This window comes from Elephas maximus, chromosome 6 (assembly GCF_024166365.1).
Source record: "Elephas maximus indicus isolate mEleMax1 chromosome 6, mEleMax1 primary haplotype, whole genome shotgun sequence".
Lineage (NCBI taxonomy): Eukaryota > Metazoa > Chordata > Mammalia > Proboscidea > Elephantidae > Elephas > Elephas maximus.
In genome coordinates this window covers 42,555,607-42,627,695 of record NC_064824.1, presented here as the reverse complement: position 1 = coordinate 42,627,695, position 72,089 = coordinate 42,555,607, and the positions used below count along the sequence as shown (strand labels likewise).

General features: G+C 37.4%; 1 protein-coding gene across 1 annotated transcript; it reads left to right on the top strand.

The window, feature by feature from the left end:
* Positions 1-19,717: 19,717 nt before the first annotated feature.
* LOC126078216 (40S ribosomal protein S6-like) lies at positions 19,718-28,346 on the top strand. Its single transcript, XM_049888456.1, has 2 exons — positions 19,718-19,730; positions 27,510-28,346. Exons 1-2 carry the CDS (start codon positions 19,718-19,720, stop codon positions 28,319-28,321), a joined length of 825 nt encoding a protein of 274 aa, XP_049744413.1. The 3' UTR covers positions 28,322-28,346.
* The last annotated feature ends 43,743 nt before the right edge of the window (positions 28,347-72,089 follow it).

Here is a 72,089-nt window from a genome sequence, read left to right as displayed (position 1 = left end):
TTTGCCAGAAATTCCACATATATTGGATTCAGCCCACACCCTCAATGAAACTCCCTTTCAACTGATTGGCTGCTCTTAGCAGATCTCATCACAGAGATGATTACATTATATCAGATTTTATTACATCATTACATCACTGCCAAAATACATCGTAACTGTCAAACCACTGAGAATCATGGCCCAACCAAGGTGACACATATCCTTAGCCCGGATAAGCTCTATGATAAAACTATTGAAAGCAATAATGAAATATGGCTCATCTTAGATAATAACTTATGAAAAGAAGACACAGAAAAAGAATGCATTGTGCCTTTTCACTGAATCATTTTGTACAACACCCAGTTAATATTTTGAAAAAAGAGGAATGCTACTTATTTGGTTATTCACAGAATGAATATTCATAATGATATGTGCTGGGAGAAAAAGCAGCTATTTCTAAAATAATGTGGTAGAAAGCAAAATAGTTTAAAGAATATTAATTGAAAATCTGTAATGAACATAACATCTAATATAGAAAATAGGATGTGATTCAGAGAAGATTTTTGAAAGTCAGTAATTGAAATTGACTTAAATCCGGCTAATTTAAAAGAATTGACACCTTTGAATTGTGGTGTTGGTGAAGAATATTGAATATACCATGGACTGCCAAAAGAACAAACAAATTTGTCTTAAAAGTAGTACAGCCAGAATGCTCCTTAGATGTAAGGATGGTGAGACTGCATCTTACATACTTTGGACATGTTGTCAGGAGGGATCAGTCCCTGGAGAAGGACATGATGCTTGGCAGAGTACAGGGTCAGCAGAAAAGAGGAAGACCCTCAATGAGGTGGATTGACACAGTGGCTGCAATGATGAACTCAAGCATAGCAGCGATTGTAAGGATGGCTCAGGACTGGGCAGTGTTTCATTCTGTTGTGCACAGGGCTGCTATGAGTCGGAACTAACTCGACAGCACCTAACAACAACAACTTAAATGATGACAAAAAAGATACAGTGAAAGACATGTGGTTATGTAAGTATTAAAGGGCATCATAGACATAAAATGAATACATTTTCAACTTCTTTATTGAGAAATAATTCACATACTATATAGCTAAACCATTTACAGTATGCAATTTAATGGTTCATAATATATTTATGGAATTGTGCAACCATCAAAACAATCAATTTAGAATATTTTTATCACTCCAAAAGAAACCTCGTAGTTATTAGCAGTCACTTCCCATCTCCCCTCCCACCAATCAAGGGAAAATACCAGTCTACTTGTCATCCTTGTGAATTTGCCCATTTGTGGTTTTGATTTACATTTCCCTAATGGTTAATGATGTTGAATATGTTTCCTTGTGCTTATTGGGCATTTGTATATATCTTTGGAAAAGTGTCTATTCAAATTCGTTATCCATTTTTTGAGTAGGATTTTTTTTTCATCTTTTTAATTTTGAGCTGTAAGGGTTCTTTTCATATTCTGAATGCAAGTTTCTTATCAGATATGTGATTTGAAAATATTTTTCCCATTATTGGACTGTTTTTTCACTCTTTCATTGGTATCACTTGCAGCAAAAAAGTTTTTTTTTTTTTTAATGGAGTCCAATTTATCTATTTTTTTCTTTTGATGCTCTTGCCTTTGTTGTTGTATCCAGAAAGGCTTTGCTTAATCTAAGGTAAAAACATTTATACATATGTCTTCTTCTAAGAGTTTTATAGTTTTAGCTCTAATATTTAGGTCTATGATTCACTGTGAGTTAATTTTTGTGTTTGGTGTGAGGTAGGGGTCCAATTATTTTATGTGTTAATATTCTGTACCATTTGTTGATAGGACTATTTTTTTCTACTGTTTCTAATATTATTGTAGCTACTCCATCATCCTGTGGTTGCAATTTGTGAAACACCTTGTTTCACATATTGGTGTTTTAATATAAAATATTTTTCCTGTAGACTGTTATACTTCGATCTTGTTTTCATATACATTCTGCCAATCTCTGAGTTTTGATTTGGATTGTTTAACCCATTTGCATTTAGTGTTATTACTGATATAATTGAACTTATACATGACATTTTACTTTTTGTTTTGTTTCATGTCTTGTTCCTCTGTTCAACTTTTATTGCTGAAAATATGAAAGAATATTTTCTAGAATAAAATTTTAATTACTTTAGAGATTTCATTCACTTTATATATGTATATATTTGTATATATGCATATGTGTACATATATGTATATATATATAGTTGTCGTTAGGTGCTGTCGAATCAGTTTTGACTCATAGCAACCCTATAAGACAGAGTAGAACTGCCTCATAGGGTTTCCAAGGAGCAGCTGGTGGATTCCAACTGCTGACCTTTTGGTTAGCAGCCATAGCTCTTAACCACTGCGCTACTGGCGCTCCATGTATCTACACACAAACACATATATATATATGTTTGTATGTATGTATATATGTATATATATATATATACTTGCATGTATGTGTGGTTGCTCTAGGGCTTACTATATAAATCTTAACTTATCAAAGTATAATTGTGATTTATACTGACCTAATTCTGTGAGTTATAAAAATGTTATTTCTATGTACCTGTTTTTATTCTTTCCCCAAATTTGTGCAATTACTGTTATATATATTCCAGTGTATGTTAGAACTCACCGTTTTCCAGTTGAACAGTGTTTTTACTGTACCTTGGACAAATATTGCTCCACAGTTTGACCCAATTAAACACAGGCCCCCTTTAGAGGAGGTAGCCTTTTGAAGCCAGTCTTTACAGCTTGTTATGACTTCAAGAGGGCTTTCCAAGGTGTCTCTTTCTCTGGTTATCTGTTAAACTACTACTTTGTTAACTTGTTGTTCTCGTACAGCTACCAACCTCTTCTTAATTGCTTATGACCCAAATCTCCATAAAACCCACAAATCTTCATAAGTGTATATATATATATATATATGGAAACCCTGGTGGCATAGTGGATAAGTGCTACGACTGCTAACCAAGAGGTCAGCAGTTCAAATCTGCCAGGTGCTCCTTGGAAACTCTGTGGGGCAGTTCCACTCTGTCCTATAGGGTCGCTATGAGTTGTAATAGACTCGATGGCAGTGGGTTTGGTTTTATATGTATATACTATATATATATATATTTAAAGCTGTCAAGTAGATTCTGACTCATAGCAACCCTATAGAACAAAGTAGAACTGACCTATAGGGTTTCCAAGGAGCAGATGGTGGCTTTGAACTGCCGACCTTTTGGTTAGCAGCTGAAATTTTAAGCAGTGCACCACCAGGGCTCCATGCGTATATAGATGTGTCTTAAGGTTTCTTTTTCTTTGCCCTTTACTATTGCTTGCTTTTGTGTTTTTTTGGTTTATTGTAGTGAACTATTTTGCTTCCCTTCTACTTTCCTTTTGTGTTTGATTTTTAGATATTTTCTTAGTGGTTACCATAAATATGAGGTCTCTCATGTTGGTAAGACAGGTCTGAGCTATGGAGTGGGCAGGTAAGCCTAGAGTATTGACTGTAGGAGCAGATTCCGCTGCAGGGGCCTCCTGAAGCAATTTGCAGCAGGCTTGCTGTTCACAGTGCCCAGGTGGGGAAGGTGCTGGAATGTTTCAAATTGATCCCCAGGAAGGTCTGCTTTGTTGATTTTAGAGCAGAAGCTTGGGGTCCTGTCACTTTGTACAGGCAGGGGTGTGATGGTTAAGGAAGCAGGCTCTTTTGCTGAGGTCGCTTCAGCAGTTCACAGCTGCCAGCAGCCCTGTGTGGCTTGGGGGAGAGCAGTAGGTATGGTAAGAGAAGCAAATGTCTTACTGTATGGGACTTCTTGTTGATTTGTTGATTTTTACCTGTCTGCTGTTCCCTGCTGCTTTCCTCTGCTCCCTGATTTAAAGTCCCTCAGAGCCAAGTACCATTTCCCTGTTGTATTTCTTGTTGTATTTGTGGGCAAGTAGATGGTCTGTTTATGCTGTCATTTTTCCAGAATCCTCTCCATTGTTTTTGATAGTGCCCTGAGGCTTGAAATTTTCCACTTGCTGTTCAAAATCAATTAATTTCCTTTTGGATAGCTACAATCCTTTCTTTTCTTCAGGTCGGCCTCTCTCTTTCTGGGAAAAAAAAAAAAAAATCCTCTATGCCAAGGTTCCAGAGCTAGGACCAAAGACAGTGGTCTCTTTTTCTCCTTTGCCCCTTTCTTTACTAGCAGGATACTGGGAAGGTCTGTAACCTCTGTTTTTTTTAGTTTTCTTAGTTGTATGGAGCAACTGTGAGCTTGGATGAGGGCTATTGCAGCCCAAGATACTCAGCCTGTTACGCCTGGGTTGGAGCTTCCCCCTGCATGTGAAGATTGGGTCAAGGAACAGAGTCCCAAATCTTAGAGTTGCTTTTACCAGAAATAAAGCTTCTGAAACATGGAGCTGAGTGGGAAGATGAGAAGTGATGTCAACTTGCCCCTTCCTGGGAGACACCATAGGCCAAGACTGAGAACTAGAGGGCAGTGGAAACCCTCCTTGTTTTCTTGGCTATATTCATAAGGAATAGAGCTTTCATTTCACTCAGTGGGAACAAAGGATCAGGGAAGGGACTGGCCGTGGTTTAAATGCAACAAACTGCTTATTCTTAAAAAGATTAAGGAAATGGTGTTGAGTAAATTTTTCTCCACGTCCTGTATGCCTTTAGGACAATTTCAAGAGACTTTAAATATTTAAAATTTTTTTTAATGTAATTTCCACCAGTTTTTTTTTTTTTTTTTTTGGCTAGGGAGACCATCTGAGGAGATTCTTCCGTTGTTGTTTGGAACTGGTTCCAACTATAATGAGGACTGTTAAAAAATAAATATTTGTTAAGAAAATGTATTTGAAATAAAAAATAATAAGAATTGATGACAGAAATATGAAAGAAAACGTATCATAATGTGAAGATCATTTCTAATTCTGAGTTTTTTAAATGTAAAATTTTACCAAAATAAAAATTCTACCAAAATAACATAAACAAGAACAAGAACAACAACAAAATATTGGTAGCATTTCTTATGGCTCTTCATTACATTTTGTCAAAGATGATATTTAAGAATGGAGCCTGATATTAAAAACATTATGACCAGATATTTACTAAAGTAAAAGGGAAGAAAAATAGAAAATCCGAGTGTTCTAAACTCATTTTTCTGATTCATCTACAGATATAAAACTTCATATATATGCATATATCTTAAGTTTTTATTTGAAATGTTGCTGTAGCCCTTTACAGGAATATATATTTTTTCAAATAATTTTTATTGTGCTGTAAGTGAAAGTTTACAAATCAAGTCAGTCACATATAAGCTTATATACACCTTACTCCATACTCCCACTTACTCTCCCCCTAATGAATCAGCCCGCTCCCTCCTTCCAGTCTCTCCTTTCATGACCATTTTGCCAGTTTCTAACCCTCTCTACCCTCCCATCTCCTCTCCAGACAGGAGATGCCAACACAGTCTCAAGTGTCCACCTGATACAAGTAGCTCACTCTTCATCAGCATCTCTCTCCAACCCATTGTCCAGTCCCTTCCATGTCTGATGAGTTGTCTTCGGGAATGGTTCCTGTCCTGGGCCAACAGAAGGTTTGGGGGCCATGACCACCGCGATTCTTCTAGTCTCAGTCAGACCATTAAGTCTGGTCTTTTTATGAGAATTTGGGGTCTGCATCCCACTGATCTCCTGCTCCCTCAGGGGTTCTCTGTTGTGCTCCCTGTCAGGGCAGTCATTGGTTGTGGCTGGGCACCATCTAGTTCTTCTGGTCTCAGGATGATGTAAGTCTCTGGTTCATGCAGCTCTTTCTGCCTCTTGGGTTCATAGTTATCGTGTGACCTTGGTGTTCTTCATTCTCCTTTGATCCAGGTGGGTTGAGATCAACTGATGCATCTTAGATGGCCACTTGTTAGCATTTAAGACCCCAGGAATATATTTTTAAAATTAAGTTTTTATGTACTCATTTGAGAAGTCTGATAAAGATTTGGTAGTAAAATTGTGTATCTCAATATACAATTTTTTTATCTGTAACATTTTAAATTACGTAGCTTTTTGTGAGAATTGTTATTTTTTAGTTACAGGATACCATTTATAGTCATTATATTTGAAGAAAGTTTTCCATAGATTTCCAAATTTATCTCTTGAACTGAATGCACAAATAAGTGAAGGAAAGTTGATAAATAAGGTACTGGCACAAATTTTATTCCAGTGTTACCTTTAAAAAATTGAGAGAGAAGATTTTTTAAAGTAAAAAACAAGGGGAATAAAAATTTAAAAACTAGGAAATCTAATTAGAGAAAGTTCTAATTTTTTCTGAAAGCTTTCCAAATATTTGAATTTAATTTTCATTATCAAAATGGTTTTCCCTCAAGATGTTCAAAATGCATGTACTCCTATGATTGGAAAGTAATATTTAAATGTTCCTTTGGCATAAAAACATCATGGTCATTAAGTAATATGTATATCCTAACTTCAATTAGTCATCGTTTTTGGTTGCACAGTTAAACCTGATACTACCTGCTCCAATGCACACTTGGCAGCATTTCAAAAGGGCAGGCAGATGTTTCCTCCATCCCATAGATAGAAGGAATGTGTGTGTTTCTGTGTGTGTGTGTGTGTGTATGCATGCTTGTATGGTGGACAGGAGATCTATAACTAACCATTGGGAATTCCAGATGGCTCACAATGCTAACTTCACATTTCTATTCAATAATGTTAAGTATCACTTTGTTAACATTATCCCTTTAATAGATTTTATCACTGGGAAGGGAAATTAGTTGAAGAAATTTTTTTTTTTTTTACCATGTGAGTATTGTGTGACATATGTTAGAAATATACAAAAGTACATAACATATTGAAATCTATTTTAAATGTATGTTATATTTATGTATAATATCAAATTTTCTCTACACGAAATTAGAAAAAATCTGGCAATTAATATGTTATTTGTGCATACACACAGAAAGATGCCAGATTTTTATAGGTTCATTTATATAGGGCCATCTTTCAAAGTGTGGACTTTCTTTTGAAGTTTGCAATATAATGTGGGCAGGATCATAGCACAAATAAAATATTGAATCTACAATTAGTCAATTACTCATTATTTTAAAGAAGCAAATAACCAAGTGTGTATGAGATCAGCAGATATGGGTCCCTAATAATACATAGGAAAAAAAAAGAAGCACCATAAAGTATAAGAAGCAGAAATAATATGGATTCATTTAAATGCTTTGGCAATGCATTCAAAATATAATGAATAAGTTTATATCTCAGCCAGTATTTTTATGGAAAAAAAAAAAACACTTTTCTTTGCAATATTCAGCTAATTTTGGTAAACATAAAAAAAGACTTGTCTAAATATTCATTGATAATTCCCTTTTATTTCTTATGTTTCCAACATTAAACTTGATATTTTAGTTGGCTTTATTTAATGAAATACTGTGTGTGCAAATGGTTTATGCTGCAAGAGACATTAAGAGGTAGTATAATAAAACCAAAAAGCAAACCCACTGCTGCCAAGTCAATTCCAACTCATAGTGACGCTATAGGACAGAGTAGAACTGCCCAATAAGGGTTTCCAAGGTTATAAATCTTTATGGAAGCAGGCTGTCATATTTTTCTCCTGCAGAGCAGCTGGTGGGTTCAAATCACTGATCTTTTGGTTAGCAGTTGAGCACTGTAAACGCTGTGCCACCAGGGTTTCTTACAGGTAGCATAGAACTCCACAAATGCCTATCCTCCAACACTTGATTCTTCGCATATAAAAATAAGTCAAGATAAGGTGTATTTCTTTCATAAACTAAGAGTCACCTGAGGCCTACCTGCAAGAAGAGAGCACAATACAGTTGTTTCAAACCCCAATTTCCCAATGCCATTGTCTGGTGAAGCCTGAAGTCCCCCTACTCTCAGATTTCTACAGCTCTGAGGTATATGTTCCCTGCTCCGTTCCATACCTGGGCTTCAGAGTCTAAGATGTCTCTGTTGTCTCCAAATATTAATTATACTCTGCTGCAATCAGCCCCTTTATTAATATACATCTGCCCAAAAACTCCCAAAACATAGTACCACAAAAATGTCAGACTTTATAGACTGTGCATGTGTGTGGTGTGTGTGATGTAAGAGAGAGAGTTTGAGGTGATAGGGCAGAGGGATCATATTTCTCACTACGAAGAAAACAAATTTAAAATACATTTTTTTCCCCAGAGAATTAAAATGTAGAGTTGAAAAAGAGATACGCACAGAAGTAACTGAATTTTAAGGTGAGACGTGATTTGTTATTTTAACAAAAGAGATGGATACAAATGGTATACATAAAAAGCTCTGAATCTAAATTTAGAACTTGGGCTAGATAAAATCTATCAAAGATACGTAGAATCTCAGTATTTTTCTAGGTTGTAAGAGAAACCAAAGTAAATTTAGATAATATCCCTTAACACAGCCATCTGCAGCTATGACTTCAAATATTTGTTAGAGTAGATGGAATATGAGAAAGAAATGCATACCTTCATCCATATATTGGAAACCCTGGTGGCATAGTGGTTAAGTGCTACAGCTGCTAACCAAAAGGTCAGCAGTTCGAATCCACCAGGTGCTCCTTGGAAACTCCAGGGGGCAATTCTACTCTGTCCTATAGGGTCACTATGAGTCTGAATCGACTCAATGGCAGTTAGTTTTTAACCATATATTGATGTATAAATGTCTACCTACTTTGGCCCACCACTCTGTCAGTTTGTTGTACTGTGGGGGCTTGCATGTTGCTGTGATACTGGAAGCAGGGTCACTCGTGGCAGACAGGTTTTAGCTGAGCTTCCAGACTAGGACAGACTAGGAAGAAGGACCTGGTGGTCTACTTCTAAAAAGAATTAGCCAGTGGAAACGTTATAAATAGCATAAATAGCAGCAGGATAGTGTCTGATATTGTGCCAGAAGATGAACCTCTCAGGTTGGGAGGCACTCAAAATACAACTGGGGAAGAGCAGCCTCCTCAAAGTACAGTCAACCTCAATGACATGGATGGAGCCAAGCTTTTGGGACCTTCATTTACTGGTGTGGTACTGTTGAAAATGGGAAGAAACAGCTGCAAACATCCATTAATAATTTGAATGTGGAATGTAAGAAGCAAGAATCTAGGAAAATTGGAAATCACCAAAATTAAATGGAATGCAAAAGATCAATATCCTATGCATTAATGAGCTGAAATGGGCTGGTGTTGGTCATTTGGAATCGGACAATCATACGATGTACTAAGCTGGGAACTACAACTTGAAGAGGAATGGTATTGCATTCATCGCCAAAAAAACTATCCTGAAGTGCAACGCTCTCAGTGATAGGATAATATCCATACACCTACAAGAAGGACCAGTTAATACAATGATTATTCAAATTTACCCACCATCTACTAAGGACAAAGATGAAGAAGTTGAAGATTTTTACCAACTTCTGCAGTCTGAAATTGATCAAACATGCGATCAGGATGTACTGATAATTACTGGTGATTGCAATATGAATGTAGAAGATAAAGAAAAAGGTTTAGTAGTTGGAAAATATGGCCTTGGTGATGGAAACAATGCCAGAGATCGCATGATAGAATTTTGCAAGACCAACAACTTCTTCATTGCAAATACCTTTTTTCGTCAACATAAATAGCAACTCTATACAGGGACCTCACCAGATGGAATACCCAAAACCCACTGCTGTCCAGTTGATTCCTACTCATAGCGACCCTATAGGACAGAGTAGAACTGCCCACTAGAGTTTCCAAGGAGCGCCTGGTGGATTCGAACTGCCAACCTCTTGTTAGGAGCCAGAGCACTTAACTGCTACTCCACCAGCGTTTTTAGATGGAATACACAGGAATTAAATCGACGGCATCTGTAGAAAGAGATGGTGGAAAAGCTCAATATCATCTGTCAGAAGAAGGTCAGGGGCTGACTGTAGATCAGACCATTAATTACTCATATACAAGTTCAATTTGAAAACGAAGAAAACTAGAACAAGACCATGAGAGCCAAAGTACAACCTTGAGTACATCACACCTGAATTTAGAAACCATCTCAAGAATAGATTTGATATGCTGAACACTAATGACTGAAGACCAGACGAGTTGTGGAATGACATCCAGGACTTCATACATGAAGAATGCAAGAGGTCATTAAAAATACAGGAGACAAAAAAGAGACCTAAATGGATGTCAGAAGAGACTCTGAAAATTGCTCTTGAAAGTCTAGTAGCTAAAGAAAAAAATGATGAAGTAAAAGAGCTGAACAGAAGATTTCAAAGGGCGGCTTGAGAAGACAAAGTATTATGATGACATGTGCAAAGACCTGGAAATAGAAAACCAAAAGGGGAGAACAAGCTCAATGTTTCTCAGGCTGAAAGAACTAAAGAAAATATTCAAACCTTAAGTGGCAATACTGAAGGATTCTACAGGAAAAATATTAAATGATGCAGGAAGCATCAAAAGAAGAAGGAAGGAATACACAGTCACTATATCAAAAAGAATTGGTCAACCTTCATCCATTTCAGGAGGTAACATATGATCAGGAACAGACGAAATTGAAGAAAGAACTCCAAGCTGCACTGAAGGCGCTGGTGAAAAACAAGGCTCCAGGAATTGACGGAATACCAATTAAGATGTTTCAACCAACGGATGCAGAGCTGGAAGTGCTCACTTGTCAATGCCAAGAAATTTGGAAGACAGCTACCTGACCAACTGACTGGAAGACATCCATATTTATGCCTACTCCCAAGAAAGGTGATCTCACCAAATGCAGAAATTATTGAACAATACCATTAATATCATATGCAAGCAAAATTTTGTTGAAGATCATTCATAAGTGGCTGCAGCAGAGTATTGACAGGGAACTGGCAGAATTTCAAGCCAGATTTAGAAGAGGACATGGAACCAGGGATATCATTGCTGATGTCAGATGGATCCTGTCTGAAAGCAGAAAATACCAGGAAGATGTATACCTGTTTTATTGACTATGTAAAAGCATTCAGTATGTGGATCATGACAAATTATGGATAACATTGCAGACAATGGGAATTCTGGAACACTTAATTGTAATCATGAGGAATCTATACACGGATCAAGAGGAAGTGGTTAGAACAGAACAAGGGGACACTGCATGGTTTAAAGTCAGGAAAGGTGTTTGACAAGGTTGTATCCTTTACCATACCTATTCAATCTGTATGCTGAGCAAATAATCCAAGAACCTGGACTATATGAAGAAGAATGGGGCATCAGGATTGGAGGAAGACCGTTATGCAGATGGCATAACCCTGCTTGCTGAAAGTGAAGAGGACTTGAAGCACTCACCGACGATCAAAGACCACAGCCTTCAGTATGGATTACTCCTCAACATAAAGAAAACAAAAATCCTTACAACTGGACCAATAAGCAATATCATAATAAAAGGAGAAAAGATTGAGGTTGTCAAGGATTTCATTTTACTTGGATCCACAACCAACCTCCATGGAACAGCAGTCAAGAAATCGAATGACACATGGCATTGGGCAAATCTGCTTCAAAAGACCTCTTTGAACTGCTGAAGAACAAAGATGTCACCTTGAGGACTAAGGTGCACCTGACCCAAGCCATGGTGATTTTAATAGCCAAAGCTGGACAATGAATAAGAAAGACAGAAGAAGAGTTGATGCCTTTGAATTGTGGTGTTAGTGCAGAATATTGAATACACCATGGACTGCCAAAGGAACGAACAAATCTGTCTTGGAAGATGTACAACCAGAGTGCTCCTTAGAAGCAAGGATGGCAAGACTGCATCTCACAAACTTTGGATGTGTTATCAGGAAGGATCAGTCCCTGGAGAGGTAAATCATGCTTGGTAAAGTAGAAGGTCAGCCAAAAAGAGAAAGACGCTCAAAGAGGTAGATTGACACAGTGGCTGCAACAATGGCTCAAGCATAGCAACAATTGTAAGGATGGCGCAAGACCGGGCAGTGTTTCATTCTCTTGTGCATGGGGTGGGTATGAGTCAGAACTGACTCCACGGCACCTAACAACAACAACCTACTCTGGAAATTGAGTGAGGTTAAAAAAAAAAATACACATGGGAAAAAAAGAAATGGTTTTTTCATCTCTACAGTTCCAAAAAATCTCCACTTCACTTCTAAGATCTAATAGGCATTGACTGTGGAAAATATGTCACCATTATAGACACTTTTTTCAGATACTTCATAAAAAATCTATGGCCTACAAAGTTTATTTGGAATCAAGATTTATCTCCCCTCTTATTGAATTCTATTGAAATCCTGAACACCCAAAGAGCCTACAAGTAGCTCATGCATTTCTTAGGTTATAGATTTTTAACCTGGGGTTTATTTTAGTTTCGTAGTAGTGCTGCTATAACCGAAACACCACAAGTGGATGGCTTTAACAAGGAGGAATTTATTTTCTCACAGTTAGGAGGCTAGAAGTCTGAATTCAGGGCACTTGCACTTTCAGGGAAAGCTTTCTCTCTCTGCTAAGTTTAGAGGAAGACTCTTGTCACTTTTTATCTTCTATTCCTCAGTTTCATGGTGATCTTTATGTGGCTTTACATCTATCTTCCTTCATCTGTGCTTGGTTGCTTCTTTGCCTAATCTGATCCTTTTATATCTCAAAATTGATTGGTTTAAAACACATTCTACACTGATATAGCTCATTGACATAACAAAGAAAACCCTATTCTCAGATGGGATTACATTAGCATGTATAGGGGTTAAGTTTTATAACACATATTTTGGGGGGATACAATTCAGTCCATAACAGGGCCCATCTATAAGTTACAGTGGATTGACAAAAATCTTCGGCTTTTATGTGTGTAGTATATATTCAGATATTATAATGAAAACCAGAAGGGAAGGACATGCTCAGTGTTTTTCAAGCTGAAAGAACTGAAGAAAAAATTCAAGCCTCAAATTGCAATATTGAAGGATTTTTCATCATAGCCAGATTTAACTTCACTTGACATTATCACACATTTTTATTTTTATTTATTTATCCTGCAGGGGCTAAATTGAGATAATGGAGGGAGAGCAGATTTTTTTTTTCTTTTCTTTAAGAATGAATAGAAAGATGGGAACTCTCCTATGAATTGTATGAAATCAGTATAATCTTAATTTTTAAATTAAAAAAACAAATCCAGAAGAAAACTGTGGACCAATCTCCCATATTAATTAAACCTTAAACATAATTCTGAAATGTAACTCCCATTTTAAGAATACATCATTATACTCTATCCAAATTTAATATAAAAAAATATAGTGATATGAAAATGATCAAATATAAGAAAATTTATTGATGTATTTATATTAGATTGATTAAAATTATAAAAGCATTAAAATATGTGTGTATATATCTGTGTATATATATGTATGTATATATATGTATGAGTGTATATATATATCTATATATATAAACAGTGAACCCATTGTTGTCATGTCTATTCCAAGTCATAGGAAGACCCTCAAGGAGATGGACTGACACAGTGGCTGAAACAATGGGCTCAAACACAGCAAAGATTGTGAGGATGGTGCAGGGCTGGGCAATTTTTCATTCTGTTATACATAGGGTCTCTAAGAGTCAGAGCCAAAATGACAGCACACAACAACATGTATATTATGGCACCCAACAAGAACAACAACATATATATATATGTATGTGTATACACAAACACATATATAAAATCAAGTATCAAATTTTATTTATATATATATAATCAGATATTCATAAAATTTAAGAACCATCCCTAATAAAAATATATAAACAAGAATGAAAACCTTCCTTAAGTGACAAAGAAAACTTATGTTAAAGCAAGAGCATTCATTTATATTCTGTGGTAAAACTGAGGAGGATTTTTAAAATTTTAGGTGTAAAACAAGATCCTCACTATCATTTTGCTATTTAATAGTGTAGACTCCTGTAGTTCACATAATAAGGCACTGAACAATAAATACGTGCTAGAGAGGGAGAGGCAAAATAACCACTATTAAGACTCATATGAATGGCTATTTCTTAGATTGTTTTTATTTTCCCAGAATATTTTTAATTTACAATACTTTTCCAATTTCATAAAAATTAACTCTAGTTTTCAACAGTGATCTTATTTTTAATATAAAATGATGAAAGAAGTATCTGTAACAAATTAGGCTTTTCAACTCTTCAGACATGGATTGGACTGGACAATGGGTTGGAGAAGGATGCTGGTGAGGAGTGAGCTTCTTGGATCAGGTGGACACTTGAGACTATATCGGCATCTCCTGCCTGGAGGGGAGCTGAGAGAGTGGAGGGGGTTAGAAGCTGGCGAAAAGGGCACAAAAAGAGAGAGTGGAGGGAGAGAGCGGGCTGTGGAGAGTAATTGGGAATGTGTAGTAAGGTGTATATGGGTTTTTGTGTGAGAGACTGACTTGATTTGTAAACTTTTACTTAACGCACAATAAAAATTATTAAAAAAAAAAAATTAGGCTTTACAAAGAAGTTTCCAGGATAAACTGAATGCTTCAAAGGTCAGTGGAGCAAGGGCGGGGGTTTGGGGACTATGGCTTAAGGGGATTTCTAAGTTAATTGGCAAAATAATTCTATTATGAAAACATTCTGCATCCCACTTTGAAATGTGGTGTCTGGGGTCTTAAATGCCAACAAGCGGCCATCTAAGATGCGTCAATTGTTCTCAACCCACCTGGATCAAAGGAGAATGAAGAACACCAAGGTCACACGATAACTATGAGCCCAAGAGACAGAAAGGGCCACATGAACCAGAGACTTACATCATCCTGAGACCAGAAGAACTAGATGGTGCCTGGCCACAACAGATGACTGCCCTGACAGGGAGCACAACAGAGAACCCCCGAGGGAGCAGGAGATCAGTGGGATGCAGACCCCAAATTCTCATAAAAAGACCAGACTTAATGGTCTGACTGAGACTAGAGGAATCCCAGTGGTCATGGTCCCCAAACCTTCTGTTGGCCCAGGACAGGAACCATTCCATCAGACATGGAAGGGACTGGACAATGGGTTGGAGAGAGATGCTGATGAAGAGTGAGCTACTTGTATCAGGTGGACACTTGAGGCTGTGTTGGCATCTCCTGTCTGGAGGGGAGATAGGAGGGTAGAGAGGGTTAGAAACTGGCAAAATGGTCACGAAAGGAGAGACTGGAAGGACTCATTGGGGGAGAATAAATGGGAGTATGGAGTAAGGTGTATATAAGCTTATATGTGACAGACTAACTTGATTTGTAAACGTTCACTTAAAGTTCAATAAAAATTATTAAAAAAAAAATTAGGCTTTTAAGTGGTATCCTGCTCTTATTTTTTTCCAAATCTTCCCAGTGACAAATTTATACCAAGAACAATAATTTATCAATGGACGTTTTCTTTTGAAATATACAGATTCTAAAAATGTTTTTAGTGGTTTGTCAATTGTTAATATTTGAGAAAGTATGTCTCTTTATACTGAAATTATGTCTATTTTTCTGTTAAAATGACTTTTGTGAATGCTAGTGATAGTAGATAATAATTTTATTTTTATATTCACAGTTTTTAACATGAGGTAGATAGATGTAGATAGATAAATATACAGATAATAGATATTCTTGATCTATATTTATCTATCTATTGCAACTATTTATTAACCCCCCCATTTCTCTCTCCACACTCAATTGGTTTATGAAAAATCTGGGAAATACAGGCTAACTATATCAGTGAGCTTTTGCTGTTGGCTTTTGTTGACCAGAAAGGCCAGTCTAACTGAAAGGCCAGGCAATTTTTAGTGAATTCTGTTTAATAAAGCAACCAAAAAAATGATGCATGTTATACTCTTTCAGTGATTTTAAAAAGGCAAAGAAGCTCTATGAAACCAGTCCTGAGTTATTATCACGTGTGACTTGGAGTCTTGTTGACTGAACGCTGCACTAAAGTGTTACAGCATCTCCTGCTAAATGAACATGCTGCCTTAAGCCTCTGAATGCCAGAGGCTAGACGATCCTAATAGGATAACTTTCAGGATCAAAAGAAGGTTTCATGTTCAGGAAACTTGGAACAAATATATTATTCTAAAGCCATCAGTCAAAAAAAGCAATTAAGGCATGGTGCTGATCAAATACTAACAATGCCTGCATTATTATTTCTATAAATCTGTTAAAGATTTAATTCTTTAAATTGATATACTTAGTGAAAGCTATAATCCCATTGATCCAATAGTCTTTCCAGATAACAGTTATATAAAATAGACCTGATTTTTTTCTAATGAAAAATGCTTAGATTCTTTTTTTCAGTAGATATTGTAGAATTACAGTACCCTTTTTTTCCATCTCAGCTGCCACTAGAAATGCCAAAAAAAAAAATGGATCCAAGATGTTGAAGGAAATGCATATGGAGTACCTTAGCCAAATGATATCTAACTAGGTGTCATGAATTGAATTGTGTCCCCCAAAAATATGTGTCAACTTGGTTAGGCCATTATTCCCAGTATTGTGTGGTTGTCTTCCATTTTGTGATTGTAATTTTATGTTAAGAGGATTAGCGTGGGTTTGTAACACCAGCCTTACTCAAGTCACTTCCTTGATCCAGTGTAAAGGGAGTTCCCCAGGGGTGTGGTCTGCACGACCTTTTATCTCTCAAGAGATAAAAGGAAAGGGAAGCAAGCAAAGAGTTGGGAACCTTATACCACCAAGAAAGCAGCACCAGAAGCAGAGTGTGTGCTTTTGACATGGGTCCTCTGCCCCCAGAGAAGCTCCTCGACCAGGGGAAGATTGAGGACAAGGACCTTTCTCCAGAGCTGACAGAGAGAGAAAACATTTCCCTGGAGCTGATGCCCTGAATTCAGACTTGTAACCTACCTGACTGTGAGAAAATAAATTTCCCTTTGTTAAAGCCATCCACTTGTGGTATTTCTGTTACGGCAGCACTAGATAACTAAGACAACTGGTACAGATATTTAAAGAGTTTTATAAACACAAAGTTAAAAATAATTTTTTGAATATGATACAAGTAAAAATTTAGGGCAAATTTAAACAAAATAATGCCAAAGTGTAAAACAAGGGGTGAGAGTTAAGACCATTAACTGGTATGATAGAGTAGATTCCCATTGTATGTGTTTATGTGGTATTGGTTGCACCATTAAAATGTAAATTTGGGTATAGCATTAAGTGTTGTCATTTAAAGAACAGATTGAACATTACACAAGGAGAGAACTTCTGTTGGAAAGTTAATTTTTAATTTAAAGCAACTATTTTATATTTACCTTCCTGAATTAGAAAAGCTGGCTCTTAAAGATATACATTTAAATTATAAACTAAATCTTCATCTGAGAAATCTGTAAAATGATTATGTAACCAACTTTCTTATGGACTCATGTTTATCTGGTTTAATGCAGAAGGACTGATCATAAGACCATGCAAAGTTTCTTCCGGCTTCTATAACTTTATACATGGACTTAACTTCTATCTACTGAGGTGTTACATCCTACATACCAAAGCAAACCAAAACCCAAAACCAAACTCATTGCCATCGAGTCAATTCCAAGTCATAGGGACCCTATAGGACAGAGTAGAAATGCCCCCTAAGGTTTCCAAAGCGTGCCTGGTGGATTTGAACTATCTTTTGGTTAGCAGCTGTAGCTCTTAACCACTACGCCACTAGGTTTTCCTACCAAAGCAAGAACCAAAACCAAACCAAACATCCATTCTGACTCGTCGCGACCCTATAAAGATAGCTCCAAATTTGGTGCAAATGTAAATCGGTTGAAAGCCAAGGTTATTTTTCAAGTATGTTAATGCTGAAGAAAATTCTAATGATTCATAAACAAATTTAAATGAAAATGCTGACAAATTCTTTAGAAACAGCAAAAATAATGACACTTTATATTATTTACAAGCACAAGTATAAACACGAACATATACACACACACTCACATCTGGCAATATTAAAATGCTAGGAACTCACGGTGAAGACTAGCTGAGTTGACACTGAACATAGAAAGGTAAATGATTGGAACTTTAATTACTTTGATCCGTCATGCCTTGTAGTTATGTGTCAGCCTAAGCCAACACAACTGACATGGAACAAAGGTCATGGCTGTTTCAACATTGTAATACATTTCTAATGGTTTATTATAAAGTATATTGAACAGAGTGTTTCTGTTCAACTGAAAATAAAGCTACAGAAATATGGGACCTATGGAATTTATATATATTCATATATATATACACATATGTATAAATATGAAATATATATATATAGATAAATGTATGTCTGACTTACACACATATGTCTGATATATGTTAAGAGGAATGGAGAGAGAGCAAGCTGGAACTCTTTATTTTAAAATTGGTGTATTTAAATGAATAATATAATATGGTCAGTTCAATCAAATGGTATTTTTACACTTAGTCATAAAACTAGTTTTTATACTTATATATGAAAAGCTTTAGCCAAATCACTACAAAATGACGTAGGGTGGATTGCAGCAACAAGTTGGTTGACTAACGTTTTTTATGCTTCTCCCAGTGGTTTAGTGTAATGTGCATGTAGTAGAATGAAAGTGGTAAAAAATTTCAAACAAGTGAAAAAATGCTATCAATAATTCACTTTATTCTATTTCTGCAAACTAAGATTTCCTTTAATATTTGCAGACATTTTTAAGAAGAACCAATGAAAAGAAAAAAAAAACCTGCCTTCCTTCCTAATAGTATATAGAGTTTTACACTATAAATCACTTTTCAACAGTACTTTGAAGTTTTCAAATTTTAGAGATTTGCCATTTTGTGGTTCCACAGAAAAGAGCATAACTAAAAATCTACTTAACTTACGTATTAGAAGTTGTAACCAGAGGCTTGATCATTCTAGGCAACTCCCTGGGTTAAAGACTGAAATTATTTATCAATACAAACTCCTTTTCTAAAATTTTTAACATGTCATCAAAGGTTCCTTGTTTGTCTGTTATCAGTTGTGATACTAAAATAGGAAAAAAAAATACAAAGTTTAATTTAGAAATATTTACTCTATGTAGTTGCAAATTTTAGTATTTTAGGTATAAACATATGGGTCATTCTTTTTCTGTTTTCCTTTAAAAATAAAATGTCCTCTTATGAATCTTTTTCCACATAAATCTCTATTTCGGTCCTTACTTCACAGATACTGGAAGTTGAGTGTGCCCATGTTTTCTCTCCGTTTGAGGTTACCTTTTCCTTTTGTATTAAAATAATTCAAGTGCCCCCCCTGAAATGCATGATAAGTTTAGAGACCTCCTCAAGAAATCCTGAGACTCTCTAGGAAAAGCTGACATTGTTATGTTTCTTTTTCAACTCTAGGTCTAAACTTCCTCTTCCAGGAACACTTCTAAACCACCCTGCTAGAACACGTCTCTGCCTACTCGCATCGCTTCAGATGTCTTCATTCAGCGGTGCTCTAGAATATGAACACAACGTACAGTACTTTCAGAGAACGTCATTGGAGAACTAACAGCGATTTCACAGGTATGTTCCAGCTACATTTTCCACCCCTGAGGTTTATTTGCAGATATTTGAGCCACTTTTTTTTTTAGTACTTTCTGGCATCATGGTGGAGCCTTGATGGCATAGTGCTTAAGCACTTGGCTGCTAACCAAAAGGTTGATAGTTCAAATCCAGTAGTTGCTCCTTGGAAACCCTATGGGGCTGTTCTACTCTGTCTTGTTGGATCACTATGAGTCCAAATCTATTCGATGGCAGTGGGTTTGGGTTTTTTGGTTTGGCGTCATGGCGGATACTGGTACAACTGCCTAAAAATCAAGGAAGCTGGCCTGTGCCACACTTGTTGAGAATCACTGGAATGAAGGGATGCTTCCTGGAGCAGTGGTAGTGTGAAACTTTTGTGTCTTTTGGCTTCTGTACAGGAGAGAAGGCCTGCAAGTATGTTTACTATTTCCTTTGTGTTATTGGAAAGGTACAGTTACTGGCATTCAGAAATATTCAGGTAAATGAGTTCTTTTCGGGATGAAAACCGTTTGTGATGAACTTCCTGGGCCATGGGACCTATATGTACCTGTGTGTGAGGTGCTTCATGGAACATGGGACCGATGTAGCCCGCTTACATTAGTTGCCTTCCTGACGACATCTTTTATAAAGTGCTTGCCTCCTGATGACATTGTAATGAAGTGCTTACCTCCCTGAAAACAGTTTGTGATGCAGTTCCCGGGCCATGGGTCCAATATGTACTGTGTTTTTTTATGTACTTCATGGAGCCTGGGATCAGCATGGCATGCTTACAATTGCCACCCTATTTTTTTCAAATAATAAAAAACTGCCAACAAACAATGATTCAGTATCCATTCCATCAGTGAAAATGCATGATATCACCAAAAAATTCTAAAAAAATACATTGTCCTTTAAAATGTGTAAATATGGAAATAGAATATTGAAAACTGACTAGCAGAGTTCCCTGCCTGTGATAGTAAATACCATGTGTCACCTTGGCCAGGCTATGACTGTTAGTGGTTTGGCGGACATTGGAATGGTTGGTCTTCCTTAACGTAATGGGATGGAATCATCACCCATGATGTGACTCTGAGGTGGGCAGCCAAACAGTTGAAAGAGGAATTTCCTTAAGGGTGTGGCCTACCTCCAATACATAAATGGATGTTCTGGAAAAGCTTGTTCTCTTTTTGACCTTTCACTCTTCTCTTTGCCTGACCTCCTGTTCCTGGGAGGTAATCGTGCAGAAGTCTCTGACCTGCTGACTGACCTGCAGATTTTGTTTTTGCTAGTGCTCCCTCTCCCTTCCTCCCTGCAATCCGGTAAGCCAGTAGAAGTCTCCAGCCTATTGCCTGACCTAGGAATTTGGGAATTGGCAGCCCTCACAACTGTGTCAGACATTTCCTTGCAGTAAATCTCTCTTTCCATATACTGTATTTTTTGCAAATAAAGTGCACCTTCTGCATTTGTTTGCTGGCTGTACCCTCCCCCCACAAGGTATTTTCATAGGTGTCCCTATGCCAATTTTTTTTTACATGTTGCTGTGAAGAAAAATTAATATAGTGCATTTGTGAGGATGACTAAAGGGGGAGGGTGCAGCCAACAAACAAACACAAAAGGTGCGCATTACTTGTTTAAAAATAAGGTACCTGCTTATATATATTTACATATATATTTATTTGCATATATGTATTATTTACTTACAGATTAAGACAATGCCTCGGCAGTTCATTGGTCTTTCCTTCCATTAGGTAGTCTCTCCTTGCCTATTTCCTTCTTTCCCTCTTGTCTTACTATTTCTTCCATGGGCACCTCCACTTTCAGCTTGCCCACTTCTCCATAAGATGCTCTGATTCATTCTTTATATACAAATAGCACCTCTGCTGAAATGTCCATTTTACACCATTCAACTGCCATAATCTTTCACACTATAATAAAAATACTTATCAAACTCTTATAAAGAATTGGCATTTTTATTACTCAACAAATATTTGGGCTTGCTGCCAAAACAATACAAAGGTACATGGCTTACATATTTATGGATAAGAGAGTTTATGAATCTAATTCATTCCAAGGCACAAAAATTTAACATAAAACAAATTTCAACTTTCTACCTTAGAACCACTGGAAGCAATGTGTGAACAGATTACATGAGGCTGATATTTTTCCCCTCAAATCTTCTAGCTATCAAGAATAAAGAAATACTGAGGTACCTGAATGCTTAAAATCATTAAATGCAATTAGAAATAATTTTTTTGTCCTTTTAGTTTATGATTAAAAATTAGTTACAAAGGAATTCTGCACCCAACATTTACAGAGTAGCTTGTGTGAGAAAAAAGAAAAAAAAGAATTCTATGAAGAGCAACTAAAAAAGCTGGACAAAATACAAAACAATAAAATAAACAAAGAGAGCCCTTTGAAGTCGCTGGACATTAGGGGCCAATATCCAGGTAAGACTGAGAAATGATGGATACCAGAAAACAATGGAATGACATCTATAAAGTATAAATAATAGCAACAATAATAACAATAAATGCCAGCCTAAACTTCTATCTCCAGTGAACTTATCTTACAAAAATAAAGGCAAAATAAGGATGTGTTAAACAAATGAAGACAGATAGTTTACTTAAAATTCAAAACCTGATTCTAAAATCTACTTGGACACACAAATGTTCAGGAGTAACCACAAGACCTTGAAAAAAAGCAAATCAGGGGACATAACCCACTCTGCGACAATTTTTAATTTTAAAGTACAGTAATTAAGACAGTGTGGTGTTGATGAAAGAACTAAGAAAAAGATTAATAAATAGTATTGGGTCAATTGGGTATCCATATGGAAAAAAATAGTTCACCTTAACCCCTACCTGACATCGTACAGTCAAATCCTTATGAATTGTAGATTTAAACATGAAAAAGACAACAATAAAGTTTCCCAGAGACAACTTAGGAAGATATATTGATGACCTTTAGGGCAGGCAAATATGTCTTAAACTAGACACTGAAACAATAATCGTAAAGGAAAAGATTGACAAATAGCTCTTCATTAAATGTAACTACCACTCTGTTTGGGAAGCCAAGGGGAGGATATATTGAGCAACCCAGGGCAAAGTTATAGTCATTTTGCAAAAGAGTCAGATGCTACAGATGGACCAGAATAGATTGGGTCTACAGGATTTTGCTTTGTCTTATTCCTCACATAGGGTAATCCTCCTGGACAATTCCCAGCCTCTTACACAACTTAACTTTGTACCCTGCTAGAACACATTTGCATGGACTTAAGACATTCTTTTTTTTTTTTTTTCTTAAGACCTTGTTAAAGGATTTCTCTCCTGGCCAGAGGTGGCTGTTGAGGAAAGACTTTTTTCTTTGTTTGTTTATTTTGTGTTTTCACTTAATTCCACTCTTTGTGTGTTTGAAATCTCATCATAGACAGAATTCAGCATCTTCATAGGAGGTAGGTGGCAAGTAGATACCCTACTGCCCTTCACTGAGTTATACTGACTACACAGAAGTTACTGATTAGTGTATTTTTAAATGAATTGTCTAGTTAATTTTGGGGGGAAGGGATGGGAATTGATTGAGTCAATTTATTCTTTTTGTATGATTCATTAATTATTCTACTAATATTTATTTAGCACTTGACAACCATCATCCACACAGAGCCCTTGTCCTCTCTTGATCCTACCTGAATTTAGACATAGTGTTATTTTTCATGGTATTTTAAGCATAAAAAAAGAATACGCTAAAGGGGTAAGTTTACATACAGGTGGGCTTCAAATGGGGAAAGACATCTAAACAGAAACCAAAAGGCTGAAACAAAGGAGAATATAGCCTTGTTGTTGTTGTCGTTGCTGTGTGCCATCGAGTCGATTATGACTCATAGAAATCCTTCAGGACAGAGGATAAGTGCCCCATAGGATTTCCTCAGCTGTAATCTTTACAGAAAATTGCCATGTCTTTTCTCCCATGAAGCCACTGGTAGGTTCAAACTGCTGACTTAACCATTGTGCAACCAGAGCTCCTTGAACATAGCTTTAATAAGCAGCAAATTGTAAACTTATTTTTTAAGTAGGTGGGCTTGATTAATTTGTAACTGCTGTAGCTAGGTCCCACTAAAGCAATCAAACCTAGTAATTTCCTTCATATATCCTTGCATCATTAAAGACATCCACTTCTGCGAATAGATAAAAACTTTCACCTGAGAATCTTGGAATATATTTTGAATTTATATAGTTCTTTCTCTCTGAAGAAACAGTCATCTACAAATTGAATAATAAATTTAAGTAATTGAAGTAGACAAGAAGAATGACAAGGATGAGCTTAGAAGGGCAATGAAGAAAAAAAGCTGTGCAGTAATGATGCAAAATGTCATGAGGGAAAAGAGCTTTGGAGACAGGGAAAAGAAATGGAAACTCAGCTGTGTGGTTGCTGCCCTGTAATTCAGGGTATCACTGGGGAAATAACTTTAATGACCATTGTCTGTGTTACTTTTACTTGGATGTTTCTTTTTGCTGTGCTATTCCAAGTTGTAGGATTTTTTTAAAGTTGCATTTTCAAGTACAAGATTAATAAAGCAAAGATATGTACTCCCAAGTGAAGATGTCTGCTGAGCAATTTGTTCCTAAATTTTTATAGCATAATTTTTATTTTTCTTGTAAAAAATTATATATTTCTTTATTCTAATTGAAATTAGGGTAACGTGCGACTAAAATTCAAATCAAATGATAAAGAATTTACTTTTTAAGCAGAATATTTAGCGCAGTGGCAAATCTATGGAGCCACGCTGATGGAAATCTGTATCTAGAGAATTTAATGCAAGTTGTAAAAAGACTGAGTAATAACAGTATTGGGAAATGTTTGTTTAACAAAAATGTCTTGAAAAAGGAGATGCATGCTGAGAAGGAACACCTCTTCACCCTTTATGCAAATTAGTTACCCCCATATTTGGAAAATAAATCAACAATTCATCAAGGAATTTGAGTAATTCATTTGATTATTGTGTAGTATCTAAAGGAGTTCATCCTAAGATATAAAGAATGTACATGGAGAATTGAGTTTAATATTACTTGCCTATTTTAAAATATTAATATAGACCATCAACAGATGAATGAATAAACAAGATATAGCACATACTTACAATGGAATTGTACTCAGCCAGTAGGGGAAATGAAGTCTTGATACATGCTACAGTATGGATGAAACTGGAAGACATTATGCTGAGTAAGTCAATCACAAAAGAGCAAATATTGTATGACCTCGCTTACGTAAAAAGAAGAAAAGAGGCAAATGTATACAGACAGAAGTTTGTTAGTGATTTCCAGGGGAGGGGGAAAGGGAGGTTAACAGTGATGGAAATACCACATTGATTAAGGGTAGAGTTGCACAGCTGATTATTTTAACTGCTGTCAATACGTTGCACACCTGTAAAAAGCTGAATTGGTAAAAGTTGTGTGATAGATATACTTACAATAATGACAAAAAAAGAAAGAGTAGCTGCTGAGGTGGCTTATGTACAACCAAAAATCTCAGGGAATTTCGTTTCTTGGTTTGGAGGTTTAGGGTCATGATTTCGAGGGACACCCCAGTTAATTGGCCTAATAACATGTTTAGTGCTCCTGTTCTACCTCCTAGTTTGATGTAGTGCCTGGGGTCTTAAAAGCTTGCAAACGGCCATCCACGGCACAACAATCTATCTCTATTCGCCGGGAACAACAAAGGAAAAAGAAGCTTCGGAACGGGAGGAGGATATGGATGGTGTGGCTAATTACCTCCATGAATAACTGCTTCTTCTGCCACAAAACCAGAAAAACTGGATGGTGCCTGGCTAGCATTACTGAACATTTTGATCAAAGATTCCACGGAAGCATCTGATCAAGAGGGGAAAAAGCAGACAGAATTTCAAATTCTCATGGGTTCCAGACTTCCTGGGACCATGAAGGCTGGATGAACCCCTGAAACTATTGCCCTGACGTAGTTTTAAACCTTAAACTAAAAACATCTCCTGAATCTACTTAAAAAATAGATAAAAAATAGAATCTACTCAAATAATAAACAGTTTAGCTTAACTAGTAAAAAAAATTCTGCCTTGAGCATTATGCTCTTTTAAGAACTATCTATAGAGAATAAAATTGAAAACAGCAACTGGAAAGATTAGGTAGGAAACTTAGGGAGCAGTGTGTTTATGTTAATGGAGGAGGAACAACTCAGAAAAGGAGGGTGAGGATATTTGCACAACTCAAAGAGTATAATCAATGTCACTAAATGGTACATGTAGAAACAGTTGAGTTGGTGTATGTTTTGCTGTGTATATTCTCAACAACAAAATAAATAAAATTATATACAAAATATTAATATAGAGAGTAATATATGTAAGGTTAAGGTTACTGACCCAGATATGAAGCCATTTTTGTTGCAAAGGGAAATGAATAGGCTTGGGAATTTCAGTTAACCATAAATTTTGAAAGTAATTGGGCCCTGGTGGTATAGCAGTTAAAGAGCTTGGCTGCTAACCAAAAGGTCGACTGCTCGAATCCTCCAGGTGCTCCTTGGAAAGAAACCCTATGGGGCAGTTCTAACCCCTCCTATATGGTCGCTATGAGTCAGAACCAACTTGACAGCAATGGGTTTGGGTTTTGTTTTTTTACAGAGGAAGATTCCAAACTAAGACTTCTGTTCCTGAAAAGAGGTTAAACTAACTAGTTAAGAAGGTTAAAAGTGGAGAAGCATTGGCTATGCTTAATGTAAAATATTTCAAGAAAGATATGGTGAACAATCTATAACAATAAATTTAAAAATAAAGGAATTATCAAAAAAGGATAAACAGATGAATAATTAAAACAGAATAAGAAAAGTATATTTCCTGCAAATAAAATTAAATAGAATCAGGAAATTCAGATACATGGAGAAAGGACCTAGCTAAATAAATATATATCCATAATAATACTAAGTTATTAATATGCTGCAATAAAATGACATGAAATCAATGGTAAGTTCCATAATAGAGAAATAAGAGAATAAACTTTCAATATATGATATGATTCAAAATGTATTAGCACCTCTGTTAAATATCATTTTTCTTAAAAGATTGCTTTGCAATAACTAATACATTATGGTATTAGTAACATAGTACAGTGAAAGAAGAAAGTTTTATTATAGTTCTTAATTACATCAAGCATGCTGGGATTTCTTATGGAATCCAACATTCAGGCAATAATTTTTAATAAAGAGCACCTTTTTATTTCACAGATAATAACAAGCCTATTACCATAGAGTTGATTCTGACTCATAGGGACCCTATAGGACAAAGTAGAACTGCCCCACAGGGGCAGGTTGCCACATCTTTTTCTGGAGGAGCAACTGGTGGTTTTGAACCACTGACCTTTCGATTAGCAGCTGCACACTTAACCACTGTGCCACCAGATAATACCAAGATTATGTCAAATTAGACTAGTATCCTCTCCTTTCTCTTTAATAACCCTTACAATCACTTACCACCCAAGCGAACGTTTACCTTTATAAATAACCAAAAATCGATTGACGACAAATCAATTCCAACTCATACTGACCCCACAGGACAGAATAGAACTGCCCCACAGGGTTTCCAAGGAGCGCCTGGTGGATTCGAACCACTGGCCTTTTAATTAGCAGCCGTAGCTCTTAACCACTGGGCCACCAAGGTCTCCACCTTTATAAGTAGCACCAAAAATAAAAAGTGGGAATAACACTACTAAGTGGACCAGGAAGTTGACAATGGACAGGTGGTAACAAGATTGCAACATTTCACAGACGCAGTCTATAGAATACCATTTCCACAATCACCGGAAATTAGCCCAAGGGGGTTAAGAGAATGTTAGCAAAAGACTAAGTGTTCCATGAAGACTGCCAAAAAAATGTACCCACCATTTCTGAGAAGCCAAGTCACTGGAATCATAAAAGCACGCCATTTGATGTCACATAATATGTCCCATTACCAAAAATAAAGGTTTGTCTTTAACTTTTTATAAGATGTATATATTTTTGATGCTAAATATTTTGTAATAATTGATCAAATCACAGTGAAAGATTTTGGCATTCATAGAGCATATTAAAACTACAGCTGAGCTTTTTCGTGGCGCCGCGGAAGCGATCGGCTGCTTCACCAGGAAGCTGAACATCTCCTTCCCAGCCACTGGCTGCCAGAAACTCATCGAAGTGGACGATGAACGCAAACTTCGTACATTTTATGAGAAGAGAATGACCACAGAAGTTGCTGCTGACTCTCTGGGTGATGAATGGAAGGGATGTGTTGTCCGAATCAGTGGTGGGAATGACAAGCAAGGTTTTCCCATGAAGCAGGGTGTCTTGACCCACGGCCGCGTCCGCCTGCTACTGAGTAAGGGGCATTCCTGTCACAGACCAAGGAGAACTGGAGAAAGAAAGCGCAAATCTGTCCGGGGTTGCATTGTGGATGCCAATCTGAGTGTTCTCAACTTGGTTATTGTAAAAAAACGGGAGAAGGATATTCCGGAGTTGACTGATACTACTGTGCCCCGTCGCCTGGGGCCCAAAAGAGCTAGCAGAATCCGCAGACTTTTCAATCTCTCCAAAGAAGATGATGTCCGCCAGTATGTCGTGAGAAAGCCCTTGAGCAAAGAAGGCAAGAAACCCAGGACCAAAGCACCCAAGATTCAGCGTCTTGTTACTCCACGTGTCCTGCAACACAAGCGACGGCGTATTGCTCTGAAGAAGCAGCACACCAAGAAAAATAAGGAGGAGGCCGCGGAATATGCCAAGCTTCTGGCCAAGAGAATGAAGGAGGCCAAAGAAAAACGACAGGAGCAGATCGCTAAGAGACGGAGGCTGTCCTCTCTGAGAGCTTCTACCTCTAAGTCTGGATCCAGTCAAAAATAAATTTTCTAAGGACAACAAATAAATATGGTCATATTAAAAAAAAAAAAAAAACTACAGCTGAGTACGCATTAACATGTGTTGAGTATCAGCCTTCTCTCCTCCATTCAGACATCTCTATCTCTATATTTTTTTTCCCAAATTTTTGTGAAATCACAGGTTAGAAGGTTAGAACGTGGTCCTGCTGAAATGGAACAAAAGGCTGAATATTCTGAAAGTTCTGAATGTGAGTGGAAAGGTGTCGACCAACAGTGGTATGACTGGAAGGGCATAGCCGAATGGGAAGATTAACAGTATTTGTCATTATAATCAACAAAGTATGTTGTAAAGGCCTAAAATGAAAAGTGGAAAAGGGTAAGAAAAGTGTTTGCTTCCTTCTAAGTATGATGTGATGCAAGACAATCATAACAGTCCAAAACACCTGGGTTTTGTCACCTGATTAATGTGGTATGACGTTTGGTAAGAAAATCAATCCCCTGAATCACACTGTGTTCGTATGCAAATAGGGATTAAAAACAACAAACTCATAGATTGGTCTAAGAATTCAATGTGAAAATCAAGGTGAACTTGCCTAGCATAACACCTGACACACAGTAGTAGGTGCTCAATGGCTATTATTTCTCCCTATTGCGTTGTTTCGTACCATGTTTTCATTTCACCATCAGAGGAGCTCTAATCTACAGCTCTGGCATGAAAGCCTCAATTAACACACACTGAAAGGAAATGATCAATTTTTATGTAGCATTTTTTTTTAATCATATGCTTTCTGTACTAGTGAAGAAATTTATATTGATATAACCAGGTAATATGCTAACATTATGCAACCCAAGTTGAATATTTTTGTAGATACCTCAGTTCAGCTACATACAAAAATTAAAAATTATTCTTTTTCTTTGACATACCTCAGTTCAGCTACATACAAAAATTAAAAATTATTCTTTTTCTTTGACATACAGTTCAGCTACCTAATTTATACAACTTTAAAAGGCTAAAATCAAATTTGAAGATACTCAAGATTCAAGGTCACATTTTAAGAAAATAATTTGCTTTCCTTTGCTAAATTTTGAACCCTTCTATATTTCTTCTGGAATAAAACCATTGTACTACAGTGTCAAGAACAACCGTACCTGCATGCGTACTTGCAAGAACAACCATACTTGCATACTGATCCAAGCCATGGTATTTTCAATTGCATCATATGCATGTAAAAACTGGGCAATGAATAAGGAAGACCGAAAAAGAACTGACACCTTTGAGTTGTGGTGTTGGCAAAGAATATTGAATATACCATGGACTGCCAGAAGAACGAACAAATCTTTCTTAGAAGAAGTACGACCAGAATGCTTCTTAAAAGCAAGGATGGCGAGACTGTTTCTTACGTACTTTGGACATGTTGTCAGGTGATTGCTGAGATTTTAATAATGGATTTATTAATGTTTATCCCATTTATTCACAGTTTACGACTCTTTAAAATATTGTAGTGCTGAGCGACTTTTTTAATTTCAACATTTTCTTTTGGGGGGAGACTGTAAAGAAAATCACTGTGTTTCACCTTGTACTGGCCACAAGGATGCCTGCAGTTAAATTGCACCCCTCAGCTAAACATATGGAATATTATTGAACATGTTACCTTCTCTCTGTGGTTTTAATTTTAATTTTCTTCACCCTTATTTTTTCTTTCTCCCAATTTTGTTTACTTACTTTATAATTGATAGTTGGCCTGCCACCTTATTTAAAAATGAAGTAGAGGAAAAAATAAATCAATACTCCCTTATAAGAACTCTTCTGTCAGTAGGGAAATTGAACTTTTACATGAAATTTAAAATGGAAACATCAGATTATGCATTCTTATTTTTTCTGTACAAACTCAGAATGCTTCGAGGCATAATGATGATTTCCTTTTTTTGTTGTTGCTGTTGTTAGGTGCCGTTCAGTTAGTTCCGACACATAACAACCCTATGCACAACAGAATGAAACACCGCCCAGTCCTGAGCCGTCCTCACAATCATTGTTATGCTTGAGCTCATTGTTGCAGCCACTGAGCCAATCCACCTCATTGAGGGTCTTCCTCTTTTCTGCTGACCCTGCACTCTGCCAAGCATGATGTCCTTCTCCAGGGACTGATCCCTCCTGACAACATGTCCAAAATATGTAAGAAATTGTCTCGCCATCTTTGCTTCTAAGGAGCATTCTGGTTGTACTTCTTCTAAGAAAGATTTGTCCATTCTTCTGGCAGTCCATGGTATATTCAATATTCTTCACCAACCACACAATTCAAAGGCGTCAGTTCTTCTTTGGTCTTCCTTATTCATAGCCCAGTTTTCACATGCATATGATGTGATTGAAAATACCATGGCTTGGGTCAGGTGCACCTTAGGCTTCGAGATGACATCTTTGCTCTTCAACACTTTAAAGAGGTCCTTTGCAGCAGATTTGATTTCTTGAGTGCTGCTTCCATGGATGTTGATAGTGGATCCAAGGAAAATGAAATCCTTGACAACTTCAATCTTTTCTCTGTTTATCATGATGTTGCTCATTGGTCCAGTTGTGAGGATTTTTGTTCTCTTTATGTTGAGGTGTAATCCATACTGAAGGCTGTGGTCTTTGATCTTCATTAGTAAGTGCTTCAAGTCCTCTTCACTTTCAGCAAGCAAGGTTGTGTCTTCTGCATAGCACAGGTTGTTAATGAGTCTTCCTCCAATCCTGATACCCCATTCTTCATATAGTCCAGCTTCTCGTATTATTTGCTCAGTGTACAGATTGAACAGGTATGGTGAAAGAATAAAACCGTGACACACACCTTTCCTGACTTTAAACCAATCAGTATGCCCTTGTTCTGTCCGAACAACTGCCTCTTGATCTATCTAAAGGTTCCTCATGAGCACAATTAAGTTTTCTGGGATTCCCATTCTTCGCAATGTTATCCATAATTTGTTATGATCCACACAGTCGAATGCCTTTGAATAGTCAATAAAACACAAGTAAACATCCTTCTGGTTCTCTGCTTTCAGCCAGGATCCATCAGACATCAGCAATGATATCCATGGTTCCATGTCCTCCTCCTGAAACCGGCCTGAATTTCTGGCAGTTCCCTGTCAATATACTGCTGCAGCCATTTTTGAATGATCTTCAGCAAAATTTTGCTTGCATGTGATATTAATGAGATTGTTCTATAATTTCCACATTTGGTTGGATCATCTGTCTTTGGAATAGGCATAAATGTGGATCCTTTCCAGTCAGTTGGCCAGGAAGCTGTCTTTCATATTTCTTGGCATAGATAAGTGAGCACCTCCAGTGCTGCATCCGTTTGTTGAAACACCTCAATTGATATTCCATCCTTTACTGGAGCCTTGTTTTTCACCAATGCCTTCAGAGCAGCTTGGACTTCTTCCTTCAGTACCATCGGTTCCTGGTCATGTGCTACTTTTTCAAATGGCTGAGCATCGACTAATTCTTTTTGGTGTAATGACTCTGTGTATTCCCTCCATCTTCTTTTGATGCTTCCTGTGTCGTTTAATATTTTCCCCATAGAATTCTTCACTATTGCAGCTCGAGGGTTGGGTTTTTTCTTCAGTTCTTTCAGCTTGAGAAACACCAAGTGTGTTCTTCCCTTTTGGTTTTCCATCTCCAGCTCTTTGCATATGTCATTATAATACTTTACTTTGTCTTCTCGAGAGGTCCTTTGAAATCTTTTGTTCAGTTCTTTTACTTCATCAGTTCTTCCTTTTACTTTAGCTGGTTGGTGCGTAAATTTGAATAATAGTCGTATTAACTGGTCTTCCTTGTAGGTGTATGGATATTATCCCATCACTGACAGCGTTGTACTTCAGGATGGATCTAGAAACATTCTTTTTGATGATGAATGCAACACCATTCCTCTTCAAGGTGTCATTCCCAGCATGGTAGCCTATATGATTGTCTGATTCAAAATGACCGTTTCAGATCACTAATGACTAGGATATCGATGTTTATGCATTCCATTTCATTTCTGATGATTTCTAATTTTCCTAGATTCATACTTGTACATTCCAGGTTCCAATTATTAATGGATGTTGCTGATGTGGCAGGACTCAAAATGAGAAGAAACAGCTGCAAATATCCATTAATAAACATTCTTTTCTTTAGTGAATACTTATTTACTCCTATCTCTCTCTCTCTCTCTTTTTCTATTTAATTAAAGATCTACAACCTCTACAGGTAAGAACTTAAGTCATGTGTGTTATCAAGCCTATCTATATGATATGAAACTTTAAAAGTTGTCTGCAACATGAAATAACATCTCCTCAATATTTTCTTAAAGTGATTAAATTAAATTAAATGATGCTACATTCCCTGCCTAATCCCTATCACTTTTTTTTTTAATTCCCTTGAGTCTATAAATCTTGGGTAAACTTCAACCTTTTATTACTAGCTTAATAAAGACATATGGCAATGAAATTGAATATAAAGGAAAATTAATAACGACATGTTTAAAGGATTAAAGTTTATGAATTTTGCCTTGTGCATTTTATGCAGAATATATTGTCCCTTTTCTCTCCAATATCTTATTTTAACAACATGACTCACAGGCTATTTATAGTTTTTGGATGAAAATAAACAGCCACAATCAGCAAATAAGTAACAATTATTCTAAAATACCCATTAAAAAAGAAGACAAAAATTCAGGTTGTTTTAATTTTTTTTCCAAATCATGCAATTTAGTGTACATATTTAGAAATTTGGAGATTATCAGTCCTATTCATTACATTTCAAAAGTAGAAGCAATAATAAGTCAAATTGTCATTTACTTATCCATATTCATAGGGAGGAAAATAATCAATTATCTGTCCCACAGATCCTGACCTATCTGTACCTGTGAACATGTACAAAACAAAACTGTCCACTCACATCAAAAGACAGTTGCTGCACCATTACATTTTTAAATTAAATTTTAAAATTAATGAAGCAATGTCTACATTTTCAAGAATCACACTGTAAGGTAGTCTCCTCCTTTCCCAATATGGACGGAACTGAAAAGGAGTACCCAAATTCAAAGAAAGACATGAGCTGTTTGTGTTCTTTCTTAAACTTCTTTTTGATTAGTAAAATAAAAAAAGAATAAAGAAAAAAAAAAACAATCAAGCTTAATGGTAGTGTTTGCTATGTATGTGAACTTAACTATCAAGGAAAGAAATTCAGCCAAATAATAATAATAAAAGAATCAAGAAACAGAAAGAACAACCAAAAAGTGAACTCTTTTCATGACTACTGTTTTAGTAATAATGGCATCAATCTGATGAATTGACAGCCTGGAAGTGTGTATGTACCTTTAGATTATAGTCTCACATGTGGACAAATATCTTCTGGTGGTTTACCCAGATCTGTCAAATACTTTTCTTTGAAGTGCCTCATCTATCACATCTTTCATGGTGCTGAGGCTGGATGCCATCTTGTGATCAGAGGAATTGCTGCCCAAAATGTTTACTTTGACAGTGGTGGTATTGTGTTGAGAACAAGCCTGAGAAGGAGACTTCAGATATGGCTGAAGCTTGTTGCCTGCCTGTGCAGTAGGGGAGAAGGCAGTTCCTCTTGGAAACCAATAGCAAGATCAGCGAAGTAATTTAACATTTTCACCAATGAAATAATTACAGATGAGATTTCCCGTATAGAAAACGTCCATTTCCAACACAGTTTCACTCTTCCAGCACAAACTTCATTTTAAATTTGAGATTAAGAGATAGAAATGCTGAATTTTGAAACAAAAGCAGACTAGAAACTAGCAGTTCTGACTTGTACATACTTAGAGTAGGTTTACGAATTTGCTATTTGAAACCTCCTCTTTGCTAGCTTCTCTGTTCCTTAACAAGATATTTGTAAGTATCAGAAAGAGAAAGATTACTGGCATACTTTCAGATGTGGTTGTCCAATGATGATGAAGAAGTGTTTATGTGTGTTTGACTGGATACATTCTTCACTTCGTTACCATATGTGCAACATGGTCAGATGGTTAATGAGTTTTCAGGGCTGAAATGCATCTGGTCCAACTTTAAACTTATGGTTGATAATACTTCACTGGAAAGTATGTAATTAATCTTTCTGTGGATAATCTACCATAACTCCTAAACTAATTAAGAATAGTTATTTTTTATAACAGGGTTTGAAAATTAAGTTTTATATAGGTTAAGAAAAAAAAAAGCCTATGCATCGATAGAATAACATTCTCTGAGAAAATTGGCCCCTTCACCCCAAGCCCTCACCAAATCTTGTTGACAGAAATGTACCCTTTCCCTGATTATATGTTTTCAAACAGGCTTCCCCTTAAGGAGAAGTAAGGCCTCTTATTCATATTTGAGTCCTGAGCACCTGGCATAGAGTAAAATCGTAAAAAATGTGTTTATTTTCTGAAATACGATGAGTGTTATGAGAAGGATATAGGTAAAAAGACTTTATCTTCAAATCCATGAAGTTACATAAATATCTGGGCAAATGTACATACAATTGTATATATGTATGCATGCATGAATGTGTATGTATGTGTGTCTGCGTGTGTATCTTTGCTATAATGCTATGAGGTGTATACTATATGTAGCCATATTTGAAAAATGAATAAGCTGCGGTTCAGAATTTTTTTTAAAAAAATGCATAAAATCAGGTTAATAGTTAAATGTAGAGTTGTGGATTAAATGAAGGAAATCTGATGCTGAAACTCAAGTTCTTAACATCGTGATCGATGAGTCTCTAGACAGTTCCTCATGTGGAGGTAACAAGATTTCCTTAGTCATTCTTATCTTTCTAATTGCATTGTATTTTCTATTTATTATAATCATGAATAATATTGCTAATAATTTATAAATTATAATTTAGAAATCATTTTCTAGTAATAGTCATAAAAGTGATATTATAGAATCAAATGATAATATTAGGGGTTTTTTTTTACTCTAAAGGCAAAATTTCTTAGTAAAATTTAATAACTTACACTCTCAGTTGTATTGTAAATGCCTCAGATTTTGTCACACATTTGGTAGCATTGGGCATGTAACCTTGTTTTCCTTCAACAGTTTGCTATTGATGAAAATAAATTTATTATTGTCTAATTTACATATTTTATGTTAGGTTAAAAATTCCCCATATGTTTACTTCTCCCACGTGTCTGTCAGTTTGTCGTACTGTGGGGGCTTGCGTATTGCTGTGATGCTGGAAGTTATGCCACCGGTATTCAGATACCATCAGGGTCACCCATGGAGGACAGGTTTCAGCTGAGCTTCCAGACTAAGGCAGACTAGGAAGAAGGACCCGGCAGTCTGCTTCTGAAAAGTGTTAGCTAGTGAAAACCTTATGAATAGCAGCAGAATATTGTCTGATATAGTGCTGGAAGATGAGCCCCCCAGGTTGGAAGGCACTCAAAAGATGACTGGGGAAGAGCTGTCTCCTCAAAGTAGAGTCGACCTTAATGGCGTGGATGGAGTAAAGCTTTCGGTACCTTCATTTGCTGATGTGGCATGACTCAAAATGAGAAGAAACAGCTGCAAACATCCATTAATAAGCAGAGAACCTGGAATGTACAAGTATGAATCTAGGAAAATTGGAAATCGTCGAAAATGAAATGGAACACATAAACATCGATATCCTAGGCATTAGTGAGCTGAAATGGACTGGTATTGGCCATTTTGAATCGGACAATCATATAGGCTACTATGCTGGGAATGACAACTTGAAGAGGAATGGTGTTGCATTCATCATCAAAAAGAATGTTTCTAGATCTATCCTGAAGTACAGCGCTGTCAGTGATAGGATAATATCCATATGCCTACAAGGAAGACCAGTTAATACGACTATTATTCAAATTTACTCACCAACCACTAGGGCCAAAGATAAAGAAAGTGAAGATTTTTATCAACTGCTGCAGTCTGAAATTGATTGAACATACAATCAAGATGCATTGATAATTACTGGCGATTGGAAAGCGAAAGTTGGAAACAAAGAAGAAGGGTCAGTAGTTGGAAAATATGGCCTTGGTGATAGAAACAACGCCGGAGATAGAATGATAGAATTTTCCAAGACCAATGACTTCTTCATTGCAAATACCTTCTTTCACCAACATAAATGGCAACTATACACATGGACCTTGCCAGATGGGACACACAGAAATCAAATTGACTACATCTGTGGAAAGAGACAATGGAAAAGCTCAATATCACCAGTCAGAACAAGGCCAGGGGCCAACTGTGGAACAGACCATCAGTAGCTCATATGCAAGTTCAAGGTGAAAGTGAAGAAAATCAGAGCAAGTCCACGAGAGCCAAAATATGACCTTGAGTATATCCCACCTGAACTTAGAGACCATCTGAAGAATAGGTTTGATGCATTGAACACTAGTGACCGAAGACCAGGTGAGTTGTGGAATGACATCAAAGACATCATCCATGAAGAAAGCAAGAGGTCACTGAAAAGACAGGAAAGAAAGAAAAGGCCAAGATGGATGTCAAAGGAGACTCTGGAACTTCCTCTCGAACATTGAGCAGCTAAAGCAAAAGGAAGAATTGATGGGATAAAAGAACTGAATAGAAGATTTCAAAGGGCCTCTAAAGAAGACAAAGTAAAGTATTATAATGACATGTGCAAAGAGGTGGAGATGGAAAACCAAAAGGGAAGAACATGCTCGGCGTTTCTCAAGCTGAAAGAACTGAAGAAAAAATTCAAGCATCAAGTTGCAATAGTGAAGGATTCCATGGGGAGAATATTAAACGATGCAGGAAGCATCAAAAAAAAAAAAAAAAAAAAAGAAGGAATACACAGAGTCATTATACCAAAAAGAATTAGTCGATATTCAACCATTTCAAGAGGTTGCATATGATGAGGAACCGATGGTACTGAAGGAAGAAGTCCAAGCTGTTCTGAAGGCATTGGCCTAAAACAAACCTCCAGGAATTGATGGAATATCATTTGAGATGTTTCAGCAAACAGATGCCGCGCTGGAGGTGCTCACTCATCTATGCCAAGAAATATGAAAGACAGCTTCCTGGCCAACTGACTGGAAGAGATCCATATTTATGCCTATTCCCAATAAAGGTGATCCAACTGAATGTGGAAATTATAGAACAATATCATTAATATCACACAAAAGCAAAATTCTGCTGAAGATCATTCAAAAACAGCTGCAGCAGTATATCGACAGGGAACTGCCAGAAATTCAGGCCAGTTTCAGAAGAGGACATGGAACCACGGATATCACTGCTGATGTCTGATGGATGCTGGCTGAAAGCAGAGAATACCAGAAGGATGATTACTCATGTTTTATTGACTATTCAAAGGCATTCGACTGTGTGGATCATAACAAACTATGGATAACACTGTGAAGAATGGGAATTCCAGAAGACTTAATTGTGCCCATGAGGAACCTTTAGATAGATCAAGAGGCAGTTGTTTGGACAGAACAAGGGCGTACTGATTGGTTTAAAGTCAGGAAAGGTGTGCGTCATGGTTTTATTCTTTCACCATACCTATTTAATCTGTTTCGGCAGTTCAAATCCGCCAGGCGCTCCTTGGAAACTCTATGGGGCAGTTCTACTCTGTCCTATAGGGTGGCACTGTTTTTTTTTTTTTTAAATCTGTATGCTGAACAAATAATATAAGAAGCTGGACTATATGAAGAAGAATGGGGCATCAGCATTGGAGGAAGACTTACTAACAACCTGCATTATGCAGATGACACAACCTTGCTTGCTGAAAGTGAAGAGGACTTGAAGCACTTATTAATGGAGATCAAAGACCACAGCCTTCAGTATGGATTGCACCTCAACATAAAGAAAACAAAAATCCTCACAACTGGACCATTGAGTAACATCATGATAAATGAAGAAAAGATTGAGGTTGTCAAGGGTTTCATTTTACTTGGATCCACAATCAACAGCCATGGAAGCAGCAGTCAAGAAATCAAAAGACGTATTGCGTTGGGCAAATCTGCTGCAAAGGACCTCTTCAAAGTGTTGAAGAGCAAAGATCCACCCTGAAGGCTAAGGTGCACCTGACCGAAGCCATCGTATTTTCAATCACATCATATGCATGTGAAAGCTGGACAGTAAATAAGGAAGACCGAAGAAGAGCTGACGCCTTTGAATTGTGGTGTTGGCGAAGAATATTGAATATACCATGGACTGCCAAAAGAACGAACAAATCTATCTTGGAAGAAGTGTGGCCAGAATGCTCCTTAGAGGCAAGATTGGCAAGACTGCATTTTACATACTTTGGACTTCTTGTCAGGAGGGATCAGTCCCTGGAGAAGGACATCATGCTTGGCAGAGTACAGGGTCAGCAGAAAAGAGGAAGTTCTTCAACGAAGTGGATTGACACAGTGCCTGCAACAATGAACTCAAGTATAACAATGATTGTGAGGATGGCACAGGGCCGGGCAGTGTTTAGTTCTGTTGTGCATAGGGTTGTTCTGAGTCAGAACCGACTCGACGGCACCTAACAACAACGTACATTTACTTATTGCTTGCATTTTTGCTTTAATTTTATGTTCAGGCTATTTGAAAATGTATCTACACAAGCTTTAGTGTTATCACACTGATTTTTGTAAGTTAATTAATTAGTAAGGACACTATGTCTCTATTATAGCAGCTGCAAATTTTCCCTCATCTCTTTCAAATTTTATTTTTTAATGTATAGAATTTCAAATCACGTTTGTTTTCAACTCAACTTAAATTTTTCTTCAAGAATTTTTCTATTATGTTTAAGAAAATAATTTTTTCCATTCTGTAGAAATTTAAGGATGTATTAATTTTTTTCTATTTGAATTATGTTTTCACCCTAAAAGGAATGTGTTTTAGTTTGTTAGATGAAATGACCCTCCTTTATTTTAATATAGGTTTTGAAATTATTTAAGCTCTTCTGTTCATCAGAAAGTTGTCTACCATAATACGTTGCACAGCACCTGTGGCAGAAAACATCCTCAACAAATCTTTAATTAATTGTCTTCAATGCAATGTCTGGCATATTGAAGACACTCAACAAATATGTATTTATGAATTCACTTATTCGTTCATTCATTCAATAAGTACTCATTGAAAACCAACATCCTATGAAATTGAACCCTTGTCTTGAGTACTTCAAATTTTAAGTAGAATTAAATCTATGTGCTAACATTTCTGTGTAATCTTCCCAAGTGATCAGTCTTGGATAAATGGTTGAATAATTATAGCATATTCTATGGAATATATGAAAATAGAAACTATAATTTAAACAATATAAGTGTTATCAAAGGCTTAGACTCATTTGGAGAAAATGAGAAAAATAAATCTGTACCATATCTCAGCGTCTAAATTAGCTTCCGGCTATTTAGATGCGCTTCAAGCTATTTAGATGCTATTAAATACTTCTAAAGTTGTTTACCATTTTATTAAATCATCAAAAATGAAAAGTCAATATATGTATATTATTATTGTCATCATTATTATTTTTATTATTATTTACCTAGATTTCTGTATACTGTCTTAATTGCTTTAATATTCAGCTTGTGGGTCCCCCTAATAATAAGTTTTAACCATTCAGCAAATTAAAGGAAAAGCTTAAAGCAAAAAGTAACAGTCTGACTCACTTCCCTGAGGCAATGCAGTATGGCATCAAAGACCTTAGTAACCTGTTAGCTCTTAAACCAAAATGGGCATTTATTTGAAAAGTAAGTCACAATTCACTTGGAGCTTTCTCTTTGGGGGACTTCTATCTGGCACATAGTAAGTTTTCAAGAAATACTTATGAGAATCAAAGAATCTTACTAGAACAGGCAATCAGTATCTTTGCTGAAAATTAATAGGGTAAAGCATTATGGGCAGAAAGCTGCATCAGTCAGTTACATGAAATCAAGAGACTAGGCAAAGATTAATATATGTTCTCCTTGCTCTGAACACTCCTCTTTATTTTCAGAGAGTGTTTGGGAGATCAGAGAAGGTTTAACAACAACAACAAAAAAAACCCCGCTGCAATCGAGTCAATTCTGACTCATAGTGACATAGGGTTTCCAGGGAGCACCTGGGGGACTCAAACTGCCCACCTTTTGGTTGGAAGCCATAGGTCTTAACCACTACGCCACTAGGGTTTATGTTGTGGCAAAAACCAATGTTACAGAGATTTGATTGACCGCTAGAGATCTGTTCTGATTATTACTCTTAATTTTGTTGGGCTTCTCTTATTGTATATTGAAGTAGTTTGGTCTATAAGCTTACTTGTCTCTGGCTGCCCAGAAGATCATTTTTAACTGCTCTTTAGAATGGGGATTTCTAAAAAATTTAGACGCGTTTAGTTTTTTTTTTTTTTTAGATCTTCTAAGTAATGAGCTATTGGACAGTTTCTTTGATCTTGTCTCCCTTAAAAAGGCAAAGAAACTTTCATTAGTTACACCAATGCCTTTTTTTCCCTTTAAGTTAATATTTCAATTGAAACTAACAGAAATAATAATAACACCTTGAGGATTCTTGACTGGGTTATTCTGGTTTTTCACATTATTGATATATCACTCTATTCACTTGTCTTTCTGTATGCCCTGCAATGACTCCAGTCAGTTATTTTAATAACACACACACAAAAAACAAAAACAGTTGTAAAGTTGATTCAACTCATGATGACCTCATGTGTGTCACAATAGAACTGTGTGCCATACAATTTTCAATGGCTGATTTTTTCAGGAGTAGATGGACAGTCCTTTCTTCTGATGTACCTGTGGGTATCTAGAGCCTATAGTTCAATGATCCAAGCTCATTAGCCATCTGTACCCTCAAGGGATGCTATAATATGCATACCAGTGTTCCAAAATCTCTGCTTTGATGAATCCACAAGCCCAAGAACTCCAAACATTGCCAACTATGAGAAGCTAAAATAAGGAGCCCTGCTGGTGCAGTGGTTAAATGCTCAGCTGCTAAGCGAAAGGTCGGTGGTTGGAGCCCACCAGCAACTCTGTGGGAGAAAAGACCTGGCGATCTGTTCCTGTAAATATCGCAGCCTAGAAAACCCTGTGGGGCAGTTCTCCTCTGCCATATAGACTCTCTATGGACTCAACAGTACGCAGCAACAAAAGCTGAAATAGACAAAGAAGGACTTTCTCCTAGAGCCACACCCTAAATTCGGACTTCTAGCCTCCTAAACTATGAGAGAATAAATTTGTGTTTGTTATAGTCAAAAAATGAAATCCCAGCTAAGACGCTTTTTTTAACGTTGAATTTTTTCTTTGACTTTTTAATGTATCTACAATATCAATTCCCAACTATGAAAAAAAGAGGCTATATAAAACCATTTATTTATTTAAGCCCTCAATAACAACAACCAAAATCTCTGCTCACCATCACCATGCTCAGCATAATTTTTTTTGTCTCCTGCTTTAGTAAAGTTATCAAAATTATTCAAGACAACATCCAATATCAGCATACTTGTTTACACTTTTGTTACTTAATTAGTTTAAAATTATTTTTTAAAGTAAGTTAATAATTAATTAAACAATTTGATCCCAAGAATTGTTAGTTAGAGAAATGGATGCAACAAAGGTAATAACACACATAAGGTTATAGATTGCATCTGTCTAATATGGAAGATAGGTATTGAATAAGCAGTTACAGAACTTCTGCTTCCAGATAAGAGAAAGCAACAAGATCAAAATTTACTCATTATCTGCAAACAAGAAAGCTGGACTACATATATAAAATAAATGTTTTTAGACATTGGACAACAAGGAGCACCGAACTGATCAGTGAGAGAAGAGAAACAAATTAAGGAAGGCTTATAATTGTACTGGCTTTCTGACTGGAGCCAATTTCAAACTGTGGTACTGGTTTTATATAACTGAATACAGACCCTTATTCTGGTTGAGATAAGAAGGCACAATTTGGAGTTTGGAGGGGCTATGACTTACATAGTATTCATCCTCAGTACTGGAGCAGCGGAAGTCATGCAGAGAAAAGTCCTGATAATCTGTGTTGCCATCCCCTTGAATCACTGGCTGAGGGTTAATATGTGTGTGCATATGGTGAGACCCTACAAGGGTGTGCAAAAAATAATTTGGGGAAAATACAACTAGCTAGGGGTTTAACCAAAAAATTCCCCGAGTTCAAAAAGGGCAGGAAACAGTCATGTTCTTACCAGCCAAAGTGAAGAGACCTTGTTGAATACATAGAATACTGAATAGCTTCTGAGGATCTTACCACAGTAGTGGGGCAAACTCTCCCCGGGTTAAAGGCTACTCTATGAACACCCAAACAAAGCTTAAGCAACAAGTCTCAAAAGAATGAATATTATGCATAAATAATCTAACTGTGTGAAAACAAAGTCAAATAATTAAATACAAATATTTAGCACTCAAAATTCACTATGCTCAGGTTCCAATTAAAAATAATAATAAAAACTTTACCTGTTGCCATCAAGTCAATTCCAACTCATAGAACCCTATATAGGACAGGGTAGAACTGCCCATAGGTTTTCCAAGGCTCGCAACAGAGTACAAGAAAAAGAAAGTGAAGGAGACAAGATGGTGGTTTAGTCAGACACACAGTACCATCCTCTACAGCAAAGACTCAGGAAACCAAGTGAAACAGTTACAGATGACAATCCTGGAACTCTGTTCATCAAATGAAAAGATAGAGTATTAGGTTAAATACTGATTGGAAGAATTAGCTCAATGAAAACTGTGAAAGAGCAGATAAATGGAGCAGAAATACCCTTTCAACCAACCTGGTCCACTGTGACCATCTTGAGGCAAAGCCAGAAGCAATCTCAGGTGAGGAGCACAGAAAGACAACTTCACAAAACTCCCAATAAGAGATAGAGAAACGGTGTAGGTACACCCACAGTGAAGTAGGGTGGGCAGAACATGAGCTGGAGCTAAGGAGGGAAAGTACAAGAAAGACAGCAAAAGCTTCAGGAGCCTTCAGGGAGGGAGCCAGCATCCAGAGACAGGGAAACCCTCCAGTGGCGGTCTCAACCATTAGGGTGGTGGCATTCACAGAGTAATAGAACAATAGAGAGACAACAGGAGGCCCCCCAAATGACCAGACATCTGCCCCTTCCTTGTACCTGGTCAGGGCTAGTTCCTGATTACTGGCTGCACCCAACAAGAAGCGCCAAGGAATCCTTACCTGGTGACTAAAGGAGCACACTTTCCCTCTCAGTGATTAGTGGTACTAACACCCCCCCATCCCTGCTACCTTGATCACCAGGGACCATAGTATGAATGCTCCCCTTCTCCTACCCACCCAGCCCCACCCACCACCCCCTGCCCACATGGTGAGCAACAGAAAGAGAGTGCTGCCTGTATGAACACTCAGCCCTGCTCTTCATCTTTTGCCCCTCGGAGCAGGCAGAGAGAGCACCACTATGCTCCCTACCACCTGCCCCACCCTTTACCCGCTGCCTCACCAAATGAGCTGAGAGAGGATCTCCACTACTATAAGCATTTCTGTATTGCTGGACTTATGACAGAAAGTGTCCAGCTCCTGCCCAGCACACCCTCAGCCATCTCGTATGCACAGTGAATGACGACTTGGTCTCTCCTTGCCTGCTTCAGCCACACTTACCTGGAGCCAGGTGGTGAACACTCCTGTGCTGCCAGAAGAGCGATCAGTGAAATATGCTTACCAGCCTGTATCAATATATCAAAACAAAACAAAACAAATAATCATAAATAAATAAACACCTTAATGACTCAGAGACAGCAGACAATATGAAATCATAAAAAGAAACAGGACAAGGGGGAGGAGCCAAGATGGCGGACTAGGCAGACGCTAACTCGGATCCCTCTTACAACAAAGACACGGAAAAACAAGTGAATCGATCACATACATAACAATCTACGAACCCTGAACAACAAACACAGATTTAGAGACGGAGAACAAACTAATACGGGGAAGCAGTGATTGTTTTCAGAGCCTGGAGCCAGCGTACCAGTCAGGTACGGCACAAGCACAGAGAGCTGCTCCACCCCCCTGAACCGACACCGGGAGAGGGACCAGCCGGTTCCGCGGGCGGCATGGGACGCAGCCGGTGGGAGAAGTCCCCGGGAGGCAGCGACTGGTCTTGGGACGGGGAGAGCAGCGTCCCAGCCGGGGAACCATCCCGCCGGGATTTGGACTGGACGCAGGTACAGCATAAACACGGAGAGCTGCTCCACCCCCCTGAACTAACCCCGGGAGGGGGCCCAGTTGGGTCGCACGGGCGGCATGGGACGCAGCCGGTAGGAGAAGTCCCCGGGAGGCAGCGACTGGTATTGGAACGGGGAGAACAGCGTCCCAGCCAGGACACTCGATCATGGCACAAGCACGGGGAGCTGCTCCACCCACCTGAACTAACCCCAGGAGGTGGCCCAACTGGTTCTCGGGTGCGGCACAGCAACGCGGCTGGAGGGACGAGAAGTCCCCAGGAGGCAACGACTGATTTTGGAGTCGAGAGTGCACCGTCCCAGTAGGAGAGCCTTGACGCTGGGCATGGGGCTGGAAGCGGAGGATCTGACCGTGAATCCAGCGGGCCAGACCCACCGGGGGCAATCTCCACACAGCCAGCACACATAGGCGACGCGCCTAGCGGGAATATCAGATATAATAGTCATTCCAAGCAAGAAAAGCAACTATGGCTATATTCTGAGGTGCTACTCTCCTATCTCTCTGTTCCCTCCCCCACCCTCCCCAGGCGGCTTCATTAACATCCGAATAGCCTGAGCCAGAGGGAGAACTCTGATAGGGGTCTGACTGCATTTTTTTTTTAACGGATTTTCTGGAAAAACTAGTTTCCCAGTGATGGCTCGGAGACAACAATCCATATCAAACCACTTAAAGAAGCAGACCATGACAGCTTCTCCAACCCCCCAAACAAAAGAATCAAAATCTTTCCCAAACGAAGATACAATCCTGGAATTATCAGATACAGAACATAAAAAACTAATTTACAGAATGCTTCAAGACATCACAAATGAAATAAGGCAAACTGCAGAAAAAGCCAAGGAACACACTGATAAAACTGTTGAAGAACTCAAAAAGATTATTCAAGAACATAGTGGAAAAATTAATAAGTTGCAAGAATCCATAGAGAGACAGCATGTAGAAATCCAAAAGATTAACAATAAAATTACAGAATTAGACAATGCACTAGGAAGTCAGAGGAGCAGACTCGAGCAATTAGAATGCAGACTGGGACATCTGGAGGACCAGGGAATCAACACCAACATAGCTGAAAAAAAATCAGATAAAAGAATTAAAAAAAATGAAGAAACCCTAAGAATCATGTGGGACTCTATCAAGAAGGATAATCTGCAGGTGATTGGAGTCCCAGAACAAGGAGGGATAACAGAAAACACAGAGAAAATAGTTGAAGAAATCCTGACAGAAAACTTCCCTGACATCATGAAAGATGAAAGGATATCTATCCAAGATGCTCATCGAACCCCATTTAAGATTGATCCAAAAAGAAAAACACCAAGACATATTATCATCAAACTTGCCAAAACCAAAGATAAACAGAAAATTTTAAAAGCAGCCAGGGAGAAAAGAAAGGTTTCCTTCAAGGGAGAATCAATAAGAATAAGTTCAGACTACTCAGCAGAAACCATGCAGGCAAGAAGGGTATGGGACGACATATACAGAACACTGAAGGAGAACAACTGCCAGCCAAGGATCATATATCCAGCAAAACTCTCTCTGAAATATGAAGGCAAAATTAAGATATTTACAGATAAACACAAGTTTAGAGAATTTGCAAAAACCAAACCAAAGCTACAAGAAATACTAAAGGATATTGTTTGGTCAGAGAACCAATAATATCAGATATCAGCACAACACAAGCTCACAAAACAGAACGTCCTGATATCAACTCAAATAGGGAAATCACAAAAACAAACAAATTAAGATTAATTAAAAAAAAAATACACATAACAGGGAATCATGGAAGTCAATAGGTAAAAGATCACAATAATCAAAAAGAGGGACTAAATACCGGAGGCATTGAACTGCCATATGGAGAGTGATACAAGGCGATATAGAACAATACAAGTTAGGTTTTTACTTAGAAAAATAGGGGTAAATAATAAGGTAACCACAAAAAGGTATAACAATTCTGTAACTCAAGATAAAAGCCAAGAAAAACGTAACGACTCAACTAACATAAAGTCAAACACTATGAAAATGAGGATCTCACAATTTACTAAGAAAAACGCCTCAGCACAAAAAAGTACGTGGAAAAATGAAATTGTCAACAACACACATAAAAAGGCATCAAAATGACAGCACTAAAAACTTATTTATCTATAATTACGCTGAATGTAAATGGACTAAATGCACCAATAAAGAGACAGAGAGTCACGGACTGGATAAAGAAACACGATCCATCTATATGCTGCCTACAAGAGACACACCTTAGACTTAGAGACACAAACAAACAAAAACTCAAAGGATGGAAAAAAATATATCAAGCAAACAATAAGCAAAAAAGAAGAGGAGTAGCAATATTAATTTCTGACAAAATAGACTTTAGACTTAAATCCACCACAAAGGATAAAGAAGGACACTATATAATGATAAAAGGGACAATTGATCAGGAAGACATAACCATATTAAATATTTATGCACCTAATGACAGGGCTGCAAGATACATAAATCAAATTTTAACAAAATTGAAAAGTGAGATAGACACCTCCACATATATAGTAGGAGACTTCAACACACCACTTTCGGAGAAGGACAGGACATCCAGTAAGAAGCTCAATAGAGACACCGAAGATCTAATTACAACAATCAACCAACTTGACCTCATTGACTTATACAGAACTCTCCACCCAACTGCTGTAAAATATACTTTTTTTTCTAGCGCACATGGAACATTCTCTAGAATAGACCACATATTAGGTCATAAAACAAACCTTTGCAGAGTCCAAAACATCGAAATATTACAAAGCATCTTCTCAGACCACAAGGCAATAAAACTAGAGATCAATAACAGAAAAACTAGGGAAAAGAAATCAAATATTTGGAAAACGAACAATACCCTCCTGAAAAAAGACTGGGTTATAGGAGACATCAAGGAGGGAATAAGGAAATTCTTAGAAAGCAACGAGAATGAAAATACTTCCTATCAAAACCTCTGGGACACAGCAAAAGCAGTGCTCAGAGGCCAATTTATATCGATAAATGCACACATACAAAAAGAAGAAAGAGCCAAAATCAGAGAACTGTCCCTACAACTTGTACAAATAGAAAGTGAGCAACAAAAGAATCCATCAGGCACCAGAAGAAAACAAATAATAAAAATTAGAGCTGAACTAAATGAATTAGAGAACAGAAAAACAATTGAAAGAATTAACAAAGCCAAAAGCTGGTTCTTTGAAAGAATTAACAAAATTGATAAACCATTGGCTAGACTGACTAAAGAAATACAGGAAAGGAAACAAATAACCTGAATAAGAAACGAGAAGGACCACATCACAACAGAACCAAATGAAATTAAAAGAATCATTTCAGATTATTATGAAAAATTGTACTCTAACAAATTTGAAAACCTAGAAGAAATGGATGAATTCCTGGAAAAACACTACCTACCTAAACTAACACATTCAGAAGTAGAACAACTAAATAGACCCATAACAAAAAAAGAGATTGAAACGGTAATCAAAAGACTCCCAACAAAAAAAAGCCCTGGCCCGGACGGCTTCACTGCAGAGTTCTACCACACTTTCAGAGAAGAGTTAACACCACTACTTCTGAAGGTATTCCAAAGCATAGAAAATGACGGAATATTACCCAATTCATTCTGTGAAGCCACCATCTCCCTGATACCAAAACCAGGTAAAGACATTACAAAAAAGAAAATTATAGACCTGTATCCCTCATGAACATAGATGCAAAAATCCTCAACAAAATTCTAGCCAATAGAATCCAACAACACATCAAAAAAATAATTCACCCGGATCAAGTGGGATTTATACCAGGTATGCAAGGCTGGTTTAACATCAGAAAAATCATTAATGTAATCCATCACATAAATAAAACAAAAGACAAAAACCACATGATCTTATCAATTGATGCAGAAAAGGCATTTGACAAAGTCCAACACCCATTTATGATAAAAACTCTTACCAAAATAGGAATGGAAGGAAAATTCCTCAACATAATAAAGGGCATCTATGCAATTTTTTTTTTATGCAAAGCCAACAGCCAATATCACTCTAAATGGAGAGAACCTGAAAGCATTTCCCTTGAGAACGGGAACCAGACAAGGATGCCCTTTATCACCGCTCTTATTCAACATCGTGCTGGAAGTCCTAGCCAGGGCAATTAGGCTAGACAAAGAAATAAAAGGTATCCGGATTGGCAAGGAAGAAGTAAAGTTATCACTATTTGCAGATGACATGATTATATACACAGAAAACCCTAAGGAATCCTCCAGAAAACTACTGAAACTAATAGAAGAGTTTGGCAGAGTCTCAGGTTATAAAATAAACATACAAAAATCACTTGGATTCCTCTACATCAACAAAAAGAACACCGAAGAGGAAATAACCAAATCAATACCATTCACAGTAGCCCCCAAGAAGATAAGATACTTAGGAATAAATCTTACCAAGGATGTAAAAGACCCATAGAAAGAAAACTACAAAGCTCTACTACAAGAAATTCAAAAGGACATACTTAAGTGGAAAAACATACCTTGCTCATGGATAGGAAGACTTAACATAGTAAAAATGTCTATTCTACCAAAAGCCATCTATACATTTAACGCACTTCCAATCCAAATTCCAATGTCATATTTTAAAGGGATAGAGAAACAAATCACCAATTTCATATGGAAGGGAAAGAAGCCCCGGATAAGCAAAGCATTACTGAAAAAGAAGAAGAAAGTGGGAGGCCTCACTTTATCTGATTTCAGAACCTATTATACAGCCACAGTAGTCAAAACAGCCTGGTACTGGTACAACAACAGGCACATAGACCAATGGAACAGAATTGAGAAACCAGACATAGATCCATCTACGTATGAGCAGCTGATATTTGACAAAGGACCAGTGTCAATTAATTGGGGAAAAGAAAGCCTTTTTAACAAATGGTGCTGGCATAACTGGATATTCATTTGCAAAAAAATGAAACAGGACCCATACCTTACACCATGCACAAAAACTAACTCCAAGTGGATCAAAGACCTAAATATAAAGACTAAAACGATAAAGATCATGGAAGAAAAAAATTGGGACAACACTAGGAGCCCTAATACAAGGCATAAACAGAATACAAAACATTACCAAAAATGTTGAAGAGAAACCCGATAACTGGGAGCTCCTAAAAATCAAACACCTATGCTCATGTAAAGACTTCACCAAAAGAGTAAAAAGACCACCTACAGACTGGGAAAGAATATTCAGCTATGACATCTCCGACCAGCGCCTGATCTCTAAAATCTACATGATTCTGTCAAAACTCAACCACAAAAAGACAAACAACCCAATCAAGAAGTGGGCAAAGGATATGAACACACATTTCACTAAAGAAGGTATTCAGGCAGCCAACAGATACATGAGAAAATGCTCATGACCATTAGCCATTAGAGAAATGCAAATTAAAACTACGATGAGATTCCATCTCACACCAACAAGGCTGGCATTAATCCAAAAGACACAAAATAATAAATGTTGGAGAGGCTGCGGAGAGATTGGAACTCTTATACACTGCTGGTGGGAATGTAAAATGGTACAACCACTTTGGAAATCTATCTGGCGTTATCTTAAACAGTTAGAAATAGAACTACCATACAACCCAGAAATCCCACTCCTGGGAATATATCCTAGAGATATAAGAGCCTTCATACAAACAGATATATGCACACCCATGTTTATTGCAGCTCTGTTTACAATAGCAAAAAGTTGGAAGCAACCAAGGTGTCCATCAACGGATGAATGGGTAAATAAATTGTGGTATATTCACACAATGGAATACTACGCATCGATAAAGAACAGTGACGAATCTGTGAAACATTTCATACCATGGAGGAACCTGGAAGGCATTATGCTGAGCAAAATTAGTCAGAGGCAAAAGGACAAATATTGTATAAGACCACTATTATAAGATCTTGAGTAATAGTAAACCTGAGAAGAACACATACTTTTGTGGTTATGAGGGAGGAAGGGAGGGAGGGTGGGAGAGGGTTTTTTATTGATTAATCAGTAGATAAGAAATGCTTTAGGTGAAGGGAAAGACAACACTCAATACATGGAAGGTCAGCTCAATTGGACTGGAGCAAAAGCAAAGAAGTTTCCGGGATAAAATGAATGCTTCAAAGGTCAGCGGAGCAAGGGCGGGGGTCTGGGGAACATGGTTTGAGGGGACTTCTAAGTCAATTCGCAAAATAATTCTATTATGAAATCATTCTGCATCCCACTTTGAAATGTGGCGTCCGGGGTCTTAAATGCTAACAAGCGGCCATCTAAGATGCATCAGTTGGTCTCAACCCACCTGGAGCAAAGGAAAATGAAGAACACCAAGGCCACACGACAACTAAGAGCCCAAGAGACAGAAAGGGCCACATGAACCAGAGACCTACATCATCCTGAGACCAGAAGATTTAGTTGGTGCCCGGCCACAATCGATGACTGCCCTGACAGGGAGCACAGCAGAGGACCCCTGAGGGAGCAGGAGATCAGTGGGATACAGACCCCAAATTCTCATAAAAAGACCAAACTTAATGGTCTGACTGAGACTAGAATAATCCCGGTGGCCATGCTCCCCAGACCTTCTGTTGGCACAGGACAGGAACTATCCCCGAAGACAACTCATCAGAAATGAAAGGGACTGGTCAGCCGGTGGGAGAGAGACGCTGATGAAGAGTGAGCTAATTATATCAGGTGAACACTTGAGATTGTGTTGGCAACTCTTGTCTGGAGGGGGGATGAGAGGATAGAGAGAGAGAGAAGCTGGCAAAGTTGTCACAAAAGGAGAGACTGAAAGGGCTGACTCAAGAAGGGGAGAGCAACTGGGAGTAGGGAGTGAGATGTATGTAAACTTATATGTGACAGACTGATTGGATTTGTAAACCTTCACTTGAAGCTTAATAAAAGTTAAAAAAAAAAAAAAAAAGAAGCAGGACAAGATGGCTCAAGCAAGTGACCAAAACAAAGAGGCAGAAAACCTTGCTGAGGAAGAAATGGTAATGGGACTACCTGATAAGGAATTCGGAAGACTTATATATAGAACCCTCAAACAGATCAAGGAAAACACAGACAAAACCCTAGAAGAATTCAGGAAAAGAATACAAGAACAAAATGACAAAATAGACAACTAAAAGCCATACAAAAACAGCAACTAGGAATCCAGATTACCAAAAATTTTCAGAAATAGATAACTTAAAGGAGGGATATAGGAATAGAATTGAATCAATGGAAGAGAGATGGACAAAACAGAGGACAAATCCATTGATACTAATTTGTTTGACTAACATTCAGAAAAAAGAATGAAGAAAAATGAAGAAAGCCTAAGAGTTATGTGGGAAACTATCAAAAGGAAAAACTTAAACATGATAGGAACTCCAGAACAGAAGATAAAAATAAATAGAGAAATAAATAAAGCACAAAGCAAATTTTTGATGATTTGCTGGAAGAAAACTTCCCTAATATCATGAAAGTTGAGAAGACATCCACCCAAGAAGTTCAATGAATCTTATACAGGATAGACCCCAAAAGACAGTCACTAAGACAATCATAATCAACTTTCCAAAAGCAAAGACAAAGAAAGAAACCTGAGAGTATCTTGGGAAAAATGATCCATCACTTACAAAGGGAAACCAATAAGACTAAGCTCTAATTTCTCAGTTGAAACCATGCTGGCAAGAAGACAGTGGGATGGTATATATAACTCTGAAAGAAAAAAAATGCCAACCAACAATTTTATGTCCAGCAAAATTGTCTCTCAAATGTGGTGCTGAAGCTAGCCCATTTCTGGATAAACAGAAATTAAAGGAACTTGTAAAAACAAGACTAACCTTACAAAAATATTAAAGGGAGTTCTACAGAGAGAGAAACACCACCACCAGACACTGACCTGAGATTAAGATCCATGACAGCATCACCCAGATAACAACAAAGATAAAGAGCCCTCAAAGATAAAATAAAGCTATGAGACCAAAAAAAGAAAACTAGAGAAGTCAATGTGTAAACGATGACAACTTCAAAATAAGAAGAGGGAAATATGGTGTAGTTACAGAACCTCCCTATGGAGAGGGAATCAAAGTGATGTCAAGACATAACAGACTGTTTTAAGCTTAGGAAGATAAAGGTATATTCAGGGTAATCACAAAGAAAATTAATGAATGAAATGAAAAACAAGAAAATCATAAAGACTCAGTAAACTTAAAATCAACAACAAAAAAGTAAATGAAAAAGAAACTCCATAAACAAAAGGAACTCAGCACAGAAAGCAAGAGGAACAAAGAAACTGTCAACACACAAAAAGCAGCACAACAAAATGATAGCAGTTAATTTATATCTGTCAATCACACTGAATGTGAAAGGGTTAAATGCACCAGTCAAGAGACAGAGTAACAGAATGGATTTAAAAGCAAAAACAAAAACAGGACCCATCAATATGTTGTCTACCAGAAAAACCAAATCAAACCTGTTGCCATTGAGTCAATTCTGACTCATAGCAACCCTATAGGACTGAGTAGAACTGCTTCACAGGGCTTCCAAGGAGCAGCTGGTGCATTTGAACTGCCAACATTTTTGGTTCACAGCTGTAGCATACCATGGCTCTTAACCACTGTGCCACCAGGGACCCATGTTGTCTACAAGAGACACATTTCAAGAGACACATTTAAGACAAAAACATAAATAAGCTAAAAATCAAAATATGAAAACATATACATATCGGGTAAACAGTAACCAAAACACATCAGAAGTGTCAATATTAAGCTCTGCTAAAATAGACATTAAGGCAAAATCCACCAAAAAAGACAAGGAAAGGCATTATACAATGATTAAAATTTCAATTCACCAAGAGAATATAACTATAATAAATATACACCCAGTGACAGATCTCCAAAATGCATAAAACAATCTCTAACACTGTTGAAAAGAGAAACAGCTCCACAAAAGTAGTAGGAAACTTTAACACATCATTTTCAATGGACAGAACAACTAGAAAGAGGCTCAGCGAAGATACAGAAGGTCAAATCATCATGATCACATCTTGACCTCATAGACCTGTACAGAGCACTCCATCCATCAGCAGCACAGTACACGTTCTTCTCCAACACACATAGATCATTCTCCAGAACAGACCACCTTTCAGGCTACAAAGCAAGCCTCAATAAATTGAAAAATATCAAAAAGGTACAAATCATCTTTTCTAATCACAGCACTATAAAACCAGAAATTAATAACAGGAAGAACAAGGAAAAAAAAATCACACACATGAAATCTGAATAACGCCTTGCTTAAAAGTCACTGGTTAATAGATGGAATTAAAAATGAAATAAAAAAAAATTCTAGAATCAAATGAGAATGAAACACAACATATGGAAACCTTTGGGACACAGCAAATCAGTATTTAGAGGTCAGTTTATAGGAATAAATGCACACACCAAAAAAAGAAGAAAGGGTCAAAATCTATACCTTAGCCCTACAATTGGAACAAAAAGAAAACAAGCAGCAGAAGAAGCCTGCAGCTCAAGAGGAAAGGACATAATAAAGATTACACCAGAAATAAACAAATCAGAAAACAGAAAAAAAAAAAAAAATCAACAAGATAGAAGATGGTTCTTTCAAAAGATCAATAAAATCATCAAACTGCCATCCAAATTGACAAAAGAAAAGAAGATGCAATAACCCAAATAAAAAATGAGTGACATTACAACAGAACCAAAGAAAAAAAAAAAAAAGAATTAGAATATTAAGAAAAATTTTACCCCAACTAATTTGCAAACCTAGAAGAAACGGACAAATTCCTAGAAACATTCTACCTATCCAAACTAACGCAAACAGGTAGAAAATCTAAACAGACCCATAACAATAGAAGAAATTGAAGAGGTCATAAAAAAAAAAAAAAAATCCCAACCACAAAAAGAAAAAAAAAAGCCCTAGCTCAGACAGCTTTATTGGAGAATACTACCAAATATTCAGAGAAGAGTTCACATCAATACTATTCAAACTATTCCAGAACATAGAATAGGAAGGGATACTCCTGAATTCATTCTGTGAAGCCAGCATAATCCTGATACCAAAGTCAGGCAAATACACTACTAAAAAAGAAAATACAGACCAATATCTCTCACAAAACCAAAAAAAAAAAAAATCAAAACCCAGTGCCGTCGAGTCGATTCCGACTCATAGTGACCCTATAGGACAGAGTAGAACTGCCCCATGGAGTTTCCAAGGAGCACCTGGTGGATTCGAACTGCCAACCATCTGGTTAGCAGCTGTAGCATTTAACCACTACACCATTAGGGTTTCCCCTCTCTCAGAAATAAACACACAAAAATTCTCAAAAAAAATTCAACAGCATAACAAAAAATAATGCATAACGAACAAGTGAACTTCATACCAAGTCTGCAAGCATTGTTCAGCATTAGAAAATCGAGGTAATCCACCATGTAAATAAAACAAAGGAGAAGAATCACATGATCATTTCAACTGACGAAGAAAAAGCATTTGATAAAGTCCAACACAATTCCTAATAAAAACTCTCAGTAAAATAGGAATAAAAGGGAAATTCCTCAACATAATTAAGGGCATATATTTTTTTTTTATGCAAAACCAGCAGCCAACATTATTCTCAATGGAAAGAGACTGTGAAAGGATTTTCCTCGAAAATGGGAACCAAATGAGGATGTCTTTTATTACTACTCTTATTCAATACTGTACTGGAAGTCCTAACTAGAGCAATAGGCAAGAAAGGGAAATAAAAAGCACAAAAAACATTGGTAAGCAGATATAAAACTATTGCTATTCACGCCCATGTGTCTGTCAGTTTGCCATACTGTGGGGGCTTGCATATTGCTGTGATGCTTTTAGCTATGCTGTCAGTATTCAAATACCAGCAGGGTCACTCATCACAGACAGGTTTCAGTTGAGCTTCCAGACTCAGACAGACTAGGAAGAAATCTACTTCTGAAAAAGTTTAGCCAGTGAAAACCTTATGAATAGCAGTGGAACATTGTTTGATATACTGACAGATGATGAGCTCCTCAGGTTGGAGAACACTCAAAAGATGACTGGGGAAGAGCTGCCTCCTCAAAATTGAGTCGACCTTAATGACATGGGTGGAGTCAAGCTTTTGGGACCTTCATTTACTGATGTGGCATGATTCAAAATGAGAAGAAACAGTTGCAAACATCCATTAATAATCCGATTGTGAAATGTACAGAGTATGAATCTAGGAAAATTTGAAGTCATCAAAAATGAAATGGAATGCATAAACATTGATATCCTAGGCATTAATGAGCTGAAATGGACTGGTATTGGCCATTTTGAATCAGATAATCATATGGTCTACTATTCTAGGAACAACTTGAAGAGGAATGGTGCTGCATTCACAGTCGAAAAGAACATGTCAAGATCTATCCTGAAGTACAATGCTATCAGTGATAGGATGATATCCATACGCTTACAGGGAAGACCAGTTAATATGACTGTTATTCAAATTTAGGCACCAAACACTAAGGCCAAAGACGAAGAAATTGAAGATTTTTACCAACTTCTGCAGTCTGAAATTGATCGAACATGCAATCAGGATGCACTGGTAATTACTGGTGATTGAAATGTGAAAGTTGGAAACAAAGAAGGATCCATAGTTGGAAAATATGGCCTTGGTGATACAAACTATGCCAGAGATCCCATAATAGAATTTTGCAAGACCAACGAATTCTTCATTGCAAATACCTTTTTTTCACCAACATAAATGGTGACTATGCACATGGATCTCACAAGATGGAATACACAGGAATCAAATAGACTACATCTGTGTGAAGAGACTATGAAAAGCTCAGTATCATCAGTCAGAACAAGGCCAGGGCCTGACTTTGGAACAGACCATCAATTGCTCACATACAAGTTCAAGTTTAAACTGAAGGAAATTAGAGGAAGTCGACAAGAGCCAAAGTACAACCTTGAATATATCCCACCTGAATTTAGAGACCATTTCAAGAATAGATTTGACTCATTGAACACTAAAGGTGGAAGACCAGATGAGTTGTGGGATGACATCATGGACATTATACATGAAGAAAGCAAGAGGTCATTAAAAACAAAAAAAGACCAAAATGAATGTCAGAAAAAACTCTGAAACTTGCTCTTGAACATCAATTAGCTAAAGCAAAAGAAAGAAATGATAAAGTAAAGGATTTGAACAGAAGATTTCAAAGGGCAGCTTGAGAAGACAAAGTATTATGATGACATGTGTGAAGACTTGGAAATAGAAAACCAAAAGGGAAGAGTGAGCTGGGCAATTCTCAAGCTGAAAGAACTGAAGAAAAAATTCAAGCCTTGAGTTGCAATAGTGAAAGAATCTATGGGGAAAATATTAAATGACTCAGGAAACATCAAAAGTAGATGGAAGGAATACACAGAACCACTATACCAAAAAAAAAATTGGTTGACATTTAACTATTTCAGGAGGCTCCATAAGAGTAGGAACCAATGGTGCTGAAGGCTTCAGGAATTGATGGAATACCTATTGAGATGTTTCAACAAACAGATGCAGCACTGGAAGTGCTCACTTATCTACACCAAGAAATTTGGAAGACAACTACGTGCCAACTGACTGGAACAGATCCACATTTATACTTATTCCCAAGAAAGGTGATCCCACCCAATGAAGAAATTCTCAAACAATATTATTAATATCACAGGCAAGTAAAATTTTGTTTAAAATCATTTAAAAGTGGCTGCAACAGTATATAGACAGGGAACTGCCAAAAATTCAAGCCAGATTCAAAAGAGGCTGTGGAACCAAGGATATCATTGCTGATGTGAGATGGTTCCTGGCTGAAAGCAGAAAATACCAGAAAGATGTTTACCTGTGTTTTACTGACTATGCAAAGGCATTTGGCTGTGTGGATCATAACGAATTATTGTGAAGAATAAGATTTTTGGAATACTTAATTGTGCTCATAAGGAACCTGAACACAGATCAAGAGGCAGTTGTTTGAACAGAACAAGGGGATACTGAGTGGTTTAAAGTCAAGAAAGGTGTGCGTCAGGGTTGTATCCTTTCACCGTACCTATTCAAACTGTATGCTGAGCAAATAATCTGAAAAGCTAGACTATATGAAGAAGAACAGGGCATCAGGATGGGAGGAAGACTCATTAACAACCTGCATTATGCAGATGACACAACCGTACTTGCTGAAAGTGAAGAGGACTTGAAACACTTACTGATGAAGATCAAAGACCACAGCCTTCAGTATGGATTAAACCTCAACATAAAGAAAACAAAAATTCTCACAATTAGACCAATAAGCAACATCTTGATAAATGGGGAAAAGATTGAATTTGCCAAGGATTTCATTTTACTTGGATCCACTATCAACACCCATAGATGTGACAGCCAAGAAATCAAGACACATTGCATTGGGCAAATCTGCAAAAGACCTCTTTAAAGTGTTGAAAAGCAAAGATGTCACCTTGAAGACTAAGGTGCACCCGACCCAAGTCATGATCTATTCAATCTCCTCTTATGCATGTGAAAGCTGGAAGATGAATAAGAAAGACCAAAGAATTGACACCTTGAATTGTGGTGCTGGAGAAGAATATTGAATATATATATCATGGACTGACAAAAGAACAAAGAAATCTGTCTTGGAGGAAGTACAATCAGAACACTTCTTAGAAGCAAGAATGGCGAGACTACATCTTACATACTTAGAATATGTTGTCAGGAGGGATCAGTCCCTGGAGGAGGACACCATGCTTGGTAAAGTAGAGAGTCATTGAAAAAGAGGAAGGCTCTCAATAAGATGGATTAACACAGTGGCTGCAACAATGGGCTTAAGTATAACAACAATTGTGAGGATGGCACAGGACCAAGCAGTGTTTTATTCTGTTGTACATTAGGGTCACTATGAGTCGGTACTGACTCAGTGGCACCTAACAACAATAACAACATCCCTATTCACAGATGACATGATCATATACATAGAAAATCCCAGAGGCTCCACAACAAAGCTACTGGAACTAATAGAAGAATTCAACAAAGTGGCAGAGTATAAGGTCAACATAGAAAAATTAGTTGGATTCCTCTACATTAACAAAGTGAACTTCAGGGAAACAATACCATTTAAGATAGTACTCAATAAAGTTAAAATACTTAAGAATAAATAGGGATGTAAAATGCTTACACAAACAAAACTATGAAACACTACTACAAACAACCAAAAGAAACCTATTTAAATGGAAAAACATACCATGCTCATGGATAGGAGGACTTTTAACATTATGAAAATGTCAATATTACTGTAAGCAATCTACACATAAATAAATTCCCAATCCAAATTTCAACAACATTCTTTAATAAGATGGAAAAACTAATCACCAATTTTTATGTAAAGAGGCACACGATAAAGCATTGTTGAAGAAGAAGACCAAAGTACTCCCCAATCTCAGAATCTACTATATAGCCATGGTAGTCAAAACAGCCTAGTCCTGGTACAATGACAGACACATAGGCCAATAGAACAGAATTGAGAACCCAGAAGTAAGTCCATCCACCTATGGACAGACAATCTTCAATAAAGGGTCGAAGTCCATTAAATAGGGAAAAGAATGTCTCTTTAACAAATGGTGCTGGCAAAACTGGACATCCATTTGCAGAAAAATGAAACAAGATCTATACCCCACACCACACACAAAAACTAACCCAAAATTGATCAAAGACCTGAGTGTAAAACCTAAAACATGAAAGAAAAAATAGGGACAACACTAGGAGCCTTGATATCTAGCATAAATAGAATAAAAAACTTAACTAAAAATGCACAGACACTAGATGATAAGTACGTAACTGACATCTCCTAAAAATTAAACACTTATGCTCATCAAAAGAATTCATCAGGTGCTGCCTTGAAGGTGGCTGACTAGGTAGACACTACCTCGGATCCCTCTTGCAACAAAGACTCAGAAAAACAAGTGAATCCATCACATACATGACAATCTATGAAACCTGACCATCAAACACAGATCTAAAGAGTTGACCTGAGTGACAGAGACTGAGAACGAACAACCATGGGGAAACAACGACTGTTTTTGGAGCCTGGAGCCAGAGTCCCAGTCAGGAAACCTTGGTGCCAGGCTTTGGACTAGGCTCAGGGGAGCTGAGCACGACATCCTGAGACGGCGCAAACACGGGGCGCAGCCTAGCCCCCAGAAGTGACCTGGGGGGAAGCCCGGCCAGTTCACGCAGGCAACGCAGTGACGCCGCTGACAGGAGGAGAAGTCACCGGGAGGCAGCGACTGGTTTTGGAGCCTAGAGTGCAGCATCCCAGCCGGGGAACCTTGGCGCTGGGCTTTGGACTGGAAGCAGAGGAACTGACCACGGCTTCTGAGACAGCGCAAGCACGGGACGCAGGCCTGACCCTCGGGGGCAACCTCTACCCAGCCAGCGCACTCAGTCCACACGCCCCTCGGGAATCTCAGATAAAACAGTCATCACCAAGCAAGATAAGTAACTTTGTCTATATTCCGGGCGGCTACTCTCTCCTATTTATCTGAACCCTCCCCTTCTCAGGTGGCTTCATTAACATTGGAATTTCCTGAGCCAGAGAGTGAAGTGCGCTGCATTTTTTTTTTTTTTTTGTCTTTTCCTAACCCATTCTCCTGGCCTGAAAGAAGCAGCTACAAAAAACCCAGGGACCAAAAATCCTTCCCTAATTGGACTAAAAACACAGAACCAGCTCCAGCCAAACATATGTGATCCACAGTCTTGGGCTTTCATCCCTACAGGGAACAAGGTGGCTATTATACTGCAAAGGCAATTCTGATAGGGATCTGACTGCAATTGTTTTAGCAGATTACTGGAAAGACAAGTTTCCCAGGTCTGATATCTCTGCATATTCAACAGAGCCCTCACTGACCCACAACAGGGAACTGAGGGCTGAAGCTCCCCCCAGACCACCTAGCTTCCTGCCTTAGGGGTCTAAGAAGGGTGACACTTACCAATCTATACAGGTACTTGCATTGGGGGCCTAAGGTACAGCTGCAGAGCCCACCCACCAATTGCTTTAGGAATAGAGACACACCTACCTCACTGGCACTTGGGGGAAGCCTCTCAGCATCCTGCCCCCCCCGCCCCAGAGTGTGAAACCCTGCTGCTACTAGAATCTGGTGCACACAAGTACCACCACTACTTCTCTAGGTGGATAGGTGACAGTCTGCACCACACACTTGATGACCCAAAATCAGATTCTACTCAAGTACAGTGAATGGACTCTAAGGCTTATATATCTGGTAACAGCCCAAACCAGCTGGTAATAAGACATAAGTGATTCAAGGGCTACAACAATCAAGACAGCGCAATCTAGTAGCCCATCTATGTATATTGAAAGAAAACAAAACAAGATAAGACTCTGAGCAAATGAAAAATAAATCAGTACAATCAGTTGATATCAAACCACATAAAGAAGCAGGCCATGATTGCTTCTACAACTCCCCAAACTAAAGAATCAAAATCTTTCCCAAATAAAGATACAATCCTGGAAATGCCAGATGCAGAATATAAAAAGCCTAATTTACAGAATGCTTCAAGACATCAGGGATGACCTCAGAAATGAAATAAGGCAATCTACAGAAAAAGCCAAGGAACACACAGATAAAACAGTTGAAGAACTCAAAAAGATTATTCAAGAACATCATGGAAAAATTAATAAGCTGCAAGAATCCATAGAGGGACAGCATTCAGAAATCCAAAAGATTAATAGTAAAATTACAGAATTAGACAAGTCAATAGGAAGTCAGAGGGGCAGACTCAAGCAATTGGAATGCAAGGTGGGGCATCTGGAGGACAAGGGAATTGATACCAATATAGCTGAAAAAAAAATCAGATAAAAGAATTAAAATAAAAGAAGAAACCCTAAGAATCATGTGTGACTCTATCAAGAAGAATAACTTGCGTGTGATTGAAGTCCCAGAACAAGGAGGGATAACAGAAAATACAGAGAGAATAGTTGAAGATCTGTTGGCAGAAAAGTTCCCTGACATCATGAAAGACGAAAGGATATCTATCTAAGATGCACATCGAACCCCATTTAAGATTGATCCAAAAAGAAAATCACTAAGACATATTATCATCAAACTTGCCAAAACCAAAAATAAAGAGAAAATTTAAAAAGCATCCAGGGATAAAAGAAAGGTCTCCTACAAAGGGGAATCAATAAGAATAAATTCAGACTACTCAGCAGAAACCATGCAGTCAAGAAGGCAATGGGGTGACATATATAGAGCACTGAAGGAGTAAAACTACCAGCCAAGGATCATATATCCAGCAAAACTCTCTCTCAAATATGAAGGTGAAATTAAAACATTTACAGATAAACACAAGCTTAGAGAATTCGCAAAAACCAAACCAAAGCTACAAGAAATACTAAAGGAAATTATTTGGTCAGAAAACTAATAATATCAGATACCAGCACAACACAAGGTCACAGAACAGAACATCCTCATATCAATTTAAATAGGGAAATCACAAAAACAAATTCAGATTAATTTTAAAAAGAAAAAACCGCTCAAAACAGGGAATCATTGAAGCCAATACGTAAAAGATCACAATAATCAAAAAGGGACTAAATACAGGTGGCATAGAACTGCCATATGGAGAGGGATACAAGGCGATATAGGACAATACAAGTTAGGTTTTTATTTAGAAAAATAGGGGTAAATATTAAGGTAACCACAAAGAGGTACAACAACTCCATAACTCAAAATAAAAAGCAAGAAAAACGTAACGACTCAGCAAACATAAAGTCAAATACTATGAAAAAGAGGAACACACAATTTACAAATAAAAACGTCTCAGCACAAAAAAGTAAGTGGAAAAATGAAATTGTCAACAACACACATAAAAAGGCATCAAAATGACAGCACTATAGAAACACATACTTATCTATAATTACACTGAATGTAAATGGACTAAATGCACCAATAAAGAGACAGACAGTCTCAGACTGGATAAAGAAACACAATCTGTCTATATGCTGCCTACAAGAGACACACCTTGGACTTAGAGACACAAACAAACTAAAACTCAAAGGACAGAAAAAATATATATCAAGCAAATAACAAGCAAAAAAGGGCAGGCATAACAATATTAATTTCTGACAAAATAGACTTTAAAGTTAAATCCACCGCAAAGGATAAAGAAGGACACTACATAATGATTAAAGGGACAAATGACCAGGAAGATATAACCATATTAAATATTTATGCACCCAATGACAGGGCTGCAAGATACATAAAACAAACTTTAACAGAACTGAAAAGTGAGATAGACACCTCCACAATTATAGTAGGGGACTTCAACACACCACTTTCGGAGAAGGACAGGACTTCCAGTAAGAAGCTCAATAGAGACACGGAACACCTAATTGCTACAATCAACCAACTTGACCTCACTGACTTATACAGAACACTCCACCCAACTGCTGCAAAATATACTTTTTTTCTAGCACACATGGAACATTCTCTAGAATAGACCACATATTAGGTCATAAAACAAACATTTGCAGAACCCAAAACATAGAAATATTACAAAGCATCTTCTCAGACCACAAGGCCATAAAAGTGGAAAACAATAACAGGAAAATTAGGGAAAAGAAATCAAATACTTGGAAACCGAACAATACCCTGCTGAAAAAAAGACTGTGTTACAGAAGACATTAAGGAGGGAATAAAGAAATTCATAGAGGGCAACAAGAATGAAAACACTTCCTATCAAAACCTCTGGGACACAGCAAAAGCAGTGCTCAGAGGTCAATTTATATCAATAAATGCACACATACAAAAAGAAGAAAGAACCAAAAGCAGAGAACTGTCCCTACAACTTGAACAAATAGAAAGTGAGCAACAAAAGTATCCATCAGGCACCAGAAGAAAACAAATAATAAAAATTAGAGCTGAACTAAATGAATTACAAAAAAAAAAAAGAACAGAAAAACAATTGAAAGAATTAACAAAGCCAAAAGCTGGTTCTTTGAAAGAATTAACAAAATTGATAAACCATTGGCCAGACTGACTAAAGAAATACAGGAAAGGAAGCAAATAACCCGAATAAGAAACGAGATGGACCACATCACAACAGACCCAACTGAAATCAAAAGAATCATATCAGATTATTACAAAAAATTGTACTCTAACAAATTTGCAAACCTAGAAGAAATGGCTGAATTCTTGGAAAAACACAACCTACCTAAACTAACACAATCAGAAGTAGAACAACTAAATAGACCCATAACAAAAAAAGAGATTGAAACGGTAATCAAAAAACTCCCAACAAAAAAAAGCCCTGGCCCGGACGGCTTCACTGCAGAGTTCTACTACACTTTCAGAGAAGAGTTAACACCACTACTACTAAAGGTATTTCAAAGCATAGAAAATGATGGAATACTACCTAACTCATTCTATGAAGCCACCATATCCCAGTTACCAAAACCAGGTAAAGACACCACAAAAAAAGAAAATTACAGACCTATATCCCTCATGAACATAGATGCAAAAATTCTCAATAAAATTCTACCCAATAGAATTCAACAACATATCAAAAAAATAATCCACCACAACCAAGTGGGATTTATACCAGGTATGCAAGGTTGGTTTAATATTAGAAATGCCATTAATGTAATCCACCATATAAATAAAACAAAAGACAAAAACCACACGATCTTATCAATTGATGCAGAAAAGGCATTTGACAAAGTCCAACACCCATTTATGACAAAATCTCTCAGCAAAATAGGAATTTAAGGAAAATGCCTCTCCATGCTTCTGGTAGCTCCAGCCATTCCTTGGCTGTGTGTCATCTTCCATTTAAAAGAACACCAGTGATATAGAATTAGGATCCACTCTATTTCAATCTGAACTTATATTAATCTAACTGATAATATATTTAAACACCCTATTTCCAAGGAAGGCCATGTTCATGGGTGCCTGGGATTAGGTGTTTACATATCTTTTGGGGGGACACAATTCAATCCATAATATCTCTCAAACATTAAGGAAGATGTAAACATGATGTTACACAACATGACCTTATACAAGATCTTTTAGAAAATACAGGAGGAAAAATGCATAATTAGTGTTTTTTTTTTTTTTTAGTGTTAAGAATACAGCGTTACCCTGATAAGGACAGTATTGCCAAAGCAAAGATTTTACAAGAAATGAAAATTACAAACCAACATTCCTCATTAATATAGACGCAAAAAACATTAATAAAAATATTAGCAAAGGAGGCAGAGCCAAGATGGCGGAATACACAGACGCTCCGGTGAGCCCTCTTTACAACCAAGACCCTAAAAAACAAGTGCAATGAGTATATTTATGACAAGCTAGGAGCCCTGAGCATCAAAGACAAGCTTAGAAAATGAACTCAGGGGCGCAGGAGGAGGAGACAGTTCAGAAGCAGAGAGGAATTACTAGACCTGAATCGTGGGGAGCACTCAAGCATCATTCCCAGAGCAGTGGCTGCAGACTGGTATGAACATTTGGACAAAGTTTCCTCAGGGAGAAGCAGCCAGCCACACAGCAACACATGGTGCTCTCGGCAAAAGCTAAGTACTTGCGTATATTTTACCACACCCCTGCCCCCAAGCTGGCTTCAGAGGCTGAATACCCTGGCCTGAGATAGGCCCTGCTGAGCACCTAGAGCCATCCTCCCGGCCTTAGAAAAGGAATAAATTTGCCAGCTCCGCTAACTGGGGGAGCTCAGGACAGAAGCGGCTCCTGTCCAGGCATAAACCATCTGTGGGCTTTGAGCACCTTTCCCCTCTACAAGGACCTGTGTGGGCCTATTTCAGCAGAATAGGCCCTTGTTGGCAGACTCCAACCATTTCAGCTGTGTGATGGAGAGATGGGTGTTTGATGTTTGACATTGCATTGCCTATTGTACAGGGTCCTCACCTACCCACATCAGGGGCCTAAGGACTGGTAGCTCCACTCAGGTCACACAGCCACCTGCAACAGGGGTCCAAGGATAACTAGTGCTTTCTAGTCCTTACAAATAAAAACTTTGGGTGCTCATGGTCCATCTGCAGAACCCACCCACTTGTATGCTCTAGTGCTCTAGGAATTAGGGACACGCTTTCCTCAGAGACACATGGGGGATGATTCTAAGTCCTCTGCCTTGTTCAGGGTGTGACCCCCTGCTGCATCCAGATACTGGTACCTACACCAATCACCCCTGCCCCTCTAAGACTGTAGGACAGAGTCTGTACCACACATGAGATGATCAGCAGCTACCTGGACACCTGAGCTGAATTCATACAAGAAAAGTGAATGGACTGCTAGGCTGATATACACTATAACAGCTGTAGCCATCTGCGGACAGGACATCAGAGCTCCAAAGGTGAAAATAATCAAGCTAGCTTACTCAAGCAACCCATTTGGGCATACCAAAACAAAACAAAGCAAGAAGCTATGACACAGTAGGCAAGCATAAAATAAACTAATACAATAACTTTTAGATGGCTCAGAGACAACAGTCAATATCAAGCCACATAAAGAAACAGACCATGATCACCTCAACAAGCTCTCAAAACAAAGAATCAAGGGATCCTTTAGATGGAACTGCCTTCCTGGAATTACCAGATGCAGAGTACAAAAGATTAATATACAGAACCCTTCAAGACATCAGGAAGGAAATGAGGCAATATGCAGAACAAGCCAAGGAACACACAGATAAAGCAATTAAAGAAATTAAAAAGATTATTCAGGAACATAACAAAAAATTTAAAAAGCTGGAAAAATCCATAGACAGCAACCAGAAATTCAGAAGATTAATACAGAATTAGACAACGCAAAAGAAAGTCAGAGGAGCAGAACTGAGCAAGTAGAAGCCAGAATTTCTGAACTTGCAGAAAAAGCACTTAGCACCAATATACTTGAAGAAAAATCACACAAAAGAATTTTAAAAAATGGAGAAACCTTAAGAATCATGTGGGCCTCTATGAAGAGAAAGAACCTAGAGTGACTGGAGCACAAGAACATGGAGGGATAACAGAAAATACAGAGAGAATTGTTGAAGATTTGTTGGCAGAAAACTTCCCTGATATCACAAAAGATGAGAAGATATCTATCCAAGATGCTTATCAAACTCCACATAAGGTAGATGTTAAAAGAAAGTGACCAGGACATATTACACTCAAACTTGCCAAAACCAAAGATAAGGAGAGAATTTTAAGAGAAGCTAGCTAGTGATCAACAAAAAGTCACATTCAAAGGAGAGCCAATAAGAGTAAATTCGGACCACTTGGCAGAAACCATGAAGGCAAAAGGCAATGGGATGACTTATTTAAAAAATTGAAGGAAAAAAATTGCCAGCCAAGAATTGTATACCCAACAAAACTGTTTCTTAAATATGAAGGTGAAATTAGGACATTTCCAGATAAACAGAAGTTTAGGGAATTCATAAAAACAAAATCAAAACTACAAGAAATACTAAAGGGAATCCTTTGGTTAGAAAATCAATAATATCAGGTATCAACCCAAGACTAGAACACTGGGCAGAGCAATCAGAAGTCAACGAAGAATGGGAAATCAAAAAACGAAGCAGGATCAAAAAAAAAAAAAAGCTCAAAACAGGGTAACTGCGATGTTATTATGTAAAAGAAGACAATATTAAAACAATAAAGAGGGACTAAGAAATGTAGTCATAGATCTCCCATGTGGAGAGGAAGATGAGGTGATACAAAGAAATAAAAGTTAGGTTTAAATTTAGAAAAATAGGGGTAAATAATAAGGTAACCACAAAGGAGACAAACTATCCTACTCATCAAAATAAAATACAAGAAAAAAATAGAGACTCAGCAGAAACAAAATGAACAACAACAAATATGAGGAAAGGACAATATATAAAGAAAATCTACTCAGCACATAAAATCAAGTGGGAAAAAGAAAATGTCAACAACACACAAAAAAGACATCAAAATGATAGCACTAATTCATACCTATCCATAATTATGCTGAATATAAATGGACTAAATGCACCAATAAGGAGACATAGAGCGGCAGGACGGATTAAAACACGATCCATCTATATGCTGCTTACAAGAGACACACCTTAGACTGAGAGACAAACAAAATAAAATATAAAGGATGGAAAAAAAAAATACATCAAGCAAACAATAATCAAAAACAGCAGAGTGGCAATGTTAATTTCTGACAAAATAGACTTTAAAGTTAAATCCATCATAAAGGAGAAGGAAGGACACTACATAATGATTAAAGGGACAGTATACCAAGAAGATATAACCACCAAGAAGATATAACCACCAAGAAGATATAACCACATTAAATATTTATGCACCGAATGACAGGGCTGCAAGATACATAAAATAAACTCTATCAGCATTGAAAAGTGAGATAGACAGCTCCACAATAATAGTAGGAGGCTTCAACACACAACTTTCCGTGAAGGACAGGACATCCAGAAAGAAGCTCAATAAAGACACGGAAGATCTAAAAGCCACAATAAACCAACTCGACCTCATATACATATACAGAACACTCCATCCAACAGCAACCAAGTGTATTTTCATTTCTAGTGCACATGGAACATTCTCTAGAATAAACCACACATTAGGTCATAAAGCAAGACTTAGCAGAATCCAAAACATTGAAACATTACAAAGCATCTTCTCTGACCATAAGGCCATGAAAGTGGAAATCAATAACAGAGAAGGCAAGGAAAAGAAATCAAACACTTGGAAACCGAACAATACCCTGCTCAATAAAGACTGGATTATAAAAGACATTAAGGAAATTCACAGAATCCGATGAGAATGAAAACACTTCCTATCAGAACCTTTGGGACACAGTGAAAGCAGTGATCAGGGGTCAATTTATATCAATAAATGTACACATACAAAAAGAAGAAAGGGCCAAAATCAAAGAATTATCCCCTCAACTTGAATAAATAGAAAGAGAGCAACAAAAGAAACCCTCAGGCACCACAAGAAAACAAATAGTACAAATTAGAGCAGAACTAAATGAAATAGAAAACAGAAAAACAATTGAAAGAATTAACAAGACCAAAAGCTGGCTTTTTGAAAAAATCAACAAAATTGATAAACCACTGGCCAACTGACAAAAGAAAAACTGGAGGGGAAGCAAATAACCCAAATAAGAAATGAGATAGGCAGTATTACAACAGACCCAACTGAAATTAAAAGAGTCATAACAGACTACTATGAAAAATTGTACTCTAACAAATTTGAAAACCTAGAAGAAATGGATGAATTCCTAGAAACACACTACCTACCTACATCAACACAAACAGAGGTAAAGAACTATTAAATAGACCCATAATGAAAGAAGAGATTGAAAAGGTAATCAAAAACCTCCCAAAAAAAAAGTGCTGGTCCAGATGGCTTCACTGCAGCGTTCTACCAAACTTTCAGAGAAGAGTTAACAGCACTACTACTAAAGGTATTTCAGAGCATAGAAAAGGACAGAATACTACCAAACTCATTCTATGAAGCCACCATATCCCTGATACGAAAACTGGGTAAAGACACCACTAAAAAAGAAAATTACACATCTATATCCCTCACGAACGTAAATGAAAAAATTCTCAACAAAATTCTAGCCAATAGAATTCAACAGCATATCAAAAAAATAATTCACCATGACCAAGTGGGATTCATACCAGGTATGCACAGAAGGTTCAACATTAGAAAACCAATTCATGTAATCCATCACGTAAATAAAACAAAAGACAAGAATCACATGATTTTATCAATTAATGCAGAAAAGGCATTTGACAAAGTTCAACACCCATTCATGATAAAAAAAACTTTCAGCAAAATCAGAATAGAAGAAAAATTCCTCAACATAATAAAGGGCATATATACAAAACCAATAGCCAACATCATCCTAAATGGAGAGAGCCTGAAAACAGTCCCCTTGAGATCAGGAACCAGATAAGGATGCCCTTTATTACCGCTCTTATTCAACATTGAGCTGAAGGGCCTAGCCAAAGCAATTAGGCTAGATAAAGAAATAAAGGGCATCCAGATTAGCAAAGAAGAAGTAAAAATATCTCTATTTGCAGATGACATGATCTTATACACAGAAAACCCTAAGGAATCCTCAAGAAAACTACTGAAACTAAGAAAAGAGTTCAGCAGAGTATCGGGATAAAAGATAAACATACAAAAATCAGTTGGTTTCCTCTACACCAACAAAAAGAACATTGAAGAGGAAATCACCAAATAAATACCATTTACAGTAGCCCCCAAGAAGATAAAATACTTAGGAATAAATCTTGCCAGAGATGTAAAAGACTTATACAAAGAAAACTACAGTACACTTCTGCAAGAAACCAAAAGAGACCTACATAAGTGGAAAAACATACCTTGCTCATGGATAGGAAGACTTAACATTATAAAAATATCTCTTCTACCAAAAGCCATCTATAGATTTAATTCAATTCTGATCCAAATTCCAACAACTCTATTTACTGAGATGGGGAAACAAATCACCAACTTCATATGGAAGGGAAAGAGGCACCGGATAAGAAAAGCATTACTGAAAAAGAAGAACAAAGTGGGAGGCCTTACTCTACCTGATTTTAGGACCTATTATACTGCCACGGTAGTCAAAACAACCTGGTACTGGTACAACAGCAGATAGAAGACCAGTGGACAGAATTGAGAATCCAGACACAAATCCATCCACATATGAGCAGATGATACTTGACAAAGGTCCCGAAACAGTTAAATGGGGGGAAAGACACTCTTTTTAACAAACGGTGCTGGCATGACTAGATATCCATCTGCAAAAAAATGAAACAAGACCCATACCTCACTCCATGAACAAAAAGAAGCTCAAGATGGATCAAAGACCTAAATATAAAATCTAAAATGATAAAGTTCATGGAAGAAAAAATAGGGACAACATTATGAGCCCTAATACATGGCATAAACAGTGTAGAAAAACATTACTAACAATGCAGGAAAAAAAACTAGATAACTGGGAGCTCCTAAAAATCAAACACCTATGTTCATCCAAAGACTTCACCAAAAGAATAAAAAAATTACTTATAGACTGGAAAAAAAGTTTTTCGCTGTGACATTTCCAATCAGTGCCTGATCTCTAAAATCTACATGATACTGCAAAAACTCAACTTCAAAAAGACAAATAACCCAATTAAAAATGGGCAAAATATATGAACAGACACTTCACTAAAGAAGACATTCAGGTAGCTAACAGATACATGAGGAAATGCTCACAATCATTAGTGATTATAGAAATACAAATCAAAACTACAATGAGATTTCATCCCACTTCAACAAGGCTGGCATTAATCCAAAAAACACAAAAAAATAAATGTTGGAGAGGAGGCTGTGAAGAGATTGGAACACTTATACACTGCTGGTGGGAATGTAAAATAGCACAACCACTTTGGAAATCCATTTGGTGCTTCCTTAAAAAGCTAGAAATAAAACTACCATAAAAAGAAAATACCATAGGATCCAGGAATTCCACTCCTTAGAATATACCCTAGAGAAATAAGAGCCTTTACACAAACAGATATATGCACACTTACGTTCATTGCAGCACTGTTTATAATAGCAAAAAGATGGAAGCAACCAAGGTGCCCATCAATGGGTGAATGGATAAATAAATTACGTATATTCACGGAAAGGAATACGACTCATTGATAAAGAACAGTGATGAATCTGAAACATTTCATAACATGGAGGAATCTGGAAGACATTATGCTGAGTGAAACTAGTCATTTGAAAAAGGACAAATATTGTATAAGACCACTAGTATAAGAACTCGAGAAATAGTTTAAACAGAGAAGAAAATATTCTTTGATGTTACGAGAAGGGGGAGGGAGGGAGGGTGGGAGAGGGGTATTCACTTATTAGACAGTAGATAAGAACTACTTCAGGTGACTGGAAAGGCAACACACAATACAGGTGTGGTCAGCAAAACTGAACTAAACCAAAAGCAAAGAAGCTTCCTGAATAAACTGAATGCTTCAAACGCCAGCGTAGCAGCGTAGCAGGGTGGGGTTTGGGGACTATGGTTTCAGGGGACATCTAAGTCAATTGGCATAATAAAATCTATTAAGAAAACTTTCTGCATCCCACTTTGGAGAGTGACATCTGGCGTCTTAAATGCTAGCAAGCGGCCATCTAAGATGCGTCAATTGGTTTCAACCCACCTGGATTAAAGGAGAATGAAGAACACCAATTACACAAGGTAATTATGAGCCCAGGAGACAGAAAGGACCACATAAACTGGAGACTACATCAGCCTGAGACCAGAAGAACTAGATGGTGCCCGGCTACAACCAATGACTGCCCTGAGAGGGAACACAACAGGAACCCATGAGGGAGCAGGAGAGCAGTGGCATCAGACCCCAAATTCTCATAAAAAGGTCAGACTTAATGGTCTGACTGAGACTAGAAGGACCCCGATGGTCGTGGCCCCCAGACTTTCTGTTGGCCCAGGACAGGAACGATTCCTAAAGCCAACTCTTCAGACAGGGATAGGACTGGACAATGGGTTGGAGAGGGATGCTGGTGAGGAGTGAGCTTCTTGGATCAGGTGGACCCTTGAGACTACGTTGGCACCTCTTCCTTG